We start from the raw sequence: 72,089 nt of genomic DNA, 5'->3' as shown, positions 1-72,089 counted from the left end.
TTTGTAAGTAAGCATTCCACTGTAAGGTGAAATACCTGTTGTATTCGGCCAATATGACAAATAACATTTGATTTGATTTGATCATTCCAGTCACAAAACTGCACTGAAACAATTCCACCACTAGAAAGAGAACATCTTCGAAGGGAAAGGAGGGTACGTTTCATTCCAAGAACAACAGCACATCTTCGAAGGGAAAGGAGGGTACGTTTCATTCCAAGAACAACAGCACATCTTCGAAGGGAAAGGAGGGTACGTTTCATTCCAAGAACAACAGCACAGCTTTGAAGGGAAGGAGGGCACGTTTCATTCCAAGAACAACAGCACAGCTTTGAAGGGAAGGAGGGCACGTTTCATGCCAAGAAAAACAGCACAGAGGTTTTATTGCACCACTATTTGAGGAGCCAGACAGCATGTGAACCTCAGCTAGCACAGATCTGCAGTATCAGGGTGATGGGAGCTCAGTTTCAACAGGTATTCATCTCAGTGATCACGAGCTTCTACAGTGATGTGTGGTTGTCTTATCACTGTGATGTGTGGTTGTCTTATCACTGTGATGTGTGGTTGTCTTATCACTGTGATGTGTGGTTGTCTTATCGCTGTGATGTGTGGTTGTCTTATCACTGTGATGTGTGGTTGTCTTATTGGCTGTGATGTGTGGTTGTCTTATCGCTGTGATGTGTGGTTGTCTTATCGCTGTGATGTGTGGTTGTCTTATCGCTGTGATGTGTGGTTGTCTTATCGCTGTGATGTGTGGTTGTCTTATCACTGTGATGTGTGGTTGTCTTATCACTGTGATGTGTGGTTGTCTTATCGCTGTGATGTGTGGTTGTCTTATCGCTGTGATGTGTGGTTGTCTTATCGCTGTGATGTGTGGTTGTCTTATCACTGTGATGTGTGGTTGTCTTATCGCTGTGATGTGTGGTTGTTCTTACTACCTTAGTTGAATGAACTGTCTGTAAATGCCTCTGGATAAGAGTGTCTGCTAAATGACTACTGACTGTAAATCCCTCTGGATAAGAGTGTCTGCTAAATGACTACTGACTGTAAATGCCTCTGGATAAGAGTGTCTGCTAAATGACCACTGACTATAAATGCCTCTGGATAAGAGTGTCTGCTAAATGACTACTGACTGTAAATCCCTCTGGATAAGAGTGTCTGCTAAATGACTACTGACTGTAAATGCCTCTGGATAAGAGTGTCTGCTAAATGACTACTGACTGTAAATCCCTCTGGATAAGAGTGTCTGCTAAATGACTACTGACTGTAAATCCCTCTGGATAAGAGTGTCTGCTAAATGACTACTGACTGTAAATCCCTCTGGATAAGAGTGTCTGCTAAATGACTACTGACTGTAAATGCCTCTGGATAAGAGTGTCTGCTAAATGACTACTGACTGTAAATCCCTCTGGATAAGAGTGTCTGCTAAATGACTACTGACTGTAAATCCCTCTGGATAAGAGTGTCTGCTAAATGACTACTGACTGTAAATCCCTCTGGATAAGAGTGTCTGCTAAATGACTACTGACTGTAAATCCCTCTGGATAAGAGTGTCTGCTAAATGACTACTGACTGTAAATCCCTCTGGATAAGAGTGTCTGCTAAATGACTACTGACTGTAAATCCCTCTGGATAAGAGTGTCTGCTAAATGACTACTGACTGTAAATCCCTCTGGATAAGAGTGTCTGCTAAATGACTACTGACTGTAAATGCCTCTGGATAAGAGTGTCTGCTAAATGACAGAAAATGTAAATGTGAGAATGGCCCATCACAGTGAGTTATGTGAGAAGAGCTTGGCTAATGGCTTGTAGTCTTTTTCAATGGCCGTGTATTTAGCCTGTGTCCCAAATGACACCCTATTCCCTATGTAGTGGACTTGTTTTGATCAGAGTCCTATAGGGTTCCATTTGGAATGCACAAGCCTTGTCGCGAGCCAGGCTCCCCTAAAACGGGAAGCCTGGGGAAGTTCCATGGCAGAAATCAGCTAAAGAGGGGTCAGAACCCGGAATCAGTGACACCTCACAACATGTCAAACCAATCCAATGCCTTGCTTGGGCGGAGCTCCAAAAGGTGCTCACCAGATTAGTGCCGTAGGAGCAACAGTGAGGACAACAACATTTCAACAAAACAAGCACTGGTGACAAAACATTTTACAATGTTTACAGCACGCTGGTTTACAAAACATTTTTGAATGTTTACAGCACGCTGGTTTTCACAGCATTTCTCTGTTGTTTCCAGATGAGCTAAAGCTGCAGTAAGAGGGGAGAAATGGTCTCCAATGCTGGCCATATCAATATTTTTCTGTTGTAAGTTTCTGAAGGGATATTTGGCTATAAAAGCTAGCACAAGAGACAAGAAGTAGCTAGCCATAATGAGGTTAATTTTGAGAAAGGTCAGCTAAGCTACCTAGGTATGACTACCTTCCTAGCTACTAGCTACAAAAATGTCTCTCACAATTATAAAGCCAACAACATTTTTATAAAAACAGCATATTATTGACTTAAAATGCTAGCTGTGTTAGCCAAGTTGCTAGCTTAGCGAAGGTCAGTGATACATTGAGCAACCATGTACTGTCTATCTATGGGAACAACTGCAATCATTTTGCAAGCAACATTCCTAAAATGAATGAAATAAATGAACCTCATAAAATGTTACCTGTAATGCTCAGCTCCTGTAGCCTAACTGTCATCTAAAAAAGGTCATACTGTACCTAAATTACAAGGGTTGGATTTGCACTAAACTGTTTTATATTTCAGCACTTAAAAGGCATGTACATAATCTGGTGTACATTGTCTACTGGTATCATTTTAAACTGGGAACATACAGCGCCTTCAGAAAGTATTCACACCCCATGACTTTTTCCACATTTTGTTGTTTTACAGCCTGAATATAAAATGGATTACATTCAGATTTTGTGTAACTCACCTAAACAAAATACCCCATAATGTCTTGAGTCAATAAGTATTTAACTCCTTTGTTATGACAAGCCTCAATAAGTTCAGGAGTAAACATTTACTTAACAAGTCACATAATAAGTTGCATGGACTCACTCTGTGTGCAATAATAGTGTTTAACATGATTTTGAATGACTACCTCATCTCTGTACCCCACACATACAATTACCCATCCACTGAATTATAAATATTTGTGGCAGTGATGCTGTCTGGTAGCATCTCCAACTGCTGCTTCATCATGCTATAGACCAGAAACTGTCAACACACACACACACACACACACACACACACACACACACACACACACACACACACACACACACACACACACACACACACACACACACACACACAGGAGAGAAAGTCCAGACAGGGTCCACTCCAGCTCTACTTTGCTCTGCAGAGCCAGACCCATTGGCATTTCCTCTTGTGCTGACCAAATATAGAGTTAAATATTCCCCTCTGTGCACCAGTTCGTGTGTGTGTGTGTGTGTGTGTGTGTGTGTGTGTGTGTGTGTGTGTGTGTGTGTGTGTGTATAAACATCCACACTGCCCGGGGCTTAATGACCACAGTAATCAGGACTGGGACTAACAGAGCTCCGATTTATGGACCTCAGAGGGAATGTGTGACCTGTGTAAAATCTCTCCGTACTCGCCTACTGAACAGGAATAGGCAGTTCAGAAAGTCAACATGAAAAGTCAGCCGATTTGCATATGACATCAGAGTGGAATCTTGTTCCAAAAACGTGCTGACTTGAACTATATTAGAATCATTGTGTACTGTTCTGTTATAGGCTAGCTTATATAAACTATTTTCAGACTGTTATACGCTAGTTTATATAAACTATTTTCAGACTGTTATATGCTAGCTTATATAAACTATTTTCAGACTGTTATATGCTAGCTTATATAAACTATTTTCAGACTGTTATATGCTAGCTTATATAAACTATTTTCAGACTGTTATATGCTAGCTTATATAAACTATTTTCAGACTGTTATATGCTAGCTTATATAAAACTATTTTCAGACTGTTATATGCTAGCTTATATAAAACTATTTTCAGACTGTTTTATGCTAGCTTATATAAACTATTTTCAGACTGTTATATGCTAGCTTATATAAACTATTTTCAGACTGTTATATGCTAGCTTATATAAACTATTTTCAGACTGTTATATGCTAGTTTATATAAACTATTTTCAGACTGTTATATGCTAGTTTATATAAACTATTTTCAGACTGTTATATGCTAGCTTATATAAACTATTTTCAGACTGTTATATGCTAGCTTATATAAACTATTTTCAGACTGTTATATGCTAGCTTATATAAACTATTTTCAGACTGTTATATGCTAGTTTATATAAACTATTTTCAGACTGTTATATGCTAGCTTATATAAACTATTTTCAGACTGTTATATGCTAGCTTATATAAACTATTTTCAGACTGTTATATGCTAGCTTATATAAACTATTTTCAGACTGTTATATGCTAGCTTATATAAACTATTTTCAGACTGTTATATGCTAGCTTATATAAACTATTTTCAGACTGTTATATGCTAGCTTATATAAACTATTTTCAGACTGTTATATGCTAGCTTATATAAACTATTTTCAGACTGTTATATGCTAGCTTATATAAACTATTTTCAGACTGTTATATGCTAGCGTATATAAAACTATTTTCAGACTGTTATATGCTAGTTTATATAAAACTATTTTCAGACTGTTATATGCTAGCTTATATAAACTATTTTCAGACTATTATATGCTAGCTTATATAAACTATTTTCAGACTGTTATATGCTAGCTTATATAAACTATTTTCAGACTGTTATATGCTAGCTTATATAAACTATTTTCAGACTGTTATATGCTAGCTTATATAAACTATTTGACTGTTATATGCTAGCTTATATAAACTATTTTCAGACTGTTATATGCTAGCTTATATAAACTATTTTCAGACTGTTATATGCTAGCTTATATAAACTATTTTCAGACTGTTATATGCTAGCTTATATAAACTATTTTCAGACTGTTATATGCTAGTTTATATAAACTATTTTCAGACTGTTATATGCTAGCTTATATAAACTATTTTCAGACTGTTATATGCTAGCTTATATAAACTATTTTCAGACTGTTATATGCTAGCTTATATAAACTATTTTCAGACTGTTATATGCTAGTTTATATAAACTATTTTCAGACTGTTATGTGGTAGCTCAGGACTTGCATATATACAGAGCCAAGCAGCCTACACAGTCAACACCTCCTTGGCTCAAGGAGCTTGAGAAAAGAGAGCACACAGACCTGATCTGTCTGCTCCAGGGCCGCTGGAGAGAGTTGAGGGGCTGCAGTTGCTCTCTCCACTTCAGTAGTAGAGGACTTGATTCCCTGGTGAGAGGAGACCACCATGGAGCCCTATCTGCTTTCAAAAGGGGCTATGAACTCCACGGCTGTCACAGTCACTCCGTCAACACACACACAAGCAACGCACACACACACACAAAAAGTGTGCGTACACACAGAAGCACATGTACACACAGAAGCGCACGTACACTCATAAGCGTGCAGTCACCCACGCGTGAGCATTCATGCACACACACTCCCTAAAGAAGCCCTTGGGCCTTTTGCAGTGTGATCCCATTTGACATGATGTTTGACTCCTTGGCTGCAGCAGCCTTTCCACGTGAGAGTGATGAACACATGAAAGGGTGGGGAGCCCCAGGAGGCAGGGCTCTCCCTCTGCACTGACACTGACCCTCACACCCTGGGGTCAGCAGCATGGTGTCACCACCTCCACCCTGACCCTGACCCTCACACCCTGGGGACAGCAGCATGGTGTCACCACCTCCACCCTGACCCTCACACCCTGGGGTCAGCAGCGTGGTGTCACCACCTCCACCCTGACCCTCACACCCTGGGGTCAGCAGCGTGGTGTCACCACCTCCACCCTGACCCTCACACCCTGGGGACAGCAGCATGGTGTCACCACCTCCACCCTGACCCTGACCCTCACACCCTGGGGACAGCAGCGTGGTGTCACCACCTCCACCCTGACCCTCACACCCTGGGGACAGCAGCGTGGTGTCACCACCTCCACCCTGACCCTCACACCCTGGGGACAGCAGCATGGTGTCACCACCTCCACCCTGGGGACAGCAGCATGGTGTCACCACCTCCACCCTGACCCTAACCCTCACACCCTGGGGACAGCAGCGTGGTGTCACCACCTCCACCCTGACCCTGACCCTCACACCCTGGGGACAGCAGCATGGTGTCACCACCTCCACCCTGAGGACAGCAGCGTGGTGTCACCACCTCCACCCTGAGGACAGCAGCGTGGTGTCACCACCTCCACCCTGACCCTGAGCCTCACACCCTGGGAACAGCAGCATGGTGTCACCACCTCCACTCTGGGGACAGCAGCGTGGTGTCACCACCTCCACCCTGGGGACAGCAGCATGGTGTCACCACCTCCACCCTGGGGACAGCAGCATGGTGTCACCACCTCCACTCTGGGGACAGCAGCATGGTGTCACCACCTCCACCCTGGGGACAGCAGCATGGTGTCACCACCTCCACCCTGGGGACAGCAGCATGGTGTCACCACCTCCACTCTGAGGACAGCAGCGTGGTGTCACCACCTCCACTCTGGGGACAGCAGCATGGTGTCACCACCTCCACCCTGGGGGCAGCAGCGTGGTTTCACCACCTCCACCCTGACCCTGACACTCTGGGGGCAGCAGCATGGTGTCACCACCTCCACCCTGGGGACAGCAGCGTGGTGTCACCACCTCCACCCTGGGGACAGCAGCGTGGTGTCACCACCTCCACCCTGGGGGCAGCAGCATGGTGTCACCACCTCCACCCTGGGGGCAGCAGCATGGTGTCACCACCTCCACCCTGACCCTCACACCCTGGGGACAGCAGCATGGTGTCACCACCTCCACTCTGGGGACAGCAGCATGGTGTCACCACCTCCACCCTGACCCTGACCCTCACACCCTGGGATCAGCAGCATGGTGTCACCACCTCCACCCTGGGGACAGCAGCATGGTGTCACCACCTCCACCCTGGGGACAGCAGCATGGTGTCACCACCTCCACCCTGGGGACAGCAGCATGGTGTCACCACCTCCACCCTGAGGACAGCAGCGTGGTGTCACCACCTCCACCCTGAGGACAGCAGCGTGGTGTCACCACCTCTACCCTGGGGGCAGCAGCATGGTGTCACCACCTCCACCCTGACCCTCACACCCTGGGGACAGCAGCGTGGTGTCACCACCTCCACCCTGACCCTGACCCTCACACCCTGGGGACAGCAGCATGGTGTCACCACCTCCACTCTGGGGACAGCAGCGTGGTGTCACCACCTCCACCCTGGGGACAGCAGCATGGTGTCACCACCTCCACCCTGGGGACAGCAGCATGGTGTCACCACCTCCACTCTGGGGACAGCAGCATGGTGTCACCACCTCCAACCTGGGGACAGCAGCATGGTGTCACCACCTCCACCCTGGGGACAGCAGCATGGTGTCACCACCTCCACTCTGAGGACAGCAGCGTGGTGTCACCACCTCCACCCTGAGGACAGCAGCGTGGTGTCACCACCTCTACCCTGGGGGCAGCAGCATGGTGTCACCACCTCCACCCTGACCCTCACACCCTGGGGACAGCAGCGTGGTGTCACCACCTCCACCCTGACCCTGACCCTCACACCCTGGGGACAGCAGCGTGGTGTCACCACCTCCACCCTGGGGGCAGCAGCATGGTGTCACCACCTCCACTCTGGGGACAGCAGCATGGTGTCACCACCTCCACCCTGACCCTGACCCTCACACTCTGGGGGCAGCAGCATGGTGTCACCACCTCCACCCTGGGGACAGCAGCGTGGTGTCACCACCTCCACCCTGGGGACAGCAGCGTGGTGTCACCACCTCCACCCTGGGGGCAGCAGCGTGGTGTCACCACCTCCACCCTGGGGGCAGCAGCGTGGTGTCACCACCTTCACACTGACACCTCCAGCAGATAGAAGAACAGGAGATGTAGATAGAGGTCCTGTAGTGCACTATATAGGGAATAGGGTGTCATTTGGGATGCAAATAATTGCCTCCATGACTCATTATCTGGGCAAGTCTGGCCAAAATTTGGACCTATCGGCCCTGGTCAAAAGTAGTGCACTATATAGGGAATAGGGTGCCATTTTGGGACGTACACACTAAGGCAGAGGGATGGGTAGGGAGGGTGGAGCTAGATCTGCTTGCCTGTCTGATTGGTCCATGAATTTAATCTGCACACGGATTACTGTCATCAGCAGTAGCAGGTCATCTTTAAAAAGTCAACGTTTGGAATCTGGAACTTTTTTTGTTTGTTGTTTAACCATGTTTTGTTCCAGTCAGGGAATATGCTGAGCTTTCCATCTCCTCCTAACAGTATGACAAACTACTGGATACCAATAGCCATGCTTGTCTGGCTGCAATTTATTATTAAAGTTCTCAAAATGCTGACTTACTCTCTCAAAGATGTCGCTGTGGGAAAGCAAAGCGGTGGTTGGGAGTTCAAGTGAAAACCATTCAGAAAACTGCTTAGCGTCTAAATGGAAATTACATTTACTGTTCTGTTACAAACAGGGTCGCCCTTCTCTCGCCACAGACTGAGAGAAATTATCATTTCTTTGCTCCGGATATCCAGACCGCAGCAATAGTTTTACTCATGACGCATTTCTACCAGGAATTGCCGCAAGGAAGGACTATGGCACTATCTATGAATTGTAATAGAGTTTGGTAATGTCACAGAGAACCTTGGACAATCAAACCACTAACATTAGTGGGCCGTGTGATTCAACGACAAGTATAATGATCTTTAATACATTCAGGTTTAAAAAAACATTCATATTAAGCAGAGAAAACTCATTGGAGAAGTTCACCAAAAAATATATTTTTTTTTTAAATGTTCAAACAAACCTCTGTGATAGAAACAAAGGTGTGTTTTGGGGAAGCCAAACGTTGTTTTCCATTTAAACTGAACGTTTGTTGATATTAACCCCTCATTAAACAGATAAATATCTTTCCAGGGTCACACGAATGCAGAGTGTATAAAGATCTGATGGAGTTTTATCTCCAGTGCTTTGATCTTGAAGAAAGGGTTAGGCCCTGGGAACATGACAAGACATGAGCTGCTGCCTCTCCTCTCCTCTACAGGCCCTCAGGTCTGTTGGACTTGAAAGGAGATGGAGTGTCAAATTGTCCTGTTCTCCAGCTGTGGAAAGGATTATTTAGACACTTTGATCTGTACAGATCAAATCTCTCACTTTAACTACCTGCCTTAACGTTTAAATGACACATAGTAATAATACAGCCTACATCTTATCAATTAGTAAGAAAGATAAAAGACAGAGTTTATCTCTGAGTAAAAGCAGGAGAGTTGTAGATAATGACAATATGTCACATTCTGTAGCTATACAGAGGATTGTAAATGTAGAGTGAGAAGTGGACTACAATACAATGTAACACAATCAAGATGCAAGGCATCTAATCATCCCCAGCTTCCAATTGGCTCATTCATCCCCCTCCTCTCCCCTGTAACTATTCCCCAGGTCGTTGCTGTAAATGAGAACGTGTTCTCAGTCAACTGACCTGGTAAAATAAGGGTTAAATAAAATACATGCATGTAATTACAATGTAGCGCGTGCGTAATGCCAACATAGTTTAGAATGTAGCGAAAAACATGAACTTTATGCAGATTGGCTAAATAGTGAATTCACCTCATGTAGGACAGTAATGTGCGTTACTATACATCGCACTGTCAGCAGAAAACAACAGGGAATTGATCTGTTCATGTATTACTGGACTGTAGCCTGTGAGATATATTAGTGAGTTACAGCCTATGTATATCAGGAATAGGAGCGACATGACACTTACCTTTACGAGCAGAAAAAGTGTGCAGACCCAAAGCGCGTCCATGTCACAGTTCTTCGCCGATGGAAAATCCCGTACAATGAGTTGGCTATACCCCTTCAAAAGTCTTTGGGACCAAAGAAGGCTTCAATAGCCTCCTCCGTGAGACGTAACGCAGGTAAATGCCAAAAAAGCGCAGCTAGGTTCCTAAAAACTATTCGCAGCTGTCAAGAAACTCCTGAAAGTAACAAGAACACGGCCAAATGAGAGCATTTTTTAAAACTGCATCAAAGTATCCTACACATACAGTGGAAGAAAAATTGCCCCAAAACTCAATAGCAAGTCCGAGTGCCGCTTCTCTTCAGTGAAATCAACTGCCATGAAAGAAAACGTCAGGAAAACAGTAAACATCCTCTTCTTTAGGTTACACAAAATCTACTTTTACTGTAGACCGTTTCTTTGTTACATTCCCTACAGTTGAGTCACACTTCAATCCTTGTTGGCATGTTCCTCTTGCAGAGTGTGAGTCTGAAGCGCAGCGTTTTGGCCCCTAGATCTTCAAGCGCTTGGTTCACTTTCAACGCCTACATCTCTCTACCACTGGAGCCCGGGTCCTCGCTTTGTGATTGGCTGATACGCGACGGCAATAAACACATTGAAGTGATATTCAAATGAGATGAAACTTGATACACTGTAATAAATAAAGGAGATACGTTCCGGAAGATGCCTTAGGGATCTGTTTAAAGAATGGAAGTAGCCTGGGCTGTATTTTGCGGTCTTCATTTTTAAACCCCCGGTTATTTTTCCAGGGGGGTTACAGAAATTAATATTTTGTGGCTAATATTCTCCGTCACACTTTATTAACATTAATAACACAAATAATAGCCTATATTTTTAGTATATATGTAAATAAGCACATGCTTATAAAATGATATGTTGTATATAAATGATATAGGATAATTAAGATATCAATGTATAATATTGTGGTAAGTAGGCTAAACTCTACTGTAATAGACTATTAAAGCACAAACACAGATATTTAGCTTAGTCCTAAATAATGTCAGGGTTATTTAATTAATGTACTATTTGTAAGTCGCTTTGGATAACAGCTTCTGCTAATGACTAAAATATACATGTAAAAGCCCAGACATTATTTAAACTGTTTTCAAATATTCAGGGAAGGCATATGGTATAGCCTCTATATTTTTGGTTTTTGGACAAGCTGCCTCTATGCATAACTTATTTCAGGTACTTCTTCATTTTAGTAGTCTAGAAAGTAGTCTCCCACAGTAGCCTATTGTTACATCCCAAATGGCACCCTATTCCCTATCTAGTGCCCTGCTCAAATGTAGTGCACTAGATAGGGAATAGGGTGCCATTGGGACATTACAACAGTAGCCTAGCAGAGTTGTAACATATCAGTGACCTTCTCTGTTGATTGTTCTCTCCTGGCTGTCTCTTCTCTTCTGTCTCTCTCTCTCCAGCAGCCAGACAGTCTTTGAAGTGCTACTACTATTGTGTCTGAGAGACGTCTCCATTTGTCCCCCTCTGAAGTCCCAGGACCCCATGTGGTGCCTTCTTAACTATTTACAAGGTGTGTCATTCACTCAATGTTTGTCTTATAAATCCTTTTGAATCATTTAAAAGATCTAACATGAACTTGAAAAGCTGCTACTTTCGGCATGCCTGGGTCACGCCCATAAAATGGATGACCTCTGATTCTAACTAATAGGCCTATTAAATAGCCCAGACATTATTTAGGTCAAAGCTAAATATCAGTGATATGTCCTTCAACATGCTACTACAGTAGAGCTTAGCCTACATACTGCTATTACAAGTGCTAGGTTATAATATTATACATTGACATCCTAATTATCCTATATAATTTGTATACAACATATACTTTTATAAGCATGTACCTACACTATATATACAAAGTATGTGGACACTCCTTCAAATTAGTGGTTTCGGCTATTTCAGACACACCCGTTGCAGACAGGTGAATAACATCGAGCACACAGCCACGTAATCTCCATAAACAAACATTGGCAGTAGAATGGCCGTACTGAAGAGCTTAGTGACTTTCAAATGTGGCACCGTCATAGGATGCCACCTTTCCAACAAGTCAGTTCGTCAAATTTCTGCCCTGTTAGAGCTGCCCTGTTAGAGCTGCCCTGTTATAGAGCTGCCCTGTTATAGAGCTGCCCTAGGCAACTATAAGTGCTGTTTTTTTTGGGGGGGGGGGGGGGTACATTTATTTAACTAGGCAAGTCAGTTAAGAACAAATTCTTATTTTCAATGACGGCCTAGGAACAGTGGGTTAACTGCCTTGTTCAGGGGCAGAACGACAGATTTATATCTTGTCAGCTCAGGGATTCGATCTTGCAACCTTTCGGTTACAAGTACACCAGGCTACCTGCCGCCCCATGTGCTGTTATTGTGAAGTGGAAATGTCTAGGAGCAACAACGGCTCAGCTGCAAACAAAATGGTAGGCCATACAAGCTAATAGAACGGGATAGCTGAGTGCGAAGGGCGTAGCACGTAAAAATCGTCTGTCCTCAGTTGCAACACTCACTACAGAGTTCCAAACTGCTTTTGGAAGCAACATCAGCGCAATAACTGTTTGTCGAGAGCTTCATGAAATGGGTTTCCATGGCCGAGCAGCCGCACACAAGCCTAAGATCACCATGCGCAATGCCAAGCGTCGTCTGGAGTGTTGTAAAGTTCACTGCCATTGGACCCTGGAGCATTGGAAACGCATTACCTGGAGTGATGAATCACGCTTCACCATCTGGCAGTCCGACAGACAAATCTGGGTTTGGCGGATGCCAGGAGAACGCTACCTACCCAAATGCATAGTGCCAACTGTAAAGTTTGGTGGAGGAGGAATAAAGATCTGGGGCAGTTTTTCATGGTTTGGACTTGGCCCCTTAGTACCAGTGAAGGGAAATCTTAACGCTACAGCATACAATGACATTCTAGAGGATTCTGTGCTTCCAACTTTCTAGCAACAGTTTGGGGAAGGCCTTTTCCAGTTTCAGCATGACAATGCCAACTAGCACAAAGCGAGGTTCATACAGAAATTATTTGTTTAGATCGGTGTGGAAGAATTTAACTGGCCTGCACAGAGCCCCGACCTCAACCCCATCGAACACCTTTGGGATGAATTGGAACGCTGACTGCGAGCCAGGCCTAATCGCCCAACATCAGTGCCCGACCTCACGAATGCTCTTGTGGCTGAATGGAAGTAAGTCCCCGCAGCAATGTTCCAATATCTAGTGGAAAGCCTTCCCAGAACAGTGGAGGCTGTTATAGCAGCAAAGGGGGGGACTCCATATTAATGCCCATGCTTTAGGTCATGTAGTGTATTTACTAAAACTATAGGCTAATATCAGTGTTATTCATGTTAATTAACAGACTGGCGGGGGAGAATATTAGCCACTAATATAAATATCAGTAACCTCTAGGAAAAATAACTATAGGCTTTGAAAGTGACTCGACCACTTGAAGATCTCGGGGCCAAAACGCTGCACATCAGACTCTCACACTGCAAGAGGAACATGCCAACAAAGATTAACAGTGTGACTCAACTGAGGGGAATGTAACAACAAAAAATGCTAGGTACAACAAAAACACGACAGTCAATAAAGCAGCTATCAGCAAAATCAGTGCAAGTGTTAGTTCAAGAAAGGCCAGTACAACATCTGTGAGCTGCTTGTGCTGACAGTTCGAGTTAACAGATTTCCATTGGTTTATTCTGGTGGTTCGTTCTCTTAGGCTCAGCTCTGTTTTCCAACCAACCTTGTAAAAATGTTTTTCTAAAATGACTCTTGCAGTGAAATACTGTATGGATTCTACTGAACATACAAAATATTAAGAACACCTGCTCTTTCCATGACAGACTGACCAGGTGAATCCAGGTGAAAGCTATGATCCCTTATTGATGTCACTTGTTAAATCCACTTCAATCAGTGTAGATGAAAGGTTAAAGAAAGATGTTTAAGCATTAAGACAATTGAGACATGGATTGTGTGTGTGTCATTCAGAGGGTGAATGGGCAAGACAAAATATACATTAGGAAGGTGTTCCTAATGTTTGGTATAGTCAGAGTACAGTTACAGTACACATCAAAAATAACCACTACTACTTTATACATTTTCAAAACAGTTTACTTCACAAAAAGTGAGTTTATCGTACATTTTCTGGACTAAATCCTTGCGACAACAATAGGCTACAGTCAGTGATCACTATGTGGTACCCTACTTTTGAGAAGAAAAAGAAACGCACACCTATTAAGGCGACGTTTCGAGCTGTCTGCATCAGGGTATGATTACCAGGGTATGACCATCAGGGTATGATCACCAGGGTATGATCACCAGGGTATGACCATCAGGGTATGACCATCAGGGTATGACCATCAGGGTATGATTACCAGGGTATGACCATCAGGGTATGATCACCAGGGTATGATCACCAGGGTATGACCATCAGGGTATGATCACCAGGGTATGATCACCAGGGTATGATCACCAGGGTATGACCATCAGGGTATGACCATCAGGGTATGATCACCAGGGTATGATCACCAGGGTATGATCACCAGGGTATGACCATCAGGGTATGACCATCAGGGTATGACCATCAGGGTATGATCCTGATGAAGACAGCTTGGCTGTCGAAACGTTGGATATTACATTTTTGCATCTGAGCTCCTAGAGTGTGCGGCTCTCCCTTATTTTCAAGTACCCTACTTTTGACCAGGGCCCATAGGACTCTGGTCAAAAGTAGTGCACTACGTAGGGAATAGGGCACCTTTTTGGACATAGACTTTGTCAGCGATGACTAGGTTCTCCAGACCATCAGCATCCTCATATTGTCCAGTGGCTGGGGTGGAGGTCAGTGGTCAGGCCGTGGTCATCATACCAGGGTGAGAAATAGCAGCTCAGCGTAAAGGACATAATAAAACCCTGGTCTGTCTGTCCGAGAATACACATGGAGGGAGGGAGGGAATTGAGAGAGCTAGAGGTCAGAGCGGAGGATAGTTAGATAGTTTGAGGGTAGTTGTGGATCTGGTCAGGAAGACCACCAAGACAGGGGGAGCTGATGATATCCACCCTCCTCCTCCCCCTGACCTTCATCCTCTGCTTTCCTCAGTCTCCCCTCAGGACGAGAGATCAGGCAGTAATACAACCCTGATCTGTCTGTCCTACAGCCAAGAATACACAAGGAGGTATGGAAGGGGAGAAGACCGGGAGGGAGGGAGGGAGGGCGAGAAGACGGAGGGAGGGAAGGTGAGAAGATGGGAAGGGAGGGAGAAGAGAAAACAGGGAGCGAGGGAAGGAGAGAAGAAGACAGGGAGTGAGGGCAGATGAGAAGACAGGGAGGGAGAGCGAGAAGACAGGGAGGGAAGGAGGGAGGGAGAACAGGAAGGGAGGGTGAGAACAAGACAGGGAGGGAGAGGAGACAGGGAGAAGAAGACAGGGAGGGAGGGAAGGCGAGAAGACGGAGGGAGGGAAGGAGAGAAGACAGGGAGGGAGCGAGACAAGGAGACACAGGGAGGGAAGATCTCCCCTCAAGACAGGAGAGGTCAGGACACTATGGGCCCTGGTCAAACGTAATGTTCTAGATAGGAACTTTGGGATACAACCTCTGTCTCCCACCACCATCAGTCTCCAGTCAGGGCTAGAGAGGATAGGACAGGAGGAGCAATCTACCTGCTAGAACCGAGAGCAAGGTGTCAAACCCTCCTCCCATTGTCAACAGGACCACATCAGAGGGAGAATAGCCTCTGTATCCCTCCTCCCCTCCATCCCTCCCTTCCTGACTTCCCCCCTCTTCTTCTCTGCTTGTATTGACTGGAAGGGCTCCAGGCCTGTTTACCCCCCTCCCCTCCCTACGGCCTGCTGAACTGTCCCCTTGAGGTGTTTATGGGCCGGCTGACAGGATGTTGGCTCAAAGGATCCCCTTTAAGTAAATGTGGTGTAGCTGCTGTTACCTTTTCAACAAAAACATACAACTCTTCAACAGAAAAACTGTTGAGATGAGTGGTAGAATAAGCAGCGCTGAAATGTTCTCTCTCCCTCTGAGTGAATGAATAAATGATCTTCTGTATTGACAACAAAATGGGCTGAGTTGAAGAAGTAACATCAGATCGGCTTTGATGATCCTCACACTGGAGAAAATGATCATCTCAGAGAATTATCTTGAAGGTGTGAGCTGTGTGCTTATGGAAAAGTTACACATGACAGACAAGCACTTTGATTAGAAAAGCTTGTTATTTCAACAGCTTAGAAGAACAGAGACATCAAAACAGTAGGTCAGAAGCAGTAGAACAGGTCCAAACCAAGACAGGCCTGCCCTCACCTCACCTGCCCTCACCTCACCTCACCTGCCCTCACCTCACCTGCCCTCACCTTACCTCACCTCCCCTGCCCTCACCTGCCCTCACCTCACCTGCCCTCACCTTACCTCACCTCCCCTGCCCTCACCTCACCTGCCCTCACCTTACCTCAACTCCCCTCACCTGCCCTCACCTCACCTCCCCTCACCTGCCCTCACCTCACCTGCCCTGCCCTCACCTCACCTGCCCTCACCTCACCTCACCTCCCCTCACCTGCCCTCACCTCACCTGCCCTCACCTCACCTGCCCTCACCTTCCCTCATCTCACCTGCCCTCACCTCACCTGCCCTCATATCACCTCACCTGCCCTCACATCACCTCACCTGCCCTCACATCAGGCTTCAGTTGAGATTGTGCTGGGTGCAAATGAGCACACTTTTTAGTCTCTCTCAGATATGTACAGTATTTATATGGGATGCATCCCAAATGGCACCCTATTTCCTATGTAGTGATCTACTTTTGACCAGGACCCAAAGTAGTGCACTATGTAGGAAATAGGGTGCCATTTGGGACATAAACATTAAGTCAGGAGAAGTTGCCCCGGACGCTGATCTTAAGGAGTCCGCATGTTTCCCAGCCAAAACAGTTTGGACGTGTTTGTGCATATTAATTATCTAATGTTAGCTAAATGTAGTAATGAATACATTAACATTTTATTTAAATTGAAAATTCTGTTTACTGTCTTGTGCACGTTTTAAATGAACACAATACCTGTTACGAAGATGTCAGCAACAGGTGACGTGCAGGAGCTTTCAGGGATTTGTAGTCTTGCATGATGTCAACTTTGATGCTAATTAGCATTTTAGAATCAAAGTAAATAGAGCCGAATATATTGATAGAAGTCACCTTGTCCAATAGAGATTTACATGGTTATCAAAACGTCACACCAGGGTAAGCCTACCTGAAACACAGCCCTTATTTTAAGTGTTTCTAAAATCCCCTATGGGAAAAATGTATGGTGGAAAAACGACTGGAACCATTTCCCGGTTTGACCGCTAGGTTTTATGGGTATTATAACACCTCCACTGTGGGGCTCTATAAAGTCTGTTGTCATTCAATGAGAAATGACACGTTTTCATGCAAATTCTTTCATTGTGAAATATTGCACCAAACATCTTAGTTAGATGTAAAATTGCAGTGGTGTAAAGTACTTAAGTAAAAATACTTTAAAGTACTACTTAATTCGTTTTTGGGGCTATTTGTACTTTACTATTTATATTTTTTACTACTTTTACTCCACTACATTCCTAAAGAAAATAATATACTTTTTATGACCAAACATTTTCCATGACACCCAAAACTACCCGCTACATTTTGAATGCTTAGCAGGACAGGAAAATTGTCAAATTAAACGCGCTTATCAAGAGAACATCCCTAGTCATCCCTACTGCCTCTGATCTGGCGGACGAACTAAACACAAATGAGTAGTTTGTAAATTATGTTGGAGTGTGCCCCTGGCTATCCGTTAATTAAATCAACAAGAAAATTACGCCGTCTGGTTTGCTTAATAGAAGGAATTTAACATGATTTTTAACTTTTGATACTTAAGTATATTTTAGCAATTTCATTTACTTTTGATACTTGAGTATATTTAAAACCAAATACTTTTAGCCTTTTACTTAAGTAGTATTTTACTTTCACTTAAGTCACGACAATTGAGTACTTTTCCCACCACTGTAAAACTGCGCGACTAAGATCTCCTCGGCAAAAACGTAAAACTGTATGACAGATTTCTAAAGTTATTTTAGATTCATTCTGATTATTTTGAGGAAGTGTGTACTGGCTACGGCATTTCAAAATGGACAAACAGTACTATTTCTATTTTTTCAAGCAAAGGTCTTTTAGGGGTGTATGCGAGCACATACGTTCGGTCTTTAGATACATTTTTCATTTTCCCCATTATCATTTAAGGTTAGAATCTGGGGGTGGAATCTGATCCTAGATCAGTGTTTAGGGGCAACTTCTACCTGGAGTTCTTTATTCAGCAGTAGTGTCCTGGGGCTCAGGGACTGTGGTGCAGGACACAACTTCTACCTGGAGTTCTTTATTCAGCAGTAGTGTCCTGGGGCTCAGGGACTGTGGTGCAGGACACAACTTCTACCTGGAGTTCTTTATTCAGCAGTAGTGTCCTGGGGCTCAGGGACTGTGGTGCAGGACACAACTTCTACCTGGAGTTCTTTATTCAGCAGTAGTGTCCTGGGGCTCAGGGACTGTGGTGCTGGACACAACTTCTACCTGGAGTTCTTTATTCAGCAGTAGTGTCCTGGGGCTCAGGGACTGTGGTGCGGGACACAACTTCTACCTGGAGTTCTTTATTCAGCAGTAGTGTCCTGGGGCTCAGGGACTGTGGTGCTGGACACAACTTCTACCTGGAGTTCTTTATTCAGCAGTAGTGTCCTGGGGCTCAGGGACTGTGGTGCGGGACACAACTTCTACCTGGAGTTCTTTATTCAGCAGTAGTGTCCTGGGGCTCAGGGACTGTGGTGCGGGACACAACTTCTACCTGGAGTTCTTTATTCAGCAGTAGTGTCCTGGGGCTCAGGGACTGTGGTGCGGGACACATACTACTTTTAATCTTTCAAATATTTTGAGCGTTTGCTCTAGCCTGCCAGGAATGTCAAATGGCGTTTCCCATTTTGGGACTATTCTATTGGTCCATCAAATCAGGCATGCTCAATCAAGCTCAGATAAAGTATTTTTAATGATTCTGCATAGTATTTGAACCCAGGTCTGGTGAGAGATCAGTCAGGAGGATAAAAGTTCATGAACTCAGAGTTCCATAGGTCCTATTCCCTATATAGTGCACTACTTTGGACCAGGGCCAATAGAGAAACTACTGACAATAGACAATAAAGCAAACAGACACGTATAATTTCTGCAGGCATTTCAGGCACACCTTTTCAATAAAACCCAGAAGTTCTGTCAACATCACAGCCAGATCATTAACATAGACATGTAATAATGCATTACCATATATTGTGACCCTTGACCTTTTAAACACATAGCATAGCAACACGCAGTAAAACAACCATCAAAGTTACAGCAATATTACCTCGTTCCCAGGCTCAAGTGCTACTGAGAGAGCCGGAATGGTGGAAAAGATTACAGCAATATTACCTCGTTCCCAGGCTCAAGTGATACTGAGAGAGCCGGAATGGTGGAAAAGATTACAGCAATATTCTCTCTTTTTCTCAAAAATTCACTCTCCATCCAATCACAGATGGCAGTCTGTTAGTAGAGACGTTAGCTGGTAGATGTGATTGTGTTGCCATTGCATTTTCCCAACAGTTCCCTTTTGTCTTTGATTGAGTCCCAAATGCCACCATATATGGGGCCCTGGTCAAAAGTAGTGCACTACACATGGTGCTATTTGGGACGCTTCCTTTGCGTCTCTCCCATCCCAACATGACAGTGCATAACAATAGTCTCTCTCCAACCCAACCGCAAAAAAAGGGGGGTTTTCACAGGAAGTACATTCCTCTACTGGCTCGTTGGGAGCCCAAGTCTATCTTTCCACCCATGTGTTCTACAGACACCACGACTGCGTCTCAAATCGCACCCTATTCCCTATATAGTGCAGTGCTTTGGACCGGAGCCCTGAGCAAAAGTAGTGCACTATAATAGGGGAAAGGGTGCCATTTGGGACACAAGCCATCTCTAGTTCAAAAGGGTTCAACTCAGTGCTTCAGAAAATAACAAGATAATAGCAGTATAAAAGGTTAAATAGCCCTGATGGATGAGGACCTGATGGATGAGGACACTTTAACAGCTGTCTGTCTAGCAGTTTACCAACAATATGACCGTTAGTTACAAGTGATGCAGATTTGGTTGCCGAGGACACGCAGGTCCTTACGAAGACTGTAAAACACCGGGCTGCTACAGAAGTAAAAGTGATGGACAGAGCAGGAGGAGGGAGGGAAAGACGGCAGGCAGATGAGAGACCGAAAAAAGAAGGAGGGGATCATCTCGTGCCAATCAGTGCTGGAGGAAAAGATGACAGGCACTTTTCAGTTACAACAAGTTTGAAACAATAACAAGGAAGGAGGTATTCTGTGCTGGAAAATAGTATCTGTGTAAGGAGTGAAGATGAAGACCACCGACAAACTAAATGAGTCATCAATTAATGCAACACATCAGTAACACACAAGACCAATCAAACCAATCATCTAAACCAGTAATGTGAGCTGCACATTTGGATGCTATATACCGTACATGTCATAAAACATCTCTTCTCTCCTATTTCAGGCAACAGTGATTCATTTGTTGTAAACATCACCATCCATCATGTGACAATCTGACAATACAAACCGCACATACTGTGTGGACCACTCCAAATGGGTTATTGCATTTTATTTTCAGCAGGACTGCACACATGTAGAGAGAAATCCCACCCTCTAGTGGTAGACACTGGTACTTCACCATGGAAATCTCTTGCAACTTTATAGTTCTCAAGTTTCAAGGAATTTTAGACAAGGTGCCATTGCCACACAACTGGCCTTGGAACAACCCAGTAAAAGGGGTCGGAAGCCACATAAAACAGAGTCTCCTCTCTTGTCTACAAAACACCAGTAATCTTTGGAATGATGCCTTTTTAAAAATAGACTATAAAACCACCTAAATCAAAAAATATTTTATTTTCCCTTTTGTAGAAAAAAAAGCCTTGGTTTATCGTGTCTCTCTCGGAGAGCTCAGAGGCTTGAACCCATAGAGGTTTGGACCCATAGAGGCTTGGACCCATAGAGGTTTGGACCCATAGAGGTTTGGACCCATAGAGGTTTGGACCCATAGAGGTTTGGACCAATAGAGGTTGGAGAGGCCGTTTAACAGTCAATCAGTCCAGTAAAGTTCTGGGTGGGTTTTCTGACGCCAACATCCAGGGTCTCTACTCCCTTCATTCTGACCCAGCAAATCCACTGCTGGTGGGTAGAAAAAGGTCTGTGTCCCAAATGGCACCCTGTTCCCTATATACTGCTGTACTTGACAAGAACCCAATAGGCACTATATAGGAATAGGATGCCATTTGGGTGTCGGCCATCAACCAATAACCAAGCCTCGGGTGAACCTAACAGGCTACGATAATATTGCCTTCGTATGTTTTCATGGCGACCCTCACTTCCCAGAAGTCTCAGTGGGGTTGTATTCTGTCTCTCCTGAGGAAACCTGAGAGATTCGGCGCGTTGAGCCCCACAGCCGACGGGAAAACTGACCCGAACGTACCTAGAGAGAGACAGAGAGATACAGAGACAGAGATACAGAGAGAGACAGAGAGATACAGAGAGAGACAGAGAGATACAGAGACAGAGAGAGAGACAGAGAGATACAGAGAGTGATACAGAGAGAGAGATACAGAGAGAATGAGAGAGAGATACAGAGATACAGAGAGACAGAGAGAGAGAGACAGAGACAGAGAGAGAGACAGAGAGAGAGAGAGATACAGAGACAGAGAGAGAGACAGAGAGATACAGAGACAGAGAGTGATACAGAGACAGAGAGAATGAGAGAGAGATACAGAGATACAGAGAGACAGAGAGAGAGAGACAGAGACAGAGACAGAGAGAGAGAGAGATACAGAGACAGAGAGAGAGATACAGAGAGAGAGATACAGAGAGACAGAAAGAGAGAGAGATACAGAGAGACAGAGAAAGAGAGAGAGATACAGAGAGACAGAGAGATACAGAGAGACAGAGAGAGCGAGACAGAGAGAGAGACAGAGACAGAGAGAGAGACAGAGAGAGACAGAGAGAGACAGAGAGAGAGACAGAGAGAGAGACGGAGACAGAGAGAGAGAGAGAGAGAGAACAGGTCACACTGAGCATGTGTTAACAGTAGACAGAATGTAACTACCAGGGTAAGGGATGTTATTGAAGTAAAGATAATGTTGTTATCATCTAACATGAATTCCAGATGGGATAGAAGGTCAGGAGCAAGTTGTTGTGGAACAGTGTGCATTAGGGAAGCAGACGTTACCTCCTGTGGTTTCCCTGCCCCCACCACGATGAGCTTTCCATCCTGCAGGCCCACCAGGATGTGGCTACTCTCTCTGGTCACCGACACACTCCTCACAGCCACCTTCAACGGCAGAGACACCGCCAGCGCCAGACTGACACACACACACACACACACACACACACACACACACACACACACACACACACACACACACACACACACACACACACACACACACACACACACACACACACACACACACAGATGAATGAATGCTATGGAAGGTGGTGTAGTCTAATTGAAGTGTGCTGGTGATGGCCATACACACTGTTGCATGTCTCACCTGTACAGGTCTCTGATGTGTAGGTTTCCCTGCCGGGTTCCCAGGATGATGTACTCAGGGACCAGGTAGAGAGCTGTCACCTCTTCCTCCAGGCTGACAGACGACAGCAGACAGCCGTTCACAGAGTAAACATGGAGGGAGTACTTCTCCTTTAATACAGGACAGAGAGACAAAAAGGAAGAGGGGTACAATGAAATAAAATATAAATACAGTTGATTAGTTTGTGTGTGTGTGTGTGTTTGACTGAATGACACTGTTGATCATGAATGTGTGTGTTCCGTACCTTTCCAGCAGTGTGTCCCTCCAGGGCAGTCTGTGCCACGATGTGCCCCTCCATGCCCACCTGCAACCCAGTGACCCGGGCAGGCAGGCAGCTCTCACCGGGCGGACGCAGGGTACGGAGGAACTGGCCACGACGTACACTGTGGATTATCAGAGTACCATCCTGAGAGAGAGAGAGGGAGAGAGAGAGAGAGAGAGAGAGAGAGAGAGAGAGAGAGAGAGAGAGAGAGAGGAGAGAGAGGAGAGGAGAGAGAGAGAGAGGAGAGAGAGAGAGAGAGAGAGGATAGAGGAGAAGGGAAGCAGAGAGGGGAGGAGGGAGAGGAGAGACGAGAGAGCAGGAGAGGAGAGGGAGGAGATGAAGGGAGAGAGATAGAGAGAGGGAGAGAGAGAGAGAGAGGAGAGAGAGAGAGAGAGAGAGAGAGAGATAGGGGGGAGAGAGAGAGAGAGGAGAGAGAGATGGGGAGAGAGATAGAGAGAGCGTAAGAAACCAAATGTGACAGTCTACACCCTAGATAATTTCACTCAAACTGGAATGAAGGGCTCTCTCAAATCCCAGATTTCCCCTTTAACACACCATATCTGACCCCTGACCTCTCACCTTTGACCCAGAGACAGCCATGTCCAGCTCGGTGCTGATGGCCACACAGGTGACCTCCTGGTCATGTCCACAGAGGACCTGCACTGGACGAGGAGAGAGACCACTGGAGAACTCACCCTGGGAGAGGAGAGAGGGGGGAGATTAAACCTTTTTGACTCTCCATCAGAAATATTAAGATAATTAGCAGATCATTTGTACCCTGCTTATTCTACTAGTGCCACTGATTTCCTAAGACCTGTGATAGTGGAAGATGAAAGTCCTACCTGCTGTAGAACCTGCCACACGATACAGGATGTGTCTCTGGAACCCGATATGAGGTAGATACCACAGAGGTCCAGAGCCAGACATGTCACCACGTCTACAGGACAGACAGGACAGACAGGGCACTCATCACTACCAGACATGTTACCAGGTCAACAGGACACTCATCACTACCAGACATGTTACCAGGTCTACAGGACACTCATCACTACCAGACATGTTACCAGGTCAACAGGACACTCATCACTATCAGACATGTTACCAGGTCTACAGGACACTCATCACTATCAGACATGTTACCAGGTCTACAGGACAGACAGGACAGACAGGACGCTCATCACTATCAGACATGTTACCAGGTCTACAGGACACTCATCACTATCAGACATGTTACCAGGTCTACAGGACAGACAGGACAGACAGGACGCTCATCACTATCAGACATGTCACCACATCTACAGGACAGACAGGACACTCATCACTACCAGACATGTCACCACATCTACAGGACAGACAGGACACTCATCACTACCAGACATGTCACCACATCTACAGGACAGACAGGACACTCATCACTATCAGACATGTTACCAGGTCTACAGGACAGACAGGACACTCATCACTATCAGACATGTTACCAGGTCTACAGGACACTCATCACTACCAGACATGTTACCAGGTCTACAGGACACTCATCACTATCAGACATGTTACCAGGTCTACAGGACACTCATCACTATCAGACATGTTACCAGGTCTACAGGACACTCATCACTATCAGACATGTTACCAGGTCTACAGGACAGACAGGACACTCATCACCATCAGACATGTTACCAGGTCAACAGGACACTCATCACTATCAGACATGTTACCACGTCTACAGGACAGACAGGACACTCATCACTATCAGACATGTTACCAGGTCTACAGGACACTCATCACTATCAGACATGTTACCACGTCTACAGGACAGACAGGACACTCATCACTATCAGACATGTCACCACGTCTACAGGACAGACAGGACACTCATCACTATCAGACATGTCACCGCATCTACAGGACAGACAGGACAGACAGGACACTCATCACTATCAGACATGTCACCACATCTACAGGACAGACAGGACAGACAGGACACTCATCACTATCAGACATGTCACAACATCTACAGGACAGACAGGACACTCATCACTATCAGACATGTTACCAGGTCTACAGGACAGACAGGACACTCATCACTATCAGACATGTCACAACATCTACAGGACAGACAGGACACTCATCACTATCAGACATGTTACCACGTCTACAGGACACTCATCACTATCAGACATGTTACCACGTCTACAGGACACTCATCACTACCAGACATGTTACCAGGTCTACAGGACAGACAGGACACTCATCACTATCAGACATGTTACCAGGTCTACAGGACACTCATCACTATCAGACATGTTACCAGGTTTACAGGACAGACAGGACACTCATCACTATCAGACATGTTACCAGGTCTACAGGACACTCATCACTATCCGACATGTTACCACTTCTACAGGACACTCATCACTATCAGACATGTTACCAGGTCTACAGGACACTCATCACTATCAGACATGTTACCAGGTCAACAGGACACTCATCACTATCAGACATGTTACCACGTCTACAGGACAGACAGGGCACTCATCACTATCAGACATGTTACCAGGTCTACAGGACAGACAGGACACTCATCACTATCAGACATGTTACCAGGTCTACAGGACACTCCACTATCAGACATGTTACCACGTCTACAGGACACTCATCACTATCAGACATGTTACCACTTCTACAGGACACTCATCACTATCAGACATGTTACCAGGTCTACAGGACAGACAGGACAGACAGGACACTCATCACTATCAGACATGTCACCACATCTACAGGACAGACAGGACAGACAGGACACTCATCACTATCAGACATGTCACCACATCTACAGGACAGACAGGACAGACAGGACACTCATCACTATCAGACATGTCTGATAGTCTACAGGACAGACAGGACACTCATCACTATCAGACATGTTACCAGGTCTACAGGACACTCATCACTATCAGACATGTTACCAGGTCTACAGGACAGACAGGACAGACAGGTCACTCATCACTATCAGACATGTTACCAGGTCTACAGGACACTCATCACTATCAGACATGTTACCAGGTCTACAGGACACTCATCACTATCAGACATGTTACCAGGTCTACAGGACACTCATCACTATCAGACATGTTACCAGGTCTACAGGACAGACAGGACACTCATCACTATCAGACATGCTACCAGGTCAACAGGACACTCATCACTATCAGACATGTTACCAGGTCTACAGGACACTCATCACTATCGGACATGTTACCAGGTCTACAGGACAGACAGGACACTCATCACTATCAGACATGTTACCAGGTCTACAGGACAGACAGTAACTCTCATCTCTATCTGGACAACAGAAACAACAATAGAACTATGTCATCTCTTTGGGGGCTGATCAAGAATCAGATCTCCCTGTCCAAGTAACCTTACTGATCTAGAATCAGATCCCCCCTGTCCAAGTAACCTTACTGATCTAGAATCAGATCCCCCCCTGTCCAAGTAACCTTACTGATCTAGAATCAGATCCCCCTGTCCAAGTAACCTTACTAATCTAGAATCAGATCCTCCCCTGTCCAAGTAACCTTACTGATCTAGAATCAGATCCCCCTGTCCAAGTAACCTTACTGATCTAGAATCAGATCCCCCTGTCCAAGTAACCTTACTGATCTAGAATCAGATCCCCCCCTGTCCAAGTAACCTTACTGATCTAGATTCAGATCCCCCCTGTCCAAGCAACCTTACTGATCTAGAATCAGATCCCCCTGTCCAAGTAACCTTACTGATCTAGAATCAGATCCCCCTGTCCAAGTAACCTTACTGATCTAGAATCAGATCCCCCCTGTCCAAGTAACCTTACTGATCTAGAATCAGATCCCACCTGTCCAAGTAACCTTACTGATCTAGAATCAGATCCCCCTGTCCAAGTAACCTTACTGATCTAGAATCAGATCCCCCTGTACAAGTGACCTTACTGATTTTGATCTAAAAGGCAAAACTGATCCTAAAACTCTTACTCTGAGAAAATTGAAACATGATCTCGTCTCCACCCGTCCTCCCTCCCTCCCTCCTCGTCATCCTTCCCTCCCCGTCCTCCTTCCCTCCCTCCCCGTCCTCCTTCCCTCCCTCCCGTCCTCCCTCCCTCCCTCCTCGTCATCCTTCCCTCCCTCCTCGTCCTCCTTCCCCGTCCTCCTTCCCTCCCTCCCTCCCCGTCCTCCCATCCTCCCACCCGTCCTCCCTCCCTCCCTTCCGTCCTCCGTCCCGTCCTCCCTCCCTCCCCATCCTCCCTCCCTCCCCCCCCTCCCCGTCCTCCCCGTCCTCCCTCCCTCCCCGTCCTCCCATCATTCTCCGTAGCTCACCAATGTGTCGGCAGATCCTGCCCACCAGTTTGCCCTTTCCCAGCTGGGTGACTCGGAGGCTGCAGTCCCAGTGTCCTCCGCTGAACAGCAGACGACCATCGTTGGACACCACCAACACCTGGGTACTGAGATCTACCCCTGGGGCGAAGAGACCGCTGAGGAACCGCTGGGTTCTGCAGGAGGGAGGAGAGAGAAGAGCGGAGGTTGAGTAAACCTAGTAATGATTTACATTAACGGGCCTTTAACTGAAGGAAAAGAGACGTTGTTGAAACCAATATGTTTCTATAGTTGTGTCATGTTAATATACACAAATGGTGATTTGTCCTTTAACATTTCCTAGCAGAAAGATGTTTATCAATGAAAAGAAACTCAAGTGTTTCCCATTCAGACTAATCCCAATAAGACATGTTTATAGGGCCAGTGAAGATCTAACGCTCCAGCCTCATAAAACACAGACTTCTCCATCCATTTAAACTTGTGCTTTGAAGTCACATGAATAAAAGCAAGCAGCTGAGCTGGGGACCAGATGGGATGGCTACACACTACACAGTCTGAGTCCCAAATGGAACACTGGGCCCTATTTAGCCCACTCCTTTTGACCAGAGCCCATAGGGTCCTGTAGGGCACTATATATGGAATAGGGTGCCATTTGGGATGCAGCCACACTGTGTGTGGTGGGGTCCTCCTTATACTTCTCTCTGTGTTTAGAGTGGGACTTACTTTTTGTTGTAATTTCTTGGCAGGCATTTTGTAGGGCCACTAACTTACTTGGGATTGGCCACGGTGGGGTCCTTGGTGAAGGTGAAGTAGTTGGCGATGCTCTTATCGTAAGGCAGCCAGCTGTGGGTCCCAATCAGACCGTTAGAACTCACTGTCACCTACAGGGAAGGAAGAGAGCAGGGAGGGACACAGTCAAAAGAAGCCCCATACTGCACTAGGGTTAAACAATTCTGGTAACTTTCCCCCAAATTCCTGGTTTTTCCAGAAGTCCTGGTAAGAGCATTCCCAGACCCCTCCTCATTCCAGGAGTCGACCAACTGGGATTTCTGGTTAACCTGAGAAAGTTACCGGACTTGTGCAACCCTGTGCTGCACCTCTGTATCTCTTCAACCAAGCAGAAAGGTCCAAAACCTTTAGCACACCTTGTTGTGTGTGAATGTGTTGTTTGATGTAGCTGTGTTGAGTGTGAATGTGTTGTTTGATGTAGCTGTGTTGTGTGTGAATGTGTTGTTTGATGTAGCTGTGTTGTGTGTGAATGTGTTGTTTCATGTAGCTGTGTTGAGTGTGAATGTGTTGTTTGATGTAGCTGTGTTGAGTGTGAATGTGTTGTTTCATGTAGCTGTGTTGAGTGTGAATGTGTTGTTTGATGTAGCTGTGTTGTGTGTGAATGTGTTGCTTGATGTAGCTGTGTTGAGTGTGAATGTGTTGTTTGATGTAGCTGTGTTGAGTGTGAATGTGTTGTTTCATGTAGCTGTGTTGTGTGTGAATGTGTTGTTTCATGTAGCTGTGTTGAGTGTGAATGTGTTGTTTCATGTAGCTGTGTTGAGTGTGAATGTGTTGTTTGATGTAGCTGTGTTGAGTGTGAATGTGTTGTTTGATGTAGCTGTGTTGAGTGTGAATGTGTTGTTTGATGTAGCTGTGTTGAGTGTGAATGTGTTGTTTCATGTAGCTGTGTTGAGTGTGAATGTGTTGTTTCATGTAGCTGTGTTGAGTGTGAGAGAGGCTGGGGTCAGTGAGATGTTTGTCTCTTTGTGTGTGTGTGTGTGTGTGTGTGTGTAATCATTTGGTGCTTATACAGTATTTATCCTATTTCACACATTAACAAGTGTGTATTAATAGCATGTGTGAATTGGAAAAGTGTTTTTTGCATATCCCCACTCCCCCTGAGACACCCTGGGAGAGTGAGGTCACGACCAGCGTCAGCCATTATCAACGGAGCCTGTCGTGGAAATTCAGTACTGAGAGAGATTTGGTCATTTCTTCAAACAATCATCTTGATTTAATATTGATTAATTACTGCAAATAATGACGGTTAGGGTTAAGGGCCTTACTCAACGGGACATCGACAGATTGACGGCTCGGGGATTCTAACTAGTGACCTTTCAGTTACTGGCCCAACACTCCAACCGCTAGGCTACCTGCTGCCTGTGTGTGTGTGCGTGTGCGTGCGTGCGTGTGCGCATGTGCGCGTGTGAGTGAGTGAGATATTGTTCTCACCAGTACGTCAGAGCCCTGGATGATGAAGGAGCGGTTCTGGTTCCTGGGAACCACCGCCTGGACCAGAGGTTGCCCATCACACACCACCTAGGAGCACACACACACACAAACATACACACACAATCAACATTTGAATAGTGAAGTGGTTATTGTAATTGTAAATGTAGGGGCTATGATATAGACTCCTAGAGAAACTTCCTGATTCTGATGAAATATAGGAGAATGATTCCTCTCTTTACCTCCTTAAAAGGGCGTAGTTTGTCGAGCTGTTCAAACAGGTTGGGGGGTAGAGTGTCCATGCGGGCCTGCCTCCTAGAGGCATTCTCTGATGACATACGAGGAGGGTGAGGCTCCTAACAAGAAAGAAAGAAAGAAAGAAAGAGAGAAAGAAAGAAAGAGCACACTAAGTCAGTCAATGTCCCACTGAGAAACTAGCTACAGACACCCAGACAGGGAGCTACAGACACCCAGACAGGGAGCTACAGACACCCAGACAGGGAGCTACAGACACCCAGACAGGGAGCTACAGACACCCAGACAGGGAGTTACAGACACCCAGACAGGGAGCTACAGACACCCAGACAGGGAGCTACAGACACCCAGACAGGGAGCTACAGACACCCAGACAGGGAGCTACAGACACCCAGACAGGGAGCTACAGACACCCAGACAGGGAGTTACAGACACCCAGACAGGGAGCTACAGACACCCAGACAGGGAGCTACAGACACCCAGACAGGGAGCTACAGACAGACACCCAGACAGGGAGTTACAGACACCCAGACAGGGAGCTACAGACACCCAGACAGGGAGCTACAGACACCCAGACAGGGAGCTACAGACACCCAGACAGGGAGCTACAGACACCCAGACAGGGAGCTACAGACACCCAGACAGGGAGCTACAGACACCCAGACAGGAGCTACAGACACCCAGACAGGGAGCTACAGACACCCAGACAGGGAGCTACAGACACCCAGACAGGGAGCTACAGACACCCAGACAGGGAGTTACAGACACCCAGACAGGGAGCTACAGACACCCAGACAGTGAGCTACAGACAGACACCCAGACAGGGAGCTACAGACACCCAGACAGGGAGCTACAGACACCCAGACAGGGAGCTACAGACACCCAGACAGGGGAGCTACAGACACCCAGACAGGGAGCTACAGACACCCAGACAGGGAGCTCCAGACACCCAGACAGGGAGCTACAGACACCCAGACAGGGAGCTACAGACACCCAGACAGGGAGCTACAGACACCCAGACAGGGAGCTACAGACACCCAGACAGGGAAGCTACAGACACCCAGACAGGGAGCTACAGACACCCAGACAGGGAGCTACAGACACCCAGACAGGGAGCTACAGACACCCAGACAGGGAGCTACAGACACCCAGACAGGGAGCTACAGACACCCAGACAGGGAGCTACAGACACCCAGACAGGGAGCTACAGACACCCAGACAGGGAGCTACAGACACCCAGACAGGGGAGCTACAGAACACCCAGACAGGGAGCTACAGACACCCAGACAGGGAGCTACAGACACCCAGACAGGGAGCTACAGACACCCAGACAGGGAGCTACAGACACCCCGACAGGGAGCTACAGACACCCAGACAGGAGCTACAGACACCCAGACAGGGAGCTACAGACACCCAGACAGGGAGCTACAGACACCAGACAGGGAGCTACAGACACCCAGACAGGGAGCTACAGACACCCAGACAGGGAGCTACAGACACCCAGACAGGGAGCTACAGACACCCAGACAGGGAGCTACAGACACCCAGACAGGGAGCTACAGACACCCAGACAGGGAGCTACAGACACCCAGACAGGGAGCTACAGACACCAGACAGGGAGCTACAGACACCCAGACAGGAAGCTACAGCACCCAGACAGGGAGCTACAGACACCCAGACAGGGCGTTACAGACACCCAGACAGGGAGTTACAGACACCCAGACAGGGAGCTACAGACACCCAGACAGGGAGCTACAGACACCCAGACAGGGAGCTACAGACACCCAGACAGGGAGCTACAGACACCCAGACAGGGAGCTACAGACACCCAGACAGGGAGCTACAGACACCCAGACAGGGAGCTACAGACACCCAGACAGGGAGCTACAGACACCCAGACAGGGAGCTACAGACACCCAGACAGGGAGCTACAGACACCCAGACAGGGAGCTACAGACAGACACCCAGACAGGGAGCTACAGACACCCAGACAGGGAGCTACAGACACCCAGACAGGGAGTTACAGACACCCAGACAGGGAGCTACAGACACCCAGACAGGGAGCTACAGACACCCAGACAGGGAGCTACAGACACCCAGACAGGGAGCTACAGACACCCAGACAGGGAGCTACAGAGACCCAGACAGGTAGCTACAGACACCCAGACAGGGAGCTACAGACACCCAGACAGGGAGTTACAGACACCCAGACAGGGAGCTACAGACACCCAGACAGGGAGTTACAGACACCCAGACAGGGAGTTACAGACACCCAGACAGGGAGCTACAGACACCCAGACAGTGAGCTACAGACAGACACCCAGACAGGGAGCTACAGACACCCAGACAGGGAGCTACAGACACCCAGACAGGGAGCTACAGACACCCAGACAGGGAGCTACAGACACCCAGACAGGGAGCTACAGACACCCAGACAGGGAGTTACAGACACCCAGACAGGGGGCTACAGACACCCAGACAGGGAGCTACAGACACCCAGACAGGGAGCTACAGACACCCAGACAGGGAGTTACAGACAGACACCCAGACAGGGAGTTACAGACAGACACCCAGACAGGGAGTTACAGACAGACACCCAGACAGGGAGTTACAGACAGACACCCAGACAGGGAGCTACAGACAGACACCCAGACAGGGAGCTACAGACACCCAGACAGGGAGTTACAGACAGACACCCAGACAGGGGGTTACAGACAGACACCCAGACAGGGAGTTACAGACAGACACCCAGACAGGGAGCTACAGACAGACACCCAGACAGGGAGCTACAGACACCCAGACAGTGAGCTACAGACACCCAGACAGGGAGCTACAGACACCCAGACAGGGAGCTACAGACACCCAGACAGGGAGTTACAGACACCCAGACAGGGAGCTACAGACACCTAGACAGGGAGCTACAGACACCTAAACAGGGAGCTACAGACAGACACCCAGACAGGGTGCTACAGACAGACACCCAGACAGGGAGCTACAGACACCCAGACAGGTAGCTACAGACACCCAGACAGGGAGCTACAGACACCCAGACAGTGAGCTACAGACACCCAGACAGTGAGCTACAGACACCTAGACAGGGAGCTACAGACACCCAGACAGGGAGCTACAGACACCCAGACAGTGAGCTACAGACACCCAGACAGTGTGCTACAGACACCCAGACAGGGAGCTACAGACACCCAGACAGTGAGCTACAGACACCCAGACAGTGACCTACAGACACCCAGACAGTGAGCTAAAGACACCCAAACAGGGAGCTACAGACAGACACCCAGACAGGGAGCTACAGACAGACACCCAGACAGGGAACTACAGACAGACACCCAGACAGGGAGCTACAGACAGACACCCAGACAGGGAGCTACAGACAGACACCCAGACAGGGAGCTACAGACAGACACCCAGGGAGCTACAGACAGACACCCAGACAGGGAGCTACAGACAGACACCCAGACAGGGAGCTACAGACAGACACCCAGACAGGGAGCTACAGACAGACACCCAGACAGGGAGCTACAGACACCCAGACAGGGAGCTACAGACAGACACCCAGACAGGGAGCTACAGACACCCAGACAGGGAGCTACAGACAGACACCCAGACAGGGAGCTACAGACAGACACCCAGACAGGGAGCTACAGACAGACACCCAGACAGGGAGCTACAGACAGACACCCAGACAGGGAGCTACAGACAGACACCCAGACAGGGAGCTACAGACAGACACCCAGACAGGGAGCTACAGACACCCAAACAGGTAGCTACAGACACCCAAACAGGTAGCTACAGACACCCAGACAGGGAGCTACAGACACCCAGACAGGGAGCTACAGACACCCAGACAGGGAGCTACAGACACCTAGACAGGGAGCTACAGACAGACACCCAGACAGCTAGCTCCAGACAGACACCCAGACAGCTAGCTACAGACAGACACCCAGACAGCTAGCTACAGACAGACACCCAGACAGCAAGCTACAGACAGACACCCAGACAGCTAGCTACAGACAGACACCCAGACAGGTAGCTACAGACACCCAGACAGGTAGCTACAGACACCCAGACAGGGAGCTACAGACACCCAGACAGCTAGCTACAGACAGACACCCAGACAGGGAGCTACAGACAGACACCCAGACAGGGAGCTACAGACACCCAGACAGGGGGCTACAGACACCCAGACAGGGAGCTACAGACAGACACCCAGACAGGGAGCTACAGACAGACACCCAGACAGGGAGCTCCAGACAGACACCCAGACAGGGAGCTACAGACACCCAGACAGAGAGCTACAGACACCCAGACAGGGGGCTACAGACAGACACCCAGACAGGGAGCTACAGACAGACACCCAGACAGGGAGCTACAGACAGACACCCAGACAGGGAGCTACAGACACCCAAACAGGTAGCTACAGACAGACACCCAGACAGGGAGCTACAGACACCCAGACAGGGAGCTACAGACACCCAGACAGGGAGCTACAGACACCCAGACAGGGAGCTACAGACACCCAAACAGGTAGCTACAGACACCCAGACAGGGAGCTACAGACACCCAAACAGGTAGCTACAGACAGACACCCAGACAGGGAGCTACAGACACCCAGACAGGGAGCTACAGACACCCAGACAGAGAGCTACAGACACCCAGACAGGGAGCTACAGACACCCAGACAGGGAGCTACAGACAGACACCCAGACAGGTAGCTACAGACAGACACCCAGACAGCTAGCTACAGACAGACACCCAGACAGGGAGCTACAGACAGACACCCAGACAGGGAGCTACAGACAGACACCCAGACAGCTAGCTACAGACAGACACCCAGACAGCTAGCTACAGACAGACACCCAGACAGCTAGCTACAGACAGACACCCAGACAGCTAGCTACAGACAGACACACAGACAGCTAGCTACAAACAGACAGCTAGCTACAGACAGACACCCAGACAGCTAGCTACAGACAGACACCCAGACAGCTAGCTACAGACAGACACCCAGACAGGGAGCTACAGACAGACACCCAGACAGGGAGCTACAGACAGACACCCAGACAGGGAGCTACAGACAGACACCCAGACAGGGAGCTACAGACAGACACCCAGACAGGGAGCTACAGACAGACACCCAGACAGGGAGCTCCAGACAGACACCCAGACAGGGAGCTACAGACAGTCAGATTCACAGACTGATCAACAGTGTCCTTCAGTCAAACACACACACACACACACACACACACACACACACTTTGAGTAGTTGACAGGGCGTCTGTCCAAAGTTACTGATGATGCCCTCCAGGGCCTTGCGCTCCGTCTCATTGGCTATGGCGTCCAGATCCACCGCACCTACACAAAATAACAGAATATAATAAATAGAACAGACCAGAATAGAACAGAACAGACCAGAATAGAACACAACAGAATAGAACAGACCAGAATAGAACACAACAGAATAGAACAGACCAGAATAGAACAGAACAGACCAGAATAGAACAGACCAGAATAGAACAGAACAGACCAGAATAGACCAGAATAGAACAGACCAGAATAGAACAGAATAGAACAGACCAGAATAGAACAGACCAGAATAGAACAGAATAGAACAGACCAGAATAGAACAGAATAGAACAGACCAGAATAGAACAGACCAGAATAGAACAGAATAGAACAGACCAGAATAGAACAGACCAGAATAGAACAGACCAGAATAGAACAGACCAGAATAGAACAGAACACAACAGAATAGAACAGACCAGAATAGAACAGACCAGAACAGAACAGAACAGAGTAGAAGTCTATTGTGCAACTCTGATATGGAAATGTTGTCTGGTGTCTGAGTGAGGATGGAGGGAAGAGCTCTCTCACCCACTCCTATTCCTCATATCACATTGGGAGAAGTCTCAAATTGTACCCTTTTCCCTATATAGTGCACTACTTTAGACTAGGAGCCATAGGGCTTTGGTCAATATTAGTGACCTATATAGAGAATAGGGTGTCATTCGGGACTCTCCTTACCTTCATAGGTGCAGTAGTAGAAGACATTGAGGGCCTCCACCGCCTCCTCCCCTCTCTGCTTGCAGCCAAAGATCAGGTCAATCCACTCATGGAGGTGAGAGGAAACGTGCTCACACTCCTACACCATATTGAGGGACAAATGCATTTGTAAAAGGAAATGTATTTGATTACTTGGTTAAAATGTGTCCAATCAGAGTGTAGCATGGCTGTGGGGGTTGCACCAGCGTTTCCCATAGATTATTTTTCAAGGCGGAAGGCCTCACCAGAGCTTTCCTGTGTTTCCTGATGAAGTCTTCTCTAGACAAGGCCCATTGTGGTAACAGAACATCAGTCACATTGTTCTGGGTCATCTGCAGACTGCCCAGGTCAAACCCTGCAGTAAACACACACAGAGACAGTCAATCCTTCCTCAGCTACATAAACAGACTATCCAACATTTGGTAGGGTATGAGGCTCTATGAAACACTATGATAGGCCATATTTCTGTTGTTGATATACTGTGTAAGGAATGACTTGTGAATATGAATTAACATAACATGGTTGCATTCCACTTAGGATGCTTTCATAAATACACCCTGGAAATCTACTCAGATTATAGAGCACTCTGGTTTGACAGTTCCCAGAGCGCACTTTGACACTCCAGAGTGAGTTCGTTAACACAGCAGCCTTAGTCGTCCTCATGTGAAGAGAACACAGCCTTCGTCATCCTCATGTGAAGGGAACACAGCCTTAGTCTTCCTCATGTGAAGGGAACACAGCCTTCGTCATCCTCATGTGAAGGGAACACAGCCTTCGTCATCCTCATGTGAAGGGAACACAGCCTTAGTCGTCCTCATGTGAAGAGAACACAGCCTTAGTCGTCCTCATGTGAAGGGAACACAGCCTTAGTCTTCCTCATGTGAAGGGAACACAGCCTTCGTCATCCTCATGTGAAGGGAACACAGCCTTCGTCATCCTCATGTGAAGGGAACACAGCCTTCGTCATCCTCATGTGAAGGGAACACAGCCTTAGTCGTCCTCATGTGAAGAGAACACAGCCTTAGTCGTCCTCATGTGAAGGGAACACAGCCTTAGTGCTACTCACCGTTGATGTTCTGCAGGAACTCTGGAAAGTAGAAGAACTCAGGGATGAGCTCTTTGACGTCTGCGGGACTCTCCATGCGAGCCTGCCAGGCTGCGGCTACAGAGTGGAACTGACGGTCTGCACAGTCAAACCTGCAACACACACGGCCAGGAACCACACTGTTCAAATGTAACAGACACACACACACTTTGAAATGTTAGGTTAACACGTTACACCCCCATACAACTACAAACACCACCACACTCCCTTCCACAGCTCCAAACACCCTGATACACACGTGTGTCTTCAAACAACCCGATATACACCCACACACACACCCCTGCTGTACCTGCCGCTCTGCAGCTGGATGTGGAGGGTAGTGAAGGGTTACTGTACCTGCAGCTGGATGAGGAGGGTGGTGAAGGGTTACTGTACCAGTAGCTGGATGAGGAGGGTGGTGAAGGGTTACTGTACCTGCAGCTGGATGTGGAGGGTGGTGAAGGGTTACTGTACCTGCAGCTGGATGTGGAGGATGGTGAAGGGTTACTGTACCTGCCGTCCTGCAGCTGGATATGGAGGGTGGTGAAGGGTTACTGTACCTGCAGCTGGATGAGGAGGGTGGTGAAGGGTTACTGTACCTGTAGCTGGATGAGGAGGGTGGTGAAGGGTTACTGTACCTGTAGCTGGATGAGGAGGGTGGTGAAGGGTTACTGTACCTGCAGCTGGATGAGGAGGGTGGTGAAGGGTTACTGTACCTGCCGTCCTGCAGCTGGATGTGGAGGGTGGTGAAGGGTTACTGTACCTGCAGCTGGATGTAGAGGGTGGTGAAGGGTTACTGTACCTGCCGTCCTGCAGCTGGATGTGGAGGGTGGTGAAGGGTTACTGTACCTGCCGTCCTGCAGCTGGATGTGGAGGGTGGTGAAGGGTTACTGTACCTGCAGCTGGATGTAGAGGGTGGTGAAGGGTTACTGTACCTGCCGTCCTGCAGCTGGATGTGGAGGGTGGTGAAGGGTTACTGTACCTGCCGTCCTGCAGCTGGATGTGGAGGGTGGTGAAGGGTTACTGTACCCGCCGTCCTGCAGCTGGATGTGGAGGGTGGTGAAGGGTTACTGTGCCTGCAGCTGGATGTGGAGGGTGGTGAAGGGTTACTGTACCTGCCGCTGGATGTGGAGGGTAGTGAAGGGTTACTGTACCTGCCGTCCTGCAGCTGGATGTGGAGGGTGGTGAAGGGTTACTGTACCTGCAGCTGGATGTGGAGGGTGGTGAAGGGTTACTGTACCTGCCGCTCTGCAGCTGGATGTGGAGGGTGGTGAAGGGTTACTGTACCTGCCGTCCTGCAGCTGGAAGAGGAGGGTGGTGAAGGGTTACTGTACCTGCAGCTGGATGTGGAGGGTGGTGAAGGGTTACTGTACCTGCCGTCCTGCAGCTGGATGTGGAGGGTGGTGAAGGGTTACTGTACCTGCAGCTGGATGTGGAGGGTGGTGAAGGGTTACTGTACCTGCCGTCCTGCAGCTGGATGAGGAGGGTGGTGAAGGGTTACTGTACCTGCAGCTGGATGTGGAGGGTGGTGAAGGGTTACTGTACCTGTAGCTGGATGAGGAGGGTGGTGAAGGGTTACTGTACCTGCAGCTGGATGAGGAGGGTGGTGAAGGGTTACTGTACCTGCAGCTGAATGTGGAGGGTGGTGAAGGGTTACTGTACCTGCCGTCCTGCAGCTGGATGTGGAGGGTGGTGAAGGGTTACTGTACCTGCAGCTGGATGTGGAGGGTGGTGAAGGGTTACTGTACCTGCCGCTCTGCAGCTGGATGTGGAGGATGGTGAAGGGTTACTGTACCTGCCGTCCTGCAGCTGGATGAGGAGGGTGGTGAAGGGTTACTGTACCTGCAGCTGGATGTGGAGGGTGGTGAAGGGTTACTGTACCTGCCGTCCTGCAGCTGGATGTGGAGGGTGGTGAAGGGTTACTGTACCTGCAGCTGGATGTGGAGGGTGGTGAAGGGTTACTGTACCTGCCGTCCTGCAGCTGGATGTGGAGGGTGGTGAAGGGTTACTGTACCTGCAGCTGGATGTGGAGGGTGGTGAAGGGTTACTGTACCTGCCGCTCTGCAGCTGGATGTGGAGGATGGTGAAGGGTTACTGTACCTGCCGTCCTGCAGCTGGATGAGGAGGGTGGTGAAGGGTTACTGTACCTGCAGCTGGATGTGGAGGGTGGTGAAGGGTTACTGTACCTGCCGTCCTGCAGCTGGATGTGGAGGGTGGTGAAGGGTTACTGTACCTGCAGCTGGATGTGGAGGGTGGTGAAGGGTTACTGTACCTGCCGTCCTGCAGCTGGATGTGGAGGGTGGTGAAGGGTTACTGTACCTGCCGTCCTGCAGCTGGATGTGGAGGGTGGTGAAGGGCTCCATACGGATCATGTAGTGCATGACTCCTGCAGCGTTAGAGTAGTGTGTTCCATAGTGGAACTTGTCTATCGTGCCCGTTGAGTCCTCAAAGCTCTCATACCTGATCAGACAACACAAAATGATTAAAATGGTACCCTGCATTAACAGGAACAATGAATTCAACATGAAACACAGGCAGTAACACAGTGTATTTGTGGAGCATGTAGGCTGTGTATAATACTGGTCATAATAAAACAGACTCAATTATGATAACACAACACATGTACTAGGATAAGCTTGGTGTTTTAACAGAACTGGAGATGATCTGATCTACGTCCCAAATGGCATCATCTTCCCTACATAGTGCACTACTTTTGACCAGAGCCACCTATTCCCTGGTTATAAATAGTGACATAGTGTACATAGGAAACAGGATGCCATTTGGGACACAGACCTGGAGTTCTCTGTGCGAGGTTACTGCAGTACTCACTTCTCCCTGACGTTCTGTGCGTGGCGGGGGTTGACTACTCCGATGGGTTTGGACAGGTCTCTGAATACGGCTGGGTTCTCCAGGTCCAGATCTGGAGAGGTGTAGTCACTCAGCACCCATGGGAACTGGACACAACCCAACCCAACCCAGGGACACCATTAGATTAGACTGGACTACAGCATGAATGCTGTTCGCTCATTTGTTCCTGCATTCATTCATAGAATCAATGGTTCATTCGTTTGTTGATTCTTCTGTTCATTCATTCATTCATAGAATCAATGATTCATTCGTTTGCTTATTCTTCTGTTCATTCATTCATTCATAGAATCAATGATTCATTTGTTGTTTATTCTTCTGTTCATTCATTCATTCATAGAATCAATGATTCATTTGTTGTTTATTCTTCTGTTCATTCATAGAATCAATAGTTCATTCGTTTGTTGATTCTTCTGTTCATTCATTCATTCATAGAATCAATGATTCATTCGTTTGTTGATTCTTCTGTTCATTCATTTCATTCCTCCCTCCCTCCCTGGTTTCCGGGACAGGGACTTACCACAGGGTACTGAGACAGGTCGTTGTAGGTACGTCCAGAGATGGTGTTCAGTTGCATCAGATATTCAAAGTTGGAAATCTCTCTGCATACCCATCTCTAATGACAAAACACAAACAGTTAGCTTCCTCTCTGCATACCCATCTCTAATGACAAAACACAAACAGTTAGCTTCCTCTCTGCATACCCATCTCTAATGACAAAACACAAACAGTTAGCTTCCTCTCTGCATACCCATCTCTAATGACAAACACAAACAGTTAGCTTCCTCTCTGCATACCCATCTCTAATGACAAAACACAAACAGTTAGCTTCCTCTCTGCATACCCATCTCTAATGACAAAACACAAACAGTTAGCTTCCTCTCTGCATACCCATCTCTAATGACAAAACACAAACAGCAGCTTCCTCTTAGTTTAGTTGACATGTCTGACATCATCATCATCTGAGACATCATTAAGATGTTACTGAGGTAGTAGGCTGAGGTAGTAAGCTGAGGTAGTAGGCTGAGGTAGTAGGCTGAGGTAGTAGGCTAAGGTAGTAGGCTGAGGTAGTAAGCTGAGGTAGTAGGCTGAGGTAGTAGGCTGAGGTAGTAGGCTGATGTAGTAGGCTGAGGTAGTAAGCTGAGGTAGTAGGCTAAGGTAGTAGGCTGAGGTAGTAGGCTGAGGTAGTAAGCTGAGGTAGTAGGCTGAGGTAGTAGGCTGAGGTAGTAGGCTGAGGTAGTAAGCTGAGGTAGTAGGCTGAGGTAGTAGGCTGAGGTAGTAGGTCCTTACTGAATCAATAGTTATAACACACAGGTTACATCCCAAACTGCACCCTATTCCCTACATAGTGTACTGCTTTTGGCCAGAGCCCTATGGGCCCTACATAGGGAATAGGGAGCCATTTGTGATGCAGACAGAGTTATCAGCGGTACCTGTGTGAGTCCAGAAGCCTTGAGGAGCTCCTGAGGAGAGCGGGAGCCGAAATAGAAGAGGTTGGGGGGCCGCAGCCCCAGGATCCTAGAGTACACCATGTTCCTCACCTGGGGAGGGAGGTCGGGGTCAGGTTATACATGTCTCTTACACTGGTCCTTTTCAAATCACTTCACATTATCATTGGTGTCAAATAATGATACAATTCCACATCTTTTACAGGTATTGGGCTCAACACTGGTACAAAGACAGTGGTGGCTGGTGCCACATTAAATCGGAGGATGAGCTCGGCTGGAAACGGAATGGTATCAGCCACATCAAAGACATGGTTTCCTTGTGTTTGATACCAATACATTGACTCCATTCCGGCCATTACTGGGAGCCATCTTCCCCTCATTAACCTTCACTGTAGTAAGACCTCAGGCCCTTGAATCTAGCAGTTAGACTAGAGACACACCTTCTTCTTGAAGTTGATGAAGTAGTGTGACTGGTCGATGAAGAACAGCTCCACAGCAGAGCGACGCAGGTTGTAGCGTCTCAGGTGCACCTCTCTCAGCTGAGACAGGGGCCGCTTGAAATCAAAACCAATTCCTGGATAGATAGAAGTTTGTCAACATCAACTCTTTCAGATTCAGTTGTGTCATGATGTCAGCAGCGACTGTTCTTTACTGTAACTGGGGAATGATGCATACACAAAGACAGATCCTGTGGACAGATGTATCATGATGTCAGCGGTGACTGTTCTTTACTGTAACTGGGGAATGATGCATACACAAAGACAGATCCTGTGGACAGATGTATCATGATGTCAGCGGTGACTGTTCTTTACTGTAACTGGGGAATGATGCATACACAAAGACAGATCCTGTGGACAGATGAAGCCTGGTCCTGGACTAAGAAGCCTGCTGAGTGGAGAATCTCCATTGATATAGCTTTACAGTCTCAGACTAGATTTAATCTGTGTCCGGGAAACTGCCCCATAGTGTTCACTGCCAGACGTCTTTATGTCCTCACCCTCTTCCGTCTCCTCCTTCTCGCTGCTGGCGTCGTAGAAGTACAGGTGATGTGTGGTGACCTCCAGCCGACCCGGAACCACCGCCACGATGGTGATGAGCTCACAGTCCTCCGACAGAACCAGCTTCTCCTTCTGACTGTCGTCCTCCCCCTCCACCCTGAGGAACCGACAGAGAAAAGACATGTATCAGATGAATATTCCCCCACTAGCATTTCTGATTCAACTAACCAACAGCTTGCTGATTATTTTACTAGTTCAATCAGGTCACTGGTGCTGAGGTTGATATGTGGAGTGGGTAGGGGGGTGGAGATCAAGTCACTCACTTATTGTCCAGAAAGACAATGTCCTCTTCTCCTAACTGGTCATCCTCCATGTCACTCACTTTGGCCTCCTTGGCAACAGCCAATGGGAGGGGTTCTGAGCTGCGAGGACTATCAGCTCCTGTTGTGGAGAGATGCAGACAGACAATACATTCTACTGAACCTGAACACACTCTCACAGACCTATATTACCTGAACACACTCTCACAGACCTATATTACCTGAACACACTCTCACAGACCTATATTACCTGAACACACTCTCACAGACCTATATTACCTGAACACACTCTCACAGAACTATATTACCTGAACACACTCTCACAGACCTATATTACCTGAGCAGAGATTCAGAATGATATTTCTGTTTTATCTGATGTTTTGAAGCTTAATGCCAAACGAATTCCCCAAACTTAGGAAAATAAAGGTCTTCTAATCCAATGTTACCTGAACACAGATTTTTAAAACACATCTTCAAAACACAGCAGTGCCCTGAACTAACCTGCACACGAAAACAGATCACCTACCAATTTAGATTGGAAAATTGCTTCTGCTCAACAAAAGCAATTCACTGAAATCTTGTAGACATGGCTACGACATCATAACATGGCAAGCACCTAAAGTCCTAACATGCGATGTATATTTGTCATCTCATAAAGCATACCCATATTGTCTCTGAAGGCGCTGGCTTCCTGGTGAGTGTCGTACTGGTAGTTAGGCACTAGTTTCAGACGCATCTTAGAATACGTCTCTGCACTGGACAACTTCCATTTCACCTCTAGTGGGACTCTGAGGTAGAAATCACAGTAGATTCCAGTCAGGCACAAAGCACCACAACAAAGCTTACAATATATGACATTAGTGGTTGAGTCCATCTGGTGCAGGGCAAAGCTCCCATTATATGTTGATCTAGGGTCAGTTTTGCACTTTAACCCCTAATGGTTAAAGGAGTTGTTCACTATTTTACAACATGATGTTAGATGGTTCCTCACCTTGAAAGTAGCCTATGAGCCAGGAGAAACAGCCATTACAAACTTAAGCTAACTTTAGCAAACGCTAGCTAAAAATCAATGGAAGTGATGGGGGATGAGAATGTTTATTTTTTATATGGCCAAATCATCTTAAAGTAACATCAAACCAAATATGGAGTTGATGTCAGGTGACTTGGACAGTATTTGTTTCTAAACATCCCCTCATCACATCCATTGATTTGTAGCTAGCGGTGGCTAAAGTTAGCTGAAGTTTGAAAATGGTTGATTAAAGATAACTGCACCATGGATTCCAATTTCTCCTGGCCCATAGACTACTTATTTTCAGGGTGAGGAACCAGCTAACGTCATGTTGTAAAATAATGAACTACTCCTTTAATGTTAGGACATGGGGAAGGTAACCAGAGCCTAGATATATACCTTACGGCAACTACAACCTGGAGCTTAAACCATACAGATAAATATACAGACACATAAAGATACGGTCTGGACTACATTTAGGGTCTGACCAGAGCCCTATGGACCTTAGTCAAAAGTAGTGCACTACCTAGGGAATAGGGTGCCATTTGGGACGCAAATATAGATATACAGTTGAAGTCGGAAGTTTACATACACCTTAGCCAAATACATTTAACCTCAGTTTTTCACAATTCCTGACATTTAATCCTAGTAAAAATTCCCTGTCTTAGGTCAGTTAGGATCACCACTTTATTTTAAGAATGTGAAATGTCAGAATAATAGTAGAGAGAATTATTTATTTCAGCTTTTATTTCTTTCATCACATTCCCAGTTGGTCAGAAGTTTACATACACTCAAGTAGTATTTGGTAGCATTGCATTTAAATTGTTTAACTTGGATCAAACGTTTTGGGTAGCCTTCCACAAGCTTCCCACAATAAGTTGGGTGAATTTTGGCCCATTCCTCCTGACAGAGCTGGTGTAACTGAGTCAGGTTTGTAGGTCTTCTTGCTCGCACACGCTTATTCAGTTCTGCCCACAAATTTTCTATAGGATTGAGGTCAGGGCTTTGTGATGGCCACTCCAAGACCTTGACTTTGTTGTCCTTAAGCCATTTTGACACCAATTTGGAAGTATGCTTGGGGTCATTGTCCATTTGGAAGTCCCATTTGCGACCAAGCTTTAACTTCCTGACTGATGTCTTGAGATGTTGCTTCAATATATCCACATAATTTTACTTCTCCATGATGCCATCTATTTTGTGAAGTGCACCAGTCCCTCCTGCAGCAAAGCACCCCCACAACATGATGCTGCCTCCCCCGTGCTTCACGATTGGGATGGTGTTCTTCGGCTTGCAAGCTTCCCCCTTTTTCCTCCAAATATAACGATGGTCAATATGGCCAAACAGTTCTATTTCTGTTTCATCAGACTAAAGGACATTTCTCCAAAAAGTATGATCTTTGCCCCCATGTGCAGTTGCAAACCATAGTCTGGCTTTTTTATGGCGGTTTTGGAGCAGTGGCATCTTCCTTGCTGAGTGGCTTTTCAGGTTATGTCGATATAGGACTCGTTTTACTGTGGATATAGGTACTTTTGTACCTGTTTCCTCCAGTATCTTCACAAGGTCCTTTGCTGTTGTTCTGGGATTCATTTGCACTTTTCGCACCAAAGTACGTTCATCTCTAGGAGACAGAACGCGTCTCCTTCCTGAGCGGTATGACGGCTGCGTGGTCCCATGGTGTTTATACTTGCGTACTATTATTTGTACAGATGGACGTGGTACCTTCAGGCGTTTGGAAATTACTCCCAAGGATGAACCAGACTTGTTTGGCTGATTTCTTTTGATTTTCCCATGATGTCAAGCAAAGAGGCACTGAGTTTGAAGGTAGGCCTTGAAATACATCTACAGGTACACCTCCAATTGACTAAAATTATGTCAATTAGCCTATCAGAAGCTTCTAAAGCCATGACATCATTTTCTGGAATTTTCAAGCTGTTTAAAGGCACAGTCAACTTAGTTAATGTAAACTTCTGACCCACTGGAATTGTGATACAGTGAATTATAAGTGAAATAATCTGTCTGTAAACAATTGTTGGAAAAATGACTTGTGTCATGCACAAACTAGACTTCCTAACCGACTTGCCAAAACTATAGTTTGTTAACAAGAAATGTGTGGAGTGGTTGAAAAAGTAGTTTTAATGACTCCAACCTAAGTGTATGTAAACTTCTGACTTCAACTGTAGATACAATAGAGTCTGACCTGTGTGCCCAGGCCCCTCTCTCGCTGGTGAGCAGCCTGCGGAGGGACTTCCAGTGGCGCCACACAACTCCCTGCTGGCCGGAGCTCTGTTTCTGACCACTGTGGTAACGGCTGTTTTCACTGCGTACCCGCCTCAGGTACGGGTCCACTATCACCTCCTGTAAGAGCACACACAGACCCCATGCGCACGCACGAACACACACAGAAATACCTGTAGATTACTGACCAATCAGCAATACAAGCACAAACCAAGTTCTACTGGGTTGATAATCCACTGCTTCAGAATACTCCAGATCACCACAATATAATGACAACAGCACAACTAGAAGCTGAACAAAAACAACTTTCAAGACACATAATATTGACTTGATATTAATGTCATAATGGAGGTTATTTCATAATGGAGGACAGTGGGCTGTACTATGACCTCATAGGAGTACCAGGCCTGCTACTAGCATAGTTTACCTGGAACTTGTCTTTGCTGTAGGTCCTCTCTTTGTCCCGCCGTATGGCAGTGCTCATCAGGTCATCAAAGCATGAGTTCCAGAAGTTAGACATGAGGTCATGACTCTTCCCAAACTGATCCAGTTCATACTGCTCCATGGTGGGCTGCACCTACACATTACATACACATTATATACTGCAATGTTATACAGTACCTACTACACATTACATACACACATTATATACTGTAATGTTACACACTACCTACACATTACATACACATTATATACTGTAATGTTATACAGTACCTAGACACATTATATACTGTAATGTTACACAGTACCTACACATTACATACACACATTATATACTGTAATGTTACACAGTACCTACACATTACATACACACATTATATACTGTAATGTTACACAGTACCTACACATTACATACACACATTATATACTGTAATGTTACACAGTACCTACACATTACATACACACATTATATACTGTAATGTTACACACTACCTACACATTACATACACACATTATATACTGTAATGTTATACACTACCTACACATTACATACATACATTATATACTGTAATGTTACACACTACCTACACATTACATACACACATTATATACTGTAATGTTACACACTACCTAGACACATTATATACTGTAATGTTACACACTACCTACACATTACATACACACATTATATACTGTAATGTTATACACTACCTACACATTACATACACACATTATATACTGTAATGTTACATACACACATTATATACAGTAATGTTATATATTACCTATACATTATATACAGAAATGTTATATATTACCTATACATTATATACAGTAATGTTATATATTACCTATTCATTATATACAGTAATGTTATATACTACCTATACATTATATACTGTAATGTTATATATTACCTATTCATTATATACAGTAATGTTATATATTACCTATACATTATATACAGTAATGTTATATACTACCTATACATTATATACAGTAATGTTATATACTACCTATACATTATATACAGTAATGTTATATATTACCTATACATTATATACTGTAATGTTATATACTACATATACAGTAATGTTATATACTACCTATACATTATATACTGTAATGTTATATATTACCTATACATTATATACAGGAATGTTATATATTACCTATACATTATATACAGTAATGTTATATACTACCTATACATTATATACTGTAATGTTATATACTACATATACAGTAATGTTATATACTACCTATACATTATATACAGTAATGTTATATACTACCTATACATTATATACAGTAATGTTATATACTACATATACAGTAATGTTATATACTACCTATACAGTAATGTTATATACTACCTTTACATTATATACAGTAATGTTATATACTACCTATACATTATATACAGTAATGTTATATACTACCTATACAGTAATGTTATATACTACCTATACAGTAATGTTATATATTACCTATTCATTATATACAGTAATGTTATATACTACCTATACATTATATACTGTAATGTTATATACTACATATACAGTAATGTTATATACTACCTATACATTATATTTTAACTACCTATACATTATATACTGTAATGTTATATACTACCTATACAGTAATGTTATATACTACCTATACATTATATACAGTAATGTTATATACTACCTATACATTATATACAGTAATGTTATATACTACCTATTCATTATATACAGTAATGTTAAATACTACCTATACATTATATACTGTAATGTTATATATTACCTATTCATTATATACAGTAATGTTATATATTACCTATACATTATATACAGTAATGTTATATACTACCTATACATTATATACAGTAATGTTATATACTACCTATACATTATATACAGTAATGTTATATATTACCTATACATTATATACTGTAATGTTATATACTACATATACAGTAATGTTATATACTACCTATACATTATATACTGTAATGTTATATATTACCTATACATTATATACAGGAATGTTATATATTACCTATACATTATATACAGTAATGTTATATACTACCTATACATTATATACTGTAATGTTATATACTACATATACAGTAATGTTATATACTACCTATACATTATATACAGTAATGTTATATACTACCTATACATTATATACAGTAATGTTATATACTACATATACAGTAATGTTATATACTACCTATACAGTAATGTTATATACTACCTTTACATTATATACAGTAATGTTATATACTACCTATACATTATATACAGTAATGTTATATACTACCTATACAGTAATGTTATATACTACCTATACAGTAATGTTATATATTACCTATTCATTATATACAGTAATGTTATATACTACCTATACATTATATACTGTAATGTTATATACTACATATACAGTAATGTTATATACTACCTATACATTATATACTGTAATGTTATATACTACCTATACAGTAATGTTATATACTACCTATACATTATATACAGTAATGTTATATACTACCTATACATTATATACAGTAATGTTATATACTACCTATTCATTATATACAGTAATGTTATATACTACCTATTCATTATATACAGTAATGTTATATACTACCTATTCATTATATACAGTAATGTTATATATTACCTATACATTATATACAGTAATGTTATATATTACCTATACATTATATACAGTAATGTTATATACTACCTATACATTATATACAGTAATGTTATATATTACCTATACATTATATACAGTAATGTTATATATTACCTATACATTATATACAGTAATGTTATATACTACCTATACATTATATACTGTAATGTTATATACTACATATACAGTAATGTTATATACTACCTATACATTATATACAGTAATGTTATATATTACCTATACATTATATACAGGAATGTTATATATTACCTATACATTATATACTGTAATGTTATATACTACATATACAGTAATGTTATATATTACCTATACATTATATACTGTAATGTTATATACTACCTATACATTATATACAGTAATGTTATATACTACCTATACATTATATACTGTAATGTTATATACTACATATCACATTGGCAAAGGCCCTAAAGGTAATGGACATAAGCTGATAAACAGGCACACACGCACAGACACACAGACAAACTGTTGCTCAAAGACTGGGAAAGAGGGATACCTAGTCAGTTGTACAACTGAATGCCTTCAACTGAAATGTGTCTTCAGCATTTAACCCAACCCCTCTGAATCAGACTGGGCTCTACTGCCAGATCTAAGACATTTTCTATTTACAAGATATCTAAACAAAACAGATTTGTGATTATACACTGTCACACACATCTATAATAAATCCTCAGCTGAACCAAGTGGGTAGACGTCTGTTTGGCTTCATATCCTCAAACCTCTTGGTCTGCTAGGTGACTTCTCTTCCATCACATTCACACAGTAAATACAAGGAAAGCTTTTCTAAACTGGGAGAGATCCTGGCCTTCCATCCACGTACCTCCAGTGTGTAGACTATGAGGTAAATAATGAGAGAGGAGGACCAGAGAACACTGAACAGACACATTATCTGTCCCTGGTTTAGTTTTCACTCTGAGGCAGAAAGGAGGATGTTACATCAGCCTGTCTACAAATACTAGCCTGAGAAGAGACAAACGGCAACACCGCATTTAGTAGTAGAACCTACGGACTCAGTTTAGTTTCTGAACTAAAGAAGAGAAGTGTACAAGCTAATGTTTTTAGCCTGTCCAGGAACTACCAAGGGACTACTGAGGAAAATGAGCTGTCCAGGAACTACCAAGGGACTACTGAGGAAAATGAGCTGTCCAGCTAAAATGAGCTGTCCAACATACTTGACTGTATGTTTGTTTTACTCCATGTGTAACTCTGTGTTGTTGTTTGTGTCGCACTGCTTTGCTTTATCTTGGCCAGGTCGCAGTTGTAAATGAGAACTTGTTCTCAACTTGCCTACCTGGTTAAATAAAGGTGAAATAAAACCCTTCTTTTTTTATACGAAGCTGCCATGTGGGGAATCATAGGTGGCTCGTTTCAGCTGGTTTTAGGTTGTTCTTCATACCATGTTTTGTTTTGAGGTGTTTGACTGTTGTCATGTCTATGCTAATATAGCTGAAATTCCCTAGCTAGCGAACCTACAACTGCAACGATGGATTCTAGAAACAAAAAGAGCTCCTTATGCTCATATATTCAGTTCCAACAAACACTGAGATGAAATCTAGTTTACATGTTGTCAACAATCTAAGTCAACCCGTCTGTTTTGCCCCCTAGTTGCACACCCGTTGGCCAACCCGTCTGTTTTGCCCCCTAGTTGCACACCCGTTGGCCAACCCGTCTGTTTTGCCCCCTAGTTGCACACCCGTTGGCCAACCCGTCTGTTTTGCCCCCTAGTTGCACACCCGTTGGCCAACCCGTCTGTTTTGCCCCCTAGTTGCACACCCGTTGGCCAACCCGTCTGTTTTGCCCCCTAGTTGCGCACCCGTTGGCCAACCCGTCTGTTTTGCCCCCTAGTTGCACACCCGTTGGCCAACCCGTCTGTTTTGCCCCCTAGTTGCACACCCGTTGGCCAACCCGTCTGTAAGGCCCTGGTCAAATGTAGTGCACTATATAGGAAGCCATTTGGGATACAGATTATATAAACAAGAAGATAGATAAATAAAGGTTGAGTAGTACTGACGTGGCGTTGGTAGAAGTCCAGCCACTCCACTGTGTGGCTGTAGCTCTGGAGGTCCTGGGCGAAGGTGGGGCTGCCGTTGGTGACTGGCAGGCTGGGCAGCAGGCCGTGCAGGGTCACGGGGTCAGCGTGTTGGTCCAGGAGGGTACGCACGATGGGCACCAGCTGGGAAAAGGTCTCCGTGTGTCCTCCGTTGGGGTCGGCCTAAAAAAACCACCTTACTGTTGTACTTGTCTTTCTCACACTAACAGTCGTACTTGTCTTTATTTACTAGTGTAAAGCCGGTGATAAGAATGGAAACACCAGAATAACGGATGTCAAAATAAAAGTTCCATTAAGTCCAAAATTCCAATATGTTCTCACAATAAAGGTCTCACACTAGCACCAATTTAGAAATAGCTGCTTTATTGAGGAAAGTTTTAATTGCAATGACTATGTTATGGGGTTGTCTTACCTACCTTAGTTGAATGCACTGACTAAGTCACTCTGGATAAGTGCGTCTGCTAAAATGACAGAAATGTCCAACATAAATGTACCTCCATTACCCCGCCTGGCCACAGGGGGGCACCTAGTCGCCCCAGCAGGAAGCACACCTCGTCCCAGCCCAGAGAGAGAACTGTCTGCAGGAGGCTGTGGAGTTTAACGCAGGCCATTACAGACACCTGGGGAGAGAGGGAAGGGAGAGAGATACACAGAGAGAGAGAGAGAGAGAGACACAGAGAGAGAGAGAGAGAGAGAGAGACAGAGAGAGAGAGAGACACAGAGAGAGAGAGAGAGAGAGAGAGAGAGACAGAGAGAGAGAGAGAGAGAGGCAGAGAGAGAGACACACAGAGAGACAGAGACACACAGAGAGAGAGACACACAGAGAGAGAGGCAGAGAGAGAGAGAGAGACAGAGAGAGAGGCAGAGAGAGAGAGACAGAGACACAGAGAGAGAGAGAGACAGAGAGAGACAGAGACACACAGAGAGACAGAGACATAGAGAGAGAGACAGAGAGAGAGACACAGAGAGACACAGAGAGAGAGAGAGACACACAGAGAGAGAGAGAGACACACAGAGAGAGAGGCAGAGAGAGAGAGAGAGAGAGACAGAGAGAGAGAGGCAGAGAGAGAGAGACAGAGACACACAGAGAGAGAGAGACAGAGAGAGACAGAGACACACAGAGAGACAGAGACACAGAGAGAGACACAGAGAGAGAGACACACACAGAGAGACAGAGAGAGAGAGAGAGAGACACAGAGAGAGAGACACAAAGAGAGAGAGACACAGAGAGACAGAGCGAGAGAGAGACAGAGAGACAAAGAGAGAGAGACACAGAGAGAGAGACAGAGAGACAGAGACACAGAGAGACAGAGACAGAGAGACAGACACAGAGAGAGAGAGACACCGCGAGACAGAGACACAGAGAGACACAGAGAGAGAGACACAGAGAGAGAGACACAGAGAGAGAGAGACACAGAGATTCTTTGGTCAAAAAGCAAATTAGTCTCCACTTCAAAAGTATTCTCACAGGTGTTAGAATTAACAGAAGTCCAGGTAAATGTTTCATCAGTATACAAACCTGATATTATTAATACTCAGCTGATTTATTAAGTGGGGTACTAATACTAACAAAACACACAACAACAATTCAAGTGGATGGAAAAAGCTTTGCTCCTTAAAAAAATAATAAACAAATCCCAACGCTTAAAGGAAATCTTTGGACCATTTATTTATGACCACTTGATCCCACACTCCTACAGGAGTGCCAAAAATAGCACCCCATTCCCTACATAGTGCACTACTTCTGACCAGAAAGTTATGCACTATGTAGGGAACAGGGTACCATTTGGGATGCATCCCAACAGTAGTTATAACTCAGAGAAGAGCTGCCCCGTCCTACACAACACTCCTCAGGAGGAATGCTAGCTATGTTCTCTGTGCACTGATAGATAACCATAGAAGGACTGGTATTCTAAACACACTTTCCCCTCAAAAGGTCTAACCTTTATTTGATAGTAAATGTGTACTGACAGACAGAGCGTTGGGATTGGTCCCACGACATTTGGAGTTTAAACTTTCAAACCCACGCGTTGACTAATGCCGTCAATGGATGTCATTTGGAGAAAGAAGTTGTTTCCCAAATAGCACCCTATCCACCCCTATCCCAGCCTATGGGCTCTGGTCAAAAGTAGTACACTATATAGTGAATAGGGAGCCATTTGGCATGCAAGCCAGAGTTGGAGCCAGTCTAGTTTGGCTAGAGGGAGGTGGGCGTAGCGTAACATAGGTGACTGACCTGTGAGTCCTGTTGCTGGACGTAGCCGGTGATGATGCGCAGGCCGATCTGAGCCATCTCTCTGAGCTCCAGAGCTCCAGGGGTACCAGGGGTGCTGTGCCATGCCTGTAGTCTGTCCAGGAGGTTCACCACCCCCTCAAAGATCTACAACGACAACACACCTGTTAACAGTCCACAACACATTTTCATTCAATTCAATTCCCACAAGGGGCCATTATGTAGGCAAGAGTGCAAATACCTGAATACAACATAACAATGAGTCAATTCTCAAGACCGGTTACCACACAGTTAAATGATATAGAACTACTATTCAAAACAGTAACCAAGCTAAAGCCAAGACGTGTCCACTGACATTAAACACACATACCGTCACAATAACAGGAAGTAGCTGTGCCATTAATACATGTAACTACATGTAATCTAAAATGTAATCTACCTAATCCCCGAATATGTATTATTTATCATGATGACCATAAACAATAACTAGTAATGATGCATACTCCAAGAAAGGGTCAATCTAACCTTTCTGGTAAAAAAATTGTTATACATTGCTGAGATGTAGTCACTTTTGAGGACACAAGCTCAAATACACAGTACAAATATGATACAAATATGAAAATATGAAATATTTTATGATGTATTCCCTATTCAACAAAACTGTATGAATAAGGCTTGAAATGACTTCTATGCTTTCTAAATATAGTATAATCAGTGTCATGACGTTGGCCTGTGGGTAAGGTTTATGACCCCCCCATAAATACCTTTATCCCTTCCCCTCTCTTTCTGACCCTACTGAAGGACTGTTGAATAGCCTTTGTTAAACATAGAGAGTCTGGGAACATCAAACAAGTGGGGGGAAAGGAACCATATTTCGGTAATAGAACCAGTTGGAAATATACCAGGTACTTAATGAGTATGGATGTCAGTTCGGTTGTCATCTGAGACATTATGACTGATGACAGGACGACATAAACTGTACCTGGGAAAGTCTACACATTCTAGTTATCAGACTCACATGGAATTGTTGTGCAATTTAAATGTTTGATATTGAAACTGTTTGTTAGGAGATTAAATGTAACTTTAGCTTCCAAATGAGAGAATTGGGTTTTCATAAGGAAAGAGCCCTGACCAATCAGTGGCCCGCCCCTGTGAAGAGACAGGGGTTATAAACGATGAAACACACCCTTCTCCCCTCGCCACTATATAAGTCAGTGACAAAATGTAACCAGGCTGTTCCGGGTACGTGAGGTCTGCAGCCTCTGCGTTAAAAGGACTCACATGTCAAGTACAGAACTAAGCCAACCTCAGCATGAGCTTTGGTTGCGAATGGTATGAACTTTGAACCCTTATTCACTACAGAAGTGATACTTCCTAGCCGTTGAGTTAGCAGCGGCCGCTGTAGACGTGGGCTAGGAAAGGACGGATGACGTATCCATTTTACCACCAGTGACATTCTTCCGAGGACAGGAAGATCTCTGTTGGCCAACACGGCCAGCATCTACGACCAACCTACCGAAGCGCAGCTCAGAGTAAATATTTATTGCATTTTCCTTTTCCAAATGGGCGGTAATTTAGAATGCATACGATAATGTATTTACGATAGCATAGCTGCTTTCTGTGTTCCTCAGTCTTCCCGCTCTTTCATTCAAGCCCAACCCCCTTTCTTTGTGTAACAAGCCACCATGCCGATTTAACCCACTAGGGCACATTCTCCTATCATTTCCTTGTAACCATATCTGTTTGTTATGCATTTCTGTGAATTAGATTAGTAAATAAATGATTTTAAGACAATTGATGTATGGATGACTCATAGTGAAGACTGGGTTCGTGCAGATAACCAACAATTTACGACGTTTGGAATGAGACTGACGAGGTAAAGAATACATCATTAATCAGAAGACTCATATATCAGATATTATGATATCTGAAAGTTATATTAGGAAAATTATAACTTTGTAATTTGAATATTTTCCTTGGTGCCCCGACTTCCTAGTTAATTACAGTTACACGATGAATCAGTTTAATCGCGTAATAATAATTACAGAGAGTTATTTGATAAATATGTCTTCAGTTTAATGATGCCAAAGACACGACATCAGATTATAAAACCACTAACTATGAGACTTCACCTTTCTTACAACTGTAAAATACATATTTGTAGTGTCAGAGAAAATGTGCATATTTTCTAAAGGTCTCTGTTGATGAAAACATCTCCCCCACCGCTGTGAGCCACACAGACCTCTAGCTCGGCTTCCTGAACTCCTTAGCAACTCACCTTTCGTCTCATATTATTATTGTCCATCTATGACAAACAGAAAGTGTTTTTTGTTTCAAATCTATGAATTATTTGAGATGAATGGCTGTAAATCGATCTGAATATGCTATAGTGAATAAACCACTCTCTTGTTGAGCTACAATGTAAGGATTGCAAGCATGTGCTTTGTCAGTGTCTGTGACGTAGGGTTCAGCCAGGAGATGAGCGACAGTCGGAAGAGCGAATTAAAACGGTAGGACGGACATCCCAGCTTCAAGTGGTTTCAGATTTCACATCCTACGTCACGTCACGCAAGCCATTTCCATCTACGAGGTCCACAGATGGATTTCTAAGTGAAAATGTAGGTTGGGACTGGTACCAGAACCATGCAGGTCCCCTACACAGGGGGCTTTACATCTAAGAGGTGAGTAATAATTTCCTGCAATCAAGTTTAGACATCCTCAACATATGGTTTATATAGTGGACAGTTTGTACCGACAAACTCTCATCTCAGTGGCAAGTACTCGACACACATCCACAGTCTCTCTCTCAGCTGTTTGGTAGAAAGGTCAACTCTATGCAAAATGATACCATCAGATCACAGATTTTACACTCACAAATAATTGAGCATGGCTGATATTGCATGCATCCCAAATTGCACCCTACTCCCTATATAGTGCACTACTTTTGACCAGAGCCCTATGGGAGCCCTATGGGTCCTGGTCAAAAGTAGTGCACTACATAGAAATATATATTTGAGATGCAGACAACGTGTGGACCATGGTGCAGTACTGTACCTTCTCGCTCCACAGAGCCTGGTTGTCTGTTCCCTCTGAGAAGAGGAAGTCCTGGAGCAGCCTGAGGAGGCGCAGCAGACTGGGGAAGTATGGTAGAGAGACACCCTGAGAGTCCCTCAGGTCTGACAGAGAAGACTCCAGCATCATCTCTAACAGACTGAGAGACAGAAACACAGCAGAGAGGAGGGGTGGAGAGGAGGGAGGGAGAATAGCCAGTCAACATTTAGAGCTACATTTTGCTCAACCAAAACAGAACTGCAAAAAAGTTAAGTTAGGCTTTTTTCACTTTCCTCAAGTCTTTCTGTGGTTGATGTGAATAAGACCCTTAAACAGGTAAACATTCACAAGGCCGCGGGTTCAGACGGATTACCAGGACGCACACTCAGAGCATGCACTGACCAACTGGCAAGTGTCTTCACTGACATGTTCAACCTCTCCCTGATCCAGTCTGTAATACCTACATGTTTCCAGCAGACCACCATAGTCCCTCTGCCCAAGAACGCCAAGGTAACCTGCCTAAATGACTATCGCCCCGTAGCACTCACATCTGTAGCCATGAAATACTTTGAAAGGCTGGTCATGGTTCAGATTAACACCATCATCCCTGGACCCACTCCAATTCACATACTGCCCCAACAGATCCACAGATGACGCAATCTCTATTGCACTCCACACTGCCCTTTCCCACCTGGACAAGAGGAACAACTATGTGAGAATGCTGTTCATTGACTACAGCTCAGCGTTTAACACCATAGTGTCCTCAAAGCTCATCACTAAGCTAAGGACCCTGGGACTAAACACCTCCCTCTGCAACTGGATCCTGGACTTCCTGACGGGCCGCCTCCAGGTGGTAAGGGTAGGCAACAACACATCCGCCACACTGACACCCGACTGTACTCCCTGTTCACCCTCGACTGCGTGGCCACGCACGACTCAAACACCATCATCAGGTTCTCTGACGACACCACGGTTGTAGGCCTGATCACCGACGACGATGAGACGGCCTATAGGGAGGTCAGTGACCTGGCAGTGTGGTATCAGGACAACAAAATCTCCCTCAACGTCAGCAAGACAGAGGACCTGATCACTGACTACAGGAAACAGAGGTCTGAGCACGCCCCCATTCACCTCGACGGGGCTGTAGTGGAGCGGGTCGAGAGCTTCAAGGTTCCTTGGTGTCCACATCACTAAGGAATTAACATGGTCCACACACACCAACACAGTCATGAAGAAGGCACGACAATGCCTCTTCCCCCTCGGGAGGAGGTAAAGATGTGTCGTGAAGAAGGCACGACAACGCCTCTTCACCCTCGGGAGGAGGTAAAGATGTGTCGTGAAGAAGGCACGACAACGCCTCTTCCCCCTCGGGAGGAGGTAAAGATGTGTCGTGAAGAAGGCACGACAACGCCTCTTCCCCCTCGGGAGGAGGTAAAGATGTGTCACGAAGAAGGCACGACAACGCCTCTTCCCCCTCGGGAGGAGGTAAAGATGTGTCGTGAAGAAGGCACGACAACGCCTCTTCCCCCTCGGGAGGAGGTAAAGATGTGTCGTGAAGAAGGCACGACAACGCCTCTTCCCCCTCGGGAGGAGGTAAAGATGTGTCGTGAAGAAGGCACGACAACGCCTCTTCCCCCTCGGGAGGAGGTAAAGATGTGTCATGAAGAAGGCACGACAACGCCTCTTCCCCCTCGGGAGGAGGTAAAGATGTGTCATGAAGAAGGCACGACAACGCCTCTTCCCCCTCGGGAGGAGGTAAAGATGTGTCACGAAGAAGGCACGACAACGCCTCTTCCCCCTCGGGAGGAGGTAAAGATGTGTCACGAAGAAGGCACGACAACGCCTCTTCACCCTCGGGAGGAGGTAAAGATGTGTCACGAAGAAGGCACGACAACGCCTCTTCACCCTCGGGAGGAGGTAAAGATGTGTCACGAAGAAGGCACGACAACGCCTCTTCACCCTCGGGAGGAGGTAAAGATGTGTCATGAAGAAGGCACGACAACGCCTCTTCCCCCTCGGGAGGAGGTAAAGATGTGTCACGAAGAAGGCACGACAACGCCTCTTCCCCCTCGGGAGGAGGTAAAGATGTGTCATGGGACCTCAGATCTTCAAAGTTCTACAGCTGCACCATTGAGAGCATCTTGACTGGCTGCATTCGACCGCAAGGCGCTACAGAGGGTAGAGCGTACGGCCCAGTACATCACTGGTACCCCGTGTATGTACCTAGTTACCAATTACCTCTTACCTCTCCCTGCACATGGACTCAGTACTGGTACCCTGTGTATGTACCTAGTTATTAATTACCTCTTACCTCTCCCTGCACATGGACTCAGTACTGGTACCCTGTGTATGTACCTAGTTATTAATTACCTCTTACCTCTCCCTGCACATGGACTCAGTACTGGTACCCTGTGTATGTACCTAGTTATTAATTACCTCTTACCTCTCCCTGCACATGGACTCAGTACTGGTACCCTGTGTATGTACCTAGTTATTAATTACCTCTTACCTCTCCCTGCACATGGACTCAGTACTGGTACCCTGTGTATGTACCTAGTTATTAATTACCTCTTACCTCTCCCTGCACATGGACTCAGTACTGGTACCCTGTGTATGTACCTAGTTATTAATTACCTCTTACCTCTCCCTGCACATGGACTCAGTACTGGTACCCTGTGTATGTACCTAGTTATTAATTACCTCTTACCTCTCCCTGCACATGGACTCAGTACTGGTACCCTGTGTATGTAGCCTAGTTATTAATTACCTCTTACCTCTCCCTGCACATGGACTCAGTACTGGTACCCTGTGTATGTACCTAGTTACCAATTACCTCTTACCTCTCCCTGCACATGGACTCAGTACTGGTACCCTGTGTATGTACCTAGTTACCAATTACCTCTTACCTCTCCCTGCACATGGACTCAGTACTGGTACCCTGTGTATGTACCTAGTTATTAATTACCTCTTACCTCTCCCTGCACATGGACTCAGTACTGGTACCCTGTGTATGTACCTAGTTATTAATTACCTCTTACCTCTCCCTGCACATGGACTCAGTACTGGTACCCTGTGTATGTACCTAGTTATTAATTACCTCTTACCTCTCCCTGCACATGGACTCAGTACTGGTACCCTGTGTATGTACCTAGTTATTAATTACCTCTTACCTCTCCCTGCACATGGACTCAGTACTGGTACCCTGTGTATGTACCTAGTTATTAATTACCTCTTACCTCTCCCTGCACATGGACTCAGTACTGGTACCCTGTGTATGTACCTAGTTATTAATTACCTCTTACCTCTCCCTGCACATGGACTCAGTACTGGTACCCTGTGTATGTACCTAGTTATTAATTACCTCTTACCTCTCCCTGCACATGGACTCAGTACTGGTACCCTGTGTATGTAGCCTAGTTATTAATTACCTCTTACCTCTCCCTGCACATGGACTCAGTACTGGTACCCTGTGTATGTACCTAGTTATTAATTACCTCTTACCTCTCCCTGCACATGGACTCAGTACTGGTACCCTGTGTATGTACCTAGTTATTAATTACCTCTTACCTCTCCCTGCACATGGACTCAGTACTGGTACCCTGTGTATGTACCTAGTTATTAATTACCTCTTACCTCTCCCTGCACATGGACTCAGTACTGGTACCCTGTGTATGTACCTAGTTATTAATTACCTCTTACCTCTCCCTGCACATGGACTCAGTACTGGTACCCTGTGTATGTACCTAGTTATTAATTACCTCTTACCTCTCCCTGCACATGGACTCAGTACTGGTACCCTGTGTATGTACCTAGTTATTAATTACCTCTTACCTCTCCCTGCACATGGACTCAGTACTGGTACCCTGTGTATGTACCTAGTTATTAATTACCTCTTACCTCTCCCTGCACATGGACTCAGTACTGGTACCCTGTGTATGTACCTAGTTATTGTTCCTCATTGTTATTATGTTTCTCTCTGCATGGTTGTGAAGGGCTCGTCAGTAAGCACTTCACTGTTAGTCCACACCTGTTGTTTACCAAGCATTTGACAAATAAAACTTGATTTGAAGTCACCTTAATGAATCTGTATACTGACATGAGACATGAGACTAACTAACTAAATAGCTGACTGAATAACTAACTAAGTATCTGACTGACTGATTGGCTGGCTGAATAACTAACTAAGTAGCTGACTGAATAACTAACTAAATAGCTGACTGAATAACTAACTAAATAGCTGACTGAATAACTAACTAAATAGCTGACTGAATAACTAACTAAATATCTGACTGAATAACTAACTAAATAGCTGACTGAATAACTAACTAAATATCTGACTGAATAACTAACTAAATAGCTGACTGAATAACTAACTAAATAGCTGACTGAATAACTAACTAAATAGCTGACTGAATAACTAACTAAATATCTGACTGAATAACTAACTAAATATCTGACTGAATAACTAACTAAATAGCTGACTGAATAACTAACTAAGTAGCTGACTGAATAACTAACTAAATAGCTGACTGAATAACTAACTAAATAGCTGACTGAATAACTAACTAAATAGCTGACTGAATAACTAACTAAATAGCTGACTGAATAACTAACTAAATAGCTGACTGAATAACTAACTAAATAGCTGACTGAATAGCTAACTAAATAGCTGACTGAATAGCTAACTAAGTAGCTGACTGAATAGCTAACTAAGTAGCTGACTGAATAACTAACTAAGTAGCTGACTGAATAACTAACTAAATAGCTGACTGGCTGGCTGGCTAACTAACTAAATAGCTGACTGAATAACTAACTAAATAGCTGGCTGGCTGGCTAACTAACTAAATAGCTGGCTGGCTGGCTGGCTAACTAACTAAATAGCTGACTGAATAACTAACTAAATAGCTGACTGGCTGGCTGGCTGGCTAACTAAATAGCTGACTGGCTGGCTGGCTGGCTGGCTAACTAACTAAATAGCTGACTGAATAACTAACTAAATAGCTGACTGGCTGGCTGGCTAACTAACTAAATAGCTGACTGGCTGGCTGGCTAACTAACTAAATAGCTGGCTGGCTGGCTGGCTAACTAACTAAATAGCTGACTGAATAACTAACTAAATAGCTGACTGGCTGGCTGGCTGGCTAACTAAATAGCTGACTGGCTGGCTGGCTAACTAACTAAATAGCTGACTGAATGAATAACTAACTAAATAGCTGGCTGGCTGGCTGTCGACCGACTGACCTGCATTTGATATCGTCAGGCGGGCGGACCAGTTGGCAGGAGGAGCCCAGCTTGGTGAGGACAGAGAAGACCTGTCCCCTCTCCCTCCACACGGCGTCCTCCCCCCCCTCCGACCCGCTGCCGCACCACAGCACAGAGAACACGATGTTAGTCAGCAGGTTACACAGCTCCTCCTCTGGCGTCTGCTGAAAGGGACCACACACACACACACACACACACACACCATAATCACAGTTAGACACACAGATACAGGTTATATCCTGCCAGTTTGGCCCTGTCCAGGGGTATCATCGGATGGGGCCACAGTGTCTCCTGACCCCTCCTGTCTCAGCCTCCTGTATTTATGCTGCAGTAGTTTATGTCAGGGGGCTAGGGTCAGTCTGTTATATCTGGAGTATTTCTCCTGTTTTATCCGGTGTCCTGTGTGAATTTAAGTATGCTCTCTCTAATTCTCTCTTTCTCTCTCTTGGAGGACCCTAGGACCATGCCTCAGGACTACCTGGCATGATGACTCCTTGCTGTCCCCTGGCCACCTGGCCGTGCTGCTGTTCCAGTTTCAACTGTTCTGCCTGCGGCTATGGAACCCTGACCTGTTCACCGGACGTGCTACCTGTCCCAGACCTGCTGTTTTCAACTCTCTAGAGACAACAGGAGCGGTAGAGGTGCTGACCTGTTGCACCCTCGACAACTACTATGATTATTATTATTTGACCCTGCTGGTCATTTATGAACATTTGAACATCTTGGCCATGTTCTGTTATAATCTCCACCCGGCACAGCCAGAAGAGGACTGGCCACCCCTCATTGCCTGGTTCCTCTCTAGGTTTCTTCCTAGGTTCTGGCCTTTCTAGGGAGTTTTTCCCTAGCCACCGTGGCTTCTACACCTGCATTGCTTGCTGTTTTGGGGTTTTAGGCTGGGTTTCTGTACAGCACTTTGAGATATCAGCTGATGTAAGAAGGGCTATATAAATACATTTGTTTTGATACAGTACACTGTGTCGGAGATGGACTAAACCGCATCGGCATCTGCACAGCCGTATTCTAGGATATTGAACCGTTGGTTTTCATAGTTTCATAATTCTCAGCACGACTCTATCCCTCATCACATTCAGTTGAATAGGAGTCATGTACACTGAGCCACGTTGGTTGAATAGGAGTCATGTACACTGAGCCACGTTGGTTGTATAGGAGTCATGTACACTGAGCCACGTTGGTTGAATAGGAGTCATGTACACTGAGCCACGTTGGTTGAATAGGAGTCATGTACACTGAGCCATGTTGGTTGTATAGGAGTCATGTACACTGAGCCACATTGGTTGAATTGGAGTCATGTACACTGAGCCACGTTGGTTGAATAGGAGTCATGTACACTGAGCCACGTTGGTTGTATAGGAGTCATGTACACTGAGCCATGTTGGTTGTATAGGAGTCATGTACACTGAGCCACGTTGGTTGAATAGGAGTCATGTACACTGAGCCACGTTGGTTGTATAGGAGTCATGTACACTGAGCCACGTTGGTTGAATAGGAGTCATGTACACTGAGCCACGTTGGTTGTATAGGAGTCATGTACACTGATCCACGTTGGTTGTATAGGAGTCATGTACACTGAGCCACGTCGGTTGAATAGGAGTCATGTACACTGAGCCATGTTGGTTGAATAGGAGTCATGTACACTGAGCCACATTGGTTGAATAGGAGTCATGTACTGAACCATGTTGGATGGGAATGTTTTTGAGGTATGAGGTCAGGCTGTGCGACCCCCACAGATGGGGGTCAGGGAGTCTACCAGACTATCACGGCTCTGCGGCTGAGGACTCTGAAACATGCTTACGGGATGCTAATACTTGTGATTTTCTGACTGACATATTTCAGGAGAAATCCGTTAACATTATGGATATGGGACATTACACAAGACACTGGACTTCATGTTCAACACATGTGGTCCAGTTTATTCAAACACCACACAACATACCTCCTAGGAATGCTCAGTACCAGTGGTTAGGGTTAAGGTTAAGGTTAGGACAACAGTACCTGTGGTTAAGGTTAAGGTTAGGACAACAGTACCTGTGGTTAGGGTTAAGGTTAGGACAACAGTACCTGTGGTTAGGGTTAAGGTTAAGGTTAGGACAACAGTACCTGTGGTTAAGGTTAAGGTTAAGGTTAGGACAACAGTACCAGTGGTTAAGGTTAAGGTTAGGACAACAGTACCAGTGGTTAAGGTTAGGTCAACAGTACCTGTGGTTAGGGTTAAGGTTAAGGTTAGGACAACAGTACCTGTGGTTATGGTTAAGGCAGCAGTACCTGTGGTTAGGGTTAAGGTTAAGGTTAGGACAACAGTACCTGTGGTTAAGGTTAAGGTTAGGGCAGCAGTACCTGTGGTTAGGGTTAAGGTTAAGGTTAGGACAACAGTACCTGTGGTTAAGGTTAAGGTTAGGGCAGCAGTACCTGTGGTTAAGGTTAAGGTTAGGACAACATTACCTGTGGTTAAGGTTAAGGTTAGGGCAGCAGTACCTGTGGTTAAGGTTAAGGTTAGGACAACAGTACCTGTGGTTAAGGTTAAGGTTAGGGCAGCAGTACCTGTGGTTAAGGTTAAGGTTAGGACAACAGTACCTGTGGTTAAGGTTAAGGTTAGGACAACAGTACCTGTGGTTAAGGTTAAGGTTAGGACAACAGTACCTGTGGTTAAGGTTAAGGTTAGGACAACAGTACCTGTGGTTAAGGTTAAGGTTAGGGCAGCAGTACCTGTGGTTAAGGTTAAGGTTAAGGTTAGGACAACAGTACCTGTGGTTAAGGTTAAGGTTAGGGCAGCAGTACCTGTGGTTAAGGTTAAGGTTAGGACAACAGTACCTGTGGTTAAGGTTAAGGTTAGGACAACAGTACCTGTGGTTAAGGTTAAGGTTAGGACAACAGTACATGTGGTTAAGGTTAAGGTTAGGGCAGCAGTACCTGTGGTTAAGGTTAAGGTTAAGACAACAGTACCTGTGGTTAAGGTTAAGGTTAGGACAACAGTACCTGTGGTTAAGGTTAAGGTTAGGGCAGCAGTACCTGTGGTTAGGGTTAAGGTTAAGGTTAGGACAACAGTACCTGTGGTTAAGGTTAAGGTTAGGACAACAGTACCTGTGGTTAAGGTTAGGGCAGCAGTACCTGTGGTTAAGGTTAAGGTTAGGGCAGCAGTACCTGTGGTTAAGGTTAAGGTTAGGACAACAGTACCTGTGGTTAAGGTTAGGGCAGCAGTACCTGTGGTTAAGGTTAAGGTTAGGGCAGCAGTACCTGTGGTTAAGGTTAAGGTTAGGACAACAGTACCTGTGGTTAAGGTTAAGGTTAGGACAACAGTACCTGTGGTTAAGGTTAAGGTTAGGGCAGCAGTACCTGTGGTTAAGGTTAAGGTTAGGACAACAGTACCTGTGGTTAAGGTTAGGGCAGCAGTACCTGTGGTTAAGGTTAAGGTTAGGGCAGCAGTACCTGTGGTTAAGGTTAAGGTTAGGACAACAGTACCTGTGGTTAAGGTTAAGGTTAGGACAACAGTACCTGTGGTTAAGGTTAAGGTTAGGACAACAGTACCTGTGGTTAAGGTTAAGGTTAGGGCAGCAGTACCTGTGGTTAAGGTTAAGGTTAGGACAACAGTACCTGTGGTTAAGGTTAGGGCAGCAGTACCTGTGGTTAAGGTTAAGGTTAGGGCAGCAGTACCTGTGGTTAAGGTTAGGGCAGCAGTACCTGTGGTTAAGGTTAAGGTTAGGGCAGCAGTACCTGTGGTTAGGGTTAAGGTTAAGGTTAGGACAACAGTACCTGTGGTTAAGGTTAAGGTTAGGACAACAGTACCTGTGGTTAAGGTTAGGGCAGCAGTACCTGTGGTTAAGGTTAAGGTTAGGGCAGCAGTACCTGTGGTTAAGGTTAAGGTTAGGACAACAGTACCTGTGGTTAAGGTTAGGGCAGCAGTACCTGTGGTTAAGGTTAAGGTTAGGGCAGCAGTACCTGTGGGTTGGAGGTGTTGGAGATGGTGTCAGCTGCCCGGGGGTCAGTTCCATAGTTGGAGTCGTCCAGCACGTTGGACAGACTGGAGCTCTTCCTGGGTCTCAGAGAGGGGAACGACCGGCTGTGCTCCAGGGGCGAGGGGGTGCCTGCCTGACTACCCCCCACAGGGTTCTGGTTCCATGTCCCCGTCTCACCCCTCATACCCCCCAGCTCCAGCTCAAAGGGCGAGGTGCCGAAGGGGGACAGAGGGTGGTAGAGAGCCTCCTCTTGGGGCCGGGTGGAGGGGATGTCCACGGTGTTGGACAGGGAGGACGAGCGGCTCCCCTGCTCTACCGAGTCAACGACTTAAATTGGAGAGAGTCGGCAAAGTCCTTCAAAGTGCCTCCACTGCTGTTTAGGGGAAGACCGAGAGAGGTCGGAGAAACCCTCTGAGATATTCCTCCCTCCCAGGCCCTCGCCATCTCCCTCCTCCTCCTCTTCCTCGTCCCGCGAGGTGTAAGGGGAGGAAGACGTCTGTGTGAGCGTCCTGAGAGTCCTCTATGACCATGCTGTGATCTCTCCTGAGAGGGGAACAGTTCAACATTTAGTAAGAGTTGTGTTAACTGATCTATAGCAGGCGTAAAGAGCTGAACACATGTTAACTGATCTATAGCAGGGGTAAAGAGCTGAACACATGTTAACTGATCTATAGCAGGGGTAGAGCTGAACACATGTTAACTGATCTATAGCAGGGGTAAAGAGCTGAACACATGTTTAACTGATCTATAGCAGGGGTAAAGAGCTGAACACATGTTAACTGATCTATAGCAGGGGTAAAGAGCTGACCACATGTTAACTGATCTATAGCAGGGGTAAAGAGGCTGAACACATGTTAACTGATCTATAGCAGGGGTAAATGAGCTGAACACATGTTACTGATCTATAGCAGGGGTAAAGAGCTGAACACATGTTACATGATCTATAGGCAGGGGTAGAGCTGAACACATGTAACTGATCTATAGCAGGGGTAAAGAGCTGAACACATGTTAACTGATCTATAGCAGGGGTAGAGCTGAACACATGTTGACTGGTCTATAGCAGGCGTAAAGAGCTGAACACATGTTAACTGATCTATAGCAGGGGTTAAAGAGCGAACACATGTTAAATGATCTATAGCAGGGTAAAGAGCTGAACACATGTTAACTGATTCTATAGCAGGGGTAAAGAGCTGAACCATGTTAACTGATCTATAAGCAGGGTAGAGCTGAACACATGTTAACTGATCTATAGCAGGGGGTAGAGCTGAACACATGTTAACTGATCTATAGCAGGGGTACAGCGGACACATGTTAACTGATCTATAGCAGGGGTAAAGAGCTGAACACATGTTAACTGATCTATAGCAGGGGTAAAGAGCTGAACACATGTTAACTGATCTATAGCAGGGGTAGAGCTGAACACATGTTAACTGATCTATAGCAGGGGTAAAGAGCTGAACACATGTTAACTGATCTATAGCAGGGGTAGAGCTGAACACATGTTAACTGATCTATAGCAGAGGTAAAGAGCTGAACACATGTTAACTGATCTATAGCAGGGGTAAAGAGCTGAACACATGTTAACTGATCTATAGCAGGGGTAGAGCTGAACACATGTTAACTGATCTATAGCAGGGGTAAAGAGCTGAACACATGTTAACTGATCTATAGCAGGGGTAAAGAGCTGAACACGTTAACTGATCTATAGCAGGGGTAAAGAGCTGAACACATGTTAACTGATCTATAGCAGGGGTAGAGCTGAACACATGTTAACTGATCTATAGCAGGGGTAAAGAGCTGAACACATGTTAACTGATCTATAGCAGGGGTAGAGCTGAAAACATGTTAACTGATCTATAGCAGGGGTAGAGCTGAACACATGTTAACTGATCTATAGCAGGGGTAGAGCTGAACACATGTTAACTGATCTATAGCAGGGGTAAAGAGCTGAACACATGCTAACTGATCTATAGCAGGGGTAAAGAGCTGAACACATGTTAACTGATCTATAGCCGGGGTAAAGAGCTGAACACATGTTAACTGATCTATAGCATGGGGTAAAGAGCTGAACACATGTTAACTGATCTATAGCAGGGGTAAAGAGCTGAACACATGTTAACTGATCTATAGCAGGGGTAAAGAGCTGAACACATGTTAACTGATCTATAGCAGGGGTAGAGCTGAACACATGTTAACTGATCTATAGCAGGGGTAAAGAGCTGAACACATGTTAACTGATCTATAGCAGGGGTAGAGCTGAACACATGTTAACTGATCTATAGCAGGGGTAGAGCTGAACACATGTTAACTGATCTATAGCAGGGGTAAAGAGCTGGACACATGTTAACTGATCTATGGCAGGGGTAAAGAGCTGAACACATGTTAACTGATCTATAGCAGGGGTAAAGAGCTGAACACATGTTAACTGATCAATAGCAGGGGTAAAGACCTGAACACATGTTAACTGATCTATAGCAGGGGTAAAGAGCTGAACACATGTTAACTGATCTATAGCAAGGGTACAGCTGAACACATGTTAACTGATCTATAGCATGGGGTAAAGAGCTGAACACATGTTAACTGATCTATAGCAGGGGTAAAGAGCTGAACACATGTTAACTGATCTATAGCAGGGGTACAGCTGAACACATGTTAACTGATCTATAGCAGGGGTAAAGAGCTGAACACATGTTAACTGATCTATAGCAGGGGTAAAGAGCTGAACACATGTTAACTGATCTATAGCAGGGGTAGAGCTGAACACATGTTAACTGATCTATAGCAGGGGTAGAGCTGAATCCAGAAACTATCTTGTTTATTGTCCAGAAATATAAAATATCACTTAAGTTACTATTGATTCCCAACTTTTCGAATCGATACAGATTCCCTCAATCGACTAATGGAAGTCATCCCTACCTGAGAGGGGGGCGGGAGGAGGACGGGTCCAGGGAGCTGTGGGTGCTGGAGCCTGCCAGGGAGGGACCACGAGACTCATAGGACTCCTTCATATAGAGCTTAGTTAACACATCCTGCCAGCCTGGCTGACGGGCCAGCTGACGAACATAGTCCTCATTGTCATAGATCCGGTAGAGAGACCTTCGGGAGATAGAGAGAGAGAGAGAGGCAAGAGAGGAGGAGGAAGATGAGAGAGATAGAAGAAGAAGAGAGAATCGATGGAGAGAGATGGGGGAGAAGGGGAGGTAGAAGAAGCAGGGGGGGGAAAGAGAGAGAGTGAGAGGGGATAGAAAGATAAAACAGTGAAAAATCAAGCTTTAGCTTCCCAATATCCTAGACCTGTAGCTTCCCTATATCTATACCTTGTAAGATGCCCTAATAGTCTATACCTGTAGCTGGCCCTATGTCAATACCTTTAGCTGCCCCAATAGTCTATACCTGTAGCTGCCCTATAGTCTATACCTTTAGCTGCCCAATAGTCTATACCTTTAGCTGCCCTATAGTCTATACCTTTAGCTGCCCAATAGTCTATACCTTTAGCTGCCCAATAGTCTATACCTGTAGCTGCCCTATAGTCTATACCTTTAGCTGCTCTATAGTCTATACCTGTAGCTGCCCTATAGTCTATACCTTTAGCTGCTCTATAGTCTATACCTTTAGCTGCCCTATAGTCTATACCTTTAGCTGCTCTATAGTCTATACCTGTAGCTGCCCTATAGTCTATACCTGTAGCTGCCCTATAGTCTATACCTTTAGCTGCCCTATAGTCTATACCTTTAGCTGCCCAATAGTCTATACCTTTAGCTGCTCTATAGTCTATACCTTTAGCTGCCCTATAGTCTATACCTGTAGCTGCCCTATAGTCTATACCTTTAGCTGCTCTATAGTCTATACCTTTAGCTGCCCAATAGTCTATACCTTTAGCTGCTCTATAGTCTATACCTGTAGCTGCCCAATAGTCTATACCGTTATCTTCAATTGTACTATACTTAGTAATGACCTGAGAGAATGTGAAGATATACAGTGGAGGGGAAAGAGGACAGTGGAGGGGAAAGAGGACTAGAGGAGGGGATAGAGGACTAAAGGAGGGGAAAGAGGACTAGAGGAGGGGAAAGAGGACTAGAGGAGGGGAAAGAAGACTAGAGGAGGGGAAAGAGGACTAGAGGAGGGGAAAGAGGACTAGAGGTGGGGAAAGAGGACTAAAGGAGGGGATAGAGGAGGGGAAAGAGGACTAGAGGTGGGGAAAGAGGACTAGAGTAGGGAAAGAGGACTAAAGAGGGAACGAGGCCTAGAGGAGGGGATGATAGAGGCGGGGAACGAGTTGACTAGAGTTGTTGGGAAGAGGACCTAGAGTAGGGGAAAGAGGACTAAAAGGAGGGGAAAGAGGACTAAAGGAGGGGAGAAAGAGGACCTCGAGGAGGGACTAGAGGGGGGGAAAGAGGACTAGAGTAGGGGAAAGAGGACTAAAGGAGGGGAAACGAGGACTAGAGGAGGGGATTAGAGGAGGGGGACAGAGGACTAGAGTAGGGGGGGAAAGAGGACTAGAGGAGGGGAAAGAGGACTAGAGGAGGGGAAAGAGGACTAGAGGAGGGGAAAGAGGACTAGAGGAGGGGAAAGAGGAGGGGAAAGAGGACTAGAGGTGGGGAAAGAGGACTAGAGGTGGGGAAAGAGGACTAGAGGAGGGGAAAGAGGACTAGAGGTGGGGAAAGAGGACTAGAGGTGGGGAAAGAGGACTAGAGGTGGGGAAAGAGGACTAGAGGAGGGGAAACAGGACTAGAGGTGGGGAAAGAGGACTAGAGGAGGGGAAACAGGATAGTGGAAGGGAAAGAAGATTAGTGTAGGTAGGGACTGACCTTGCGACAGACGTCCAGACGGACAGTGAGCTCAGCACGGTGGGACAGATGGACCACAGCCAGCAGGTCTCTGAAGTTAGGAGTGGCATCTACACAAAACAATGACAATCAGAAGTACACAGTAAAGTATATCCCCAATAGATATACATACTATAGGAACAACAAGGAGAGGGGTTATACACAGTAAAGTATACTGCTCAAAAAAATAAAGGGAACACTAAAATAACACATCCTAGATCTGAATGAATGAAATAATCTTATTGAATACTTTTTCTTTACATAGTTGAATGTGCTGACAACAAAATCACACAAAAATAATCAATGAAATCCAATTATCAACCCATGGAGGTCTGGATTTGGAGTCACACTCAAAATTAAAGTGGGAAACCACACTACAGGCTGATCCAACTTTGATGTAATGTCCTTAAAACAAGTCAAAATGAGGCTCAGTAGTGTGTGTGGCCTCCACGTGCCTGTATGACCTCCCTACAACCGCCTGGGCATGCTCCTGATGAGGTGGCGGATGGTCTCTCTGAGGGATCTCCTCCCAGACCTGGACTAAGCATCCGCCACACTCCTGGACAGTCTGTGGTTGCAACGTGGCGTTGGTGGATGGAGCGAGACATGATGTCCCAGATGTGCTCAATTGGATTCAGGTCTGGGGAACGGGCGGGCCAGTCCATAGCATCAATGCCTTCCTCTTGCAGGAACTGCTGACACACTCCAGCCACATGAGGTCTAGCATTGTCTCGCATTAGGAGGAATCCAGGGCCAACCGCACCAGCATATGGTCTCACAAGGGGTCTGAGGATCTCATCTCGGTATCTAATGGCAGTCAGGCTACCTCTGGCGAGCACATGGAGGGCTGTGCGGCCCCCCAAAGAAATGCCACCCCACACCATGACTGACCCACCGCCAAACCGGTCATGCTGGAGGATGTTGCAGGCAGCAGAACGTTCTCCACGGCGTCTCCAGACTCTGTCACATGTGCTCAGTGTGAACCTGCTTTCATCTGTGAAGAGCACAGGGCGCCAGTGGCGAATTTGCCAATCTTGGTGTTCTCTGGCAAATGCCAAACGTCCTGCACGGTGTTGGGCTGTAAGCACAGCCCCCACCTGTGGACGTCGGGCCCTCATACCACATTTGTGGCCTGCTGGAGGTCATTTTGCAGGGCTCTGGCAGTGCTCCTCCTGCTCCTCCTTGCACAAAGGCGGAGGTAGCGGTCCTGCTGCTGGGTTGTTGCCCTCCTACGGCCTCCTCCACGTCTCCTGATGTACTGGCCTGTCTCCTGGTAGCGCTTCCATGCTCTGGACACTACGCTGACAGACACAGCAAACCTTCTTGCCACAGCTCGCATTGATGTGCCATCCTGGATGAGCTGCACTACCTGAGCCACTTGTGTGGGTTGTAGACTCCGTCTCATGCTACCACTAGAGTGAAAGCACCGCCAGCATTCAAAAGTGACCAAAACATCAGCCAGGAAGCATAGGAACTGAGAAGTGGTCTGTGGTCCCCACCTGCAGAACCACTCCTTTATTGGGGGTGTCTTGCTAATTGCCTATAATTTCCACCTGTTGTCTATTCCATTTGCACAACAGCATGTGAAATTTACTGTCAATCAGTGTTGCTTCCAAAGTGGACAGTTTGATTTCACATAAGTGTGATTGACTTGGAGTTACATTGTGTTGTTTAAGTGTTCCCTTTATTTTTTTGAGCAGTGTATATACCCTATAGACATACAGTTGAAGTCGGAAGTTGACATGCACTAAGTTGACTGTACATACAAACAGCTTGGAAAATTCCAGAAAATGATGTCATGTCTTTAGAAGCTTCTGATAGGCTAAA

General features: G+C 45.6%; 2 protein-coding genes across 2 annotated transcripts in view; both read right to left on the bottom strand.

Moving 5' to 3' along the window:
- LOC115187672 (tumor necrosis factor receptor superfamily member 16-like) overlaps positions 1–10,464 on the bottom strand; it is a 33,863-nt gene extending 23,399 nt beyond the window's left edge. Inside the window, exon 1 of the mRNA XM_029746662.1 lies at positions 9,889–10,464. Coding sequence (XP_029602522.1) covers positions 9,889–9,930 — 42 coding nt within the window. The 5' untranslated portion in view covers positions 9,931–10,464. The remainder of the gene's footprint in view (positions 1–9,888) is intronic.
- An 8,484-nt stretch (positions 10,465–18,948) lies between these two features.
- LOC115187645 (neurobeachin-like protein 2) lies at positions 18,949–70,333 on the bottom strand. The gene is made up of 33 exons (XM_029746616.1): positions 70,245–70,333; positions 68,353–68,532; positions 65,969–65,979; positions 65,420–65,763; positions 61,445–61,629; positions 56,207–56,363; positions 53,156–53,299; positions 51,414–51,539; positions 50,881–51,081; positions 46,123–46,272; positions 45,658–45,815; positions 43,115–43,239; positions 42,455–42,572; positions 42,131–42,288; positions 41,574–41,707; positions 41,119–41,226; positions 40,206–40,301; positions 39,650–39,774; positions 39,140–39,280; positions 36,803–36,933; positions 35,982–36,091; positions 35,719–35,836; positions 34,952–35,049; positions 29,667–29,780; positions 29,428–29,514; positions 27,979–28,088; positions 27,211–27,383; positions 23,701–23,795; positions 23,438–23,554; positions 22,841–23,002; positions 22,558–22,706; positions 22,233–22,365; positions 18,949–21,482 (listed from the first exon to the last, which is right to left on the bottom strand). The coding sequence occupies exons 1-33, from the start codon at positions 70,331–70,333 to the stop codon at positions 21,375–21,377; spliced, it is 4,455 nt and encodes a 1,484-aa protein (XP_029602476.1). The 3' UTR covers positions 18,949–21,374.
- Between the last annotated feature and the right edge of the window lie 1,756 nt (positions 70,334–72,089).

This window comes from Salmo trutta, unplaced genomic scaffold (genome assembly GCF_901001165.1).
Source record: "Salmo trutta unplaced genomic scaffold, fSalTru1.1, whole genome shotgun sequence".
Taxonomy (NCBI): domain Eukaryota; kingdom Metazoa; phylum Chordata; class Actinopteri; order Salmoniformes; family Salmonidae; genus Salmo; species Salmo trutta.
Note: the sequence above shows the minus strand (reverse complement) of the source record. Positions and strands in the feature narration are given on the sequence as shown.

What these genes read in the sequence shown, in the direction of transcription:
- LOC115187645 (XM_029746616.1), bottom strand. Translation starts at nt 70,333, where the DNA reads ATGCCACTCCTAACTTCAGAGACCTGCTGGCTGTGGTCCATCTGTCCC. An exon ending in CGCCTTCAGAGACAATATGG is followed by an intron (nt 42,573 to 43,114) that starts GTATGCTTTATG and finishes TCTCCACAACAG; the next exon opens with GAGCTGATAGTCCTCGCAGC. An exon ending in GTTCCTGCAGAACATCAACG is followed by an intron (nt 36,092 to 36,802) that starts GTGAGTAGCACT and finishes TGTTTACTGCAG; the next exon opens with GGTTTGACCTGGGCAGTCTG.